Raw genomic sequence first — 72,089 nt, forward strand, 5'->3', positions numbered from 1 at the left:
GTATCTAACAAAACTCTAAAGAAATATGTTTCTAACTGAATTTTCTCAGTTTTCTTAATGGTATTCTGCCTAGCATAGTAATTCTTGGGCAAAAGTCCAAATATGCATTTCAGTCAGCCTCACAACACTCCTGTAAAAGTTTGGCTATAAAACCAGCTGTAATACAGTTTTGTATACTGTCATTATCTTTATTGACTGGAAATACACCACATAACTCCTAAGATTTTTGAGACACATTTTAATTTATTTTATTGCTGACCAAGAATTTTAGTAAGTCATTATAAATGACCATTTTCAATTTCTGCTAGTGCGATTGATGTGATTTCATATAGAGTCATGGGATCTTTAAGTCGTATAAATGCACAGATTTATGGAACTCTAGTCCAATGCTAGTGAAATGAAAATAGCACTTGCTCCTGCATTAGTTGCTCCTCATGGGAATTCAAACCCCAAACTCATTGTGACCTGCCTGAAAAAGTCCATCTTGATGTTTTAAATGGGCAGGGTGGGAACAGGCTCCCTAGATTGTCTCAGTTAGCCTGCTGGTTTAAACTGATAACAGTAACTAAAACTGATAACAGCAGATTTATATGTTTCTGGCCCAAATCCTGATGATTTTATTTATTTTATTTCTGTTCAAGTGGAAGCCTGCTGAAATTAATGTGTTGGCTGATGATACAACTAGGTGGAGCAAGTGGCTGAATGTATTTCAAGAATTTAGCAGTGGGGGAGGGTGTAGTTGTTTTTTGCATACACAAAATAAAAATATGTCAACATACTCTTTTGCTTCACATACTTCTTGTGTTTTGCTGTGCTGTTATGAAAGTCTGTGTCACATAAACACCCCTTTCTCCCTTAGTAACACAACAGCTAACTATTCATTATGAGTGAAATAAGCAATAGTTGCTTGAAGTGCTCAAGCTGTTCACATTTAGAAATATGTGAGGGGATACCACAGCAGAGGATGTATCTTCTCTTCTTTTTCATCACGTCAAGCTTTCTTTCAAGTACCACACATTATTCATCAGAAAGATATTAAAGTGCATTTAAAATGCACATTCCATTAGTGTCAGGATATTTACTATGCAATGCTCAGATTTTCACCATTGCATGCTTGTGTTGAAAATTGTGAAAAAAGTGATGATGCCATTACACTTCTTCAGCCCATTCTCATTTTTTATCACCTTTTGTTTTCAATTCTTTAGTTGATTTCATTTTGTTAGATTTTCTCACACAGATTCTGACTCCTTCAGTCGTGGGTGGTGAGAGGTAAAGAGCTCATTAGGGGGAAATCTACTGTCACCAGAGGTTTGTGGCAAACCTCCTGATGTCTTCCCTGCATGCTGATGGTAATGAGAATTGAGGGGGTATGCATCACTCTGATCTACTTACGTATCATCAGTGAATATGTGTAAAGAAATTTTGGAAACCATACTGTGCATTTTTGGGGGAGGCAAGAATGAATAATTTAAAACTTTTTATTTTGACTTCACTCTGAATACTGTTTCCAGAATATACATGAGAACCAGTGGGAAACTAAGGAAATACAAGATATCTTAAAAGAGTTTCCCTTTATTCAAACTATTTGCTATCTCTGTGCAAGACAAATTCCCAGAGCACTACCACATCAAAAGAAAGCCTGTCTACATGTCCAAATTATTCCCACAGCTCTGAGAATTGGCTGTGGTAGAGGGGTGTGAGGGTGTGGGCAACAGATACTGACCAGCCACAGCAGTGGCTGACCAGAGAGCATGCTTTACCTGCATCTCCCGCTAGGGAAAGAAGGGGCAGTTGTAACTCTTGCAGCCCACACTTTGGTTGGGCTGATGCTTTCCTGATGGAGCTACATGTTCATTGAAGTTATTGACATTACTTAAATGGGGTTAAATCTCTTCCTTTTTCATCTCCCAGCACACCTGTGCAAGACCAGACACAATTTAGTGCTTATTACTGAAAGCTTATTTTCTGAGAAATTACCAAGATACAGTGTAAAAAGAAACCTAAAACTGATACTCGGGTTTTTTTTTAGACCTCTTATTTTCACAGATTCCTTTAGCATCAATTTCAATTTAGATGCTAATCTCATTTTTGCTTTTTGGGGGAGTGTGAATTGAAACCTGTGTGATTTGAAGCATAACATAAGGGCGCACTTCATATTACACTCCTATTATAGAGTGGATCATATCAACATAAACAGCATATATCAGGGTCTTGGAAATGTGTTGCAGAAGCATCTCACATGACACTTTAAAGAGAGTCTAGATGGGAGAAGATCCTAGTTTCTTTTACTTAAACTACTACTGCAAAACAGAAAAAGGGAGTGTAAAGGGGCAAAAGCAAAACAAAAAAATCAAAATGAATGGAGTAAATTAATTACTGTTCTAAAATGGAAAATAAAAGAAAGGAGCTTGCCAAATATAAGATAGGGAAAAATCTTGCTCTCTAGATCAAAGTAAATTAAAATTAATTCCAGTGTTTTCTGCAAATTCTTTTAGATTTGCACTAGTCTAGGTGACAGATGGAATTAGTCAAGCTTTACATCAATTGCACTGAGAGCAGAATTTGTCCCTGTAACACTGCAAGAGGGAGGGCTGTTTTTCAGTTCAAAGAATCCTTCTATTGATCCTACATTTTCACCCCTTTGTTTGTTCTTAGCTATTCATATTAGTTTTAAATTCCCTTTGTTCACTCTCTTTCCTTTGTTTCCCAGTCTGTGTAAAAGATTCTGAAACATGCTTCATTACCAGTTTCCACTCCCACATTTTAGATTTATTTTTACAACCCTCCTACCTCTGCAGTAATTCTTCTTAAGACTGTTCCCACAATAGCAATATCTGCTGCTTCCTATCCCTCAGGCACTCACACTGTCGTACTAAACACTGTTTAGTTTTTTACTTGAAGAAAAAAGCTAGAACACCACAACAAGCTGAGTGCACATGTCCTTCTCTTATACTGATTTTACTGACTTTTTGATGCAGCTATTATCTCAGTTTATTCAATAAAATTTTCTAAGGTCTTTCGATCATAAGGAAATCTTGGCTGCCTTTCCAAGAGCATATAATGTCACCACACTGTCTTTTGGTCACATTTTCAACAAGAGGTAATGCAGCTAAGTGAAATACCATTTTCTGACAGAAAGTTTTCTTTATCTAGCCAAGATGTAACCATATAAACTTATAAATCTTCTTAAACTTTTTTCCCTATCTTCCTATCAACCCTGTCTTACCTATACCACACAACAGCTTAGTCATTTACCAAGTACCACTCCCCATTTGCACATGAAAACATAAAGAAAAACAGTTGTGAAGGGGTTTACACACAGAGTGTGCAAACCCATTCAGAGTAGAACACAACAAAGGTTGCAATTTCAAGGAAAGTGTCATGGTCTGTTGCTCCAATCTATGCAGAGATATAACACAAGGCAGTTTTGCAATTGCAAACATTTATGGCCCTCTGTATTCCCTAAGAATGACTACTATTTCTAATTGGAAAGCACAGCTTTGTGATTACAGAGTTGAACAGAAATTAAAAAGCAGGTTGCTCTTCAGAGTTATTTCTCTTAGCTCCCTCACGGACAGTGAACATACCATCTTTCTTTCCTGTGCTTCAGTTTCTTTTCCTGTACAGTGCATTCTAAATGCTTTCATGGTTAGTCATCCATATTTATGGCATGAATGGCTTATGTACAGAGCTTGCAGTAAGTTTTATTCAGGTACATGCATAAGCATATACGGAAAAACTCTAATATTCACCTAGAGAAAAATATGTATTTTCTTATGCAGGGTGTATGTTACTTTATTCAAAGCATAAGTGGACACCATTCCAGTAATTATTCTGTCATTTCTATCGACTAAAGTTTCCAGTCTATATCCATTGCAATCACACCAAAAAATAGAAAAGAAATTGCCACAATCTGCTTCTGACCTGACTTTAACTGACCATTAATTGTGTTTGTACTACCTAGGCTACTGTAACTTTCCATCTGCATGCGCTTTTGGCCTGGATTTTTCCCTATCGATAAAGATATCACACTTCATACAGCGCTTGAATTTTGAAAAAGAGCAAACACAACTACATTAAAGAAGAAAAAGAAGGAGATGATATGTCTGATAAGGCAGGGAATTACTTATCCTTTCTTTTGGTGAGACGTGTTCCCATTGTGTCAGAAGGAGTCCTTTGCACACAGAAAATTGAAAATGTGATGGAATCATCTTCCAGCATTTGGATGTAGTAAGAGTGAAGATCAGGTGACACATGCTTCAGCATATGTTAGCAGGCAAACTTTGTCCCCTACTCCATGAAATGTTTGAATGTTGCCTGTAGATCTTCCAGCAGTTCCCATTTGGATGCTTCCAGTGTAATATGTAAAACAGAATGCTATGCAAGAAGACCTTCAGTAATGGTCATACGCAGACCTGAAGGGATACAGAATGAACACAGGAACACACAGTGGGTTTAGCACTTTATTATACAGTCTGTTTAAAGAGAGTTTCAGAGAGGAGTTCCTGCTTCATCTAGTTTCACTTTGTGGATAATTGTGGATGTGTAAGCAGGATTCTCATTTCTCCATCTGAGGTGTGTTTTCACAGCTGGCATAGGGCTGTGGCATCTTGTTAACAGACAAGGTTATTTCGTCAACAAACAACTGAGTCCTAGGAATCTCTTAGCACAGTTTAATGAAATCACACAAACCATTTCCCTGGGTCTTGAAATGAATGGACAGACACTAAATCACATAGAAGTCTTTGCAACTAGCAATGATTGGATGATGAGATTATTTCTCAGTAAAGATGGTGTTTTAACTGTTTTTCCAATGTGGGTTTTTTGGGTGTTTGGGAGTTTGGGTTGTGTTCAGGGTTGTTAGTTTTCTTGTTGTTATTGGGGTTTTGTGACTTTTTTTTTGAGGGATATACGTTGCATTGGCTTTGTGGTTTTATGGTTGTTTGGGATGGGTTGGATTGGATTTTTGTTCGGTTGGTTGGTTAGTTAGTTAGTTGGTTGGTGTTGTTTTGGTCTGTACTTAGATTTGTCAGCAAAACAGACTCTTCTCATAGTGGCTTTTTCCTGACTGGCTGACTGACTGACTGACTCACTCACTCACTCACTCTAAGGACCACTTGAAAGATAACAGTACCGTTCATGTAAATTTTAAAACAAACTCTTAATCTGAAATAGATAATCCTGTTTTGAAAAGCTGTCCAATCCATGAAGCAAACTCAAGAGAATCTATCAACATGACTAAGAATATCTATAAGTCCTATAGAAGTCATGACAGGCATGCACATTTCTATCCAAGGAAAATCTCACTGTATGTAACTACATTTTAAAGAGACATGCATCTGTTTGCAGCTAAATGCTCTGGAGCTGTAGGAAGCTCTGTGCCCTAGGATTTGCCCTGGGCTGAAATTAATGTACTTGGAAAAAAATATTTACTGGGAAACTGGAAATCTTTCAGATTTAGACAAATTTTCCGGAAAGTAAGCATTTAATAGGCATGTTTGTAATAGAAAAGGCTGTGGAATAAACTGCATGTAGCTTCTAAAAGCCCTCGCTGAGATTTGGAAAACACAAGCAAGGTGGAGAAAAAAAGAGAAGCTATAATAATATCACTGCTAGATATACCTTGACTCTGGAGAACACGAGCAGCCATGCTAACATCCTCAGTGCTGGATAGTCAACCATCACAGCAGGAGCTTCCCCATTTCCTGAAACACCTTTGCTACACATGGATATGCTAGTACCTACCTTTTACTTCCAATAAAAAACTAACAACATCTACAAGTTTTCTTGTTGTCACTGTCAGAAGGGAGCCTTTTGCAAAGGATTCTTTAACCTTTGCTCATTTTCTTCATCTGTCTATCCCATTAGTCATACAGGAACAGAAAGGCATTTAATTTTTTTCATATGCTTACTAGTATTAATACAGCTGAATCAATTAAAGCAGATTAGATCTTTCTAATAATTTTAAATATGAGGAAAGACACTTTTTCCTCCTATATTACATAATACAGATGTATGTGATACAATACAGATGTATATATTATGCATTCTTATTTTAGTCAAAACAGTCTCATCTATGTTGTAAGAACCCCTACAACTCAAAACAGGTAAGAATAACAAATCTTAGCAGCAGGCAAAGAACAATATCACCTCCATTCTGTGGGACCATACAAACTTTTGCTAGCAAGTAGAACAAGTAGAGCAGCAAGTAGAGCAATACCCTCATAGCGGGGTTCTGGGCCTCAGTTTTGATCTGGATCACATTGGGTTGGGATTTCTGCTGTTATTCAGGAGGTAACCACACTTAATTATCTGTCTCCTTTTACAACAAGATGGAAGTTGCAGGACTGTCTGATTACTTCAATGACACTCCCATTTGAAGACCTGCACTTTTATGAAATTGAACCTCATTAAATCAAAGGTCCTTTTCTATGTTATACTGTTATATATCAACTCCCTTCACTGCAGACACTTTCATTTGACATTACTTTTATCCTGTTTTAATGTACTGTGAGTGTCAGAGCAGTCCTGGCATCTGACATTATTTTTGACAACGTTCCATTTTATCATTTGCAAATTCTTGGCATGTTAAAATCTCCCACTGATTGAGCATTCCAAAGGAAAGGAGGCAGGTAAAAGTGAAAAGAGTGAGAAGATGATATAAGAAAATCCTGACACTCACGTTTATTTCACAGATTAATTATTGCAAGTAATTTGATTTCCAAGGATTATGAGGTCAGCTGTATTTGCTGTAATTTATTTAGAACAAAATTTCCAGATTTCAAATAGGCTTCAGCCCTGCCTAACATGTTGCTTCCAGCCTCAATTTTTTCTATTTCACATGACAAATATTTTGACGTAAAATTCTGTAGCTAATTTAAAGTGATCATTTTACAGAATATACTGTTGCTTGTTTTATCTGGCACTATTGCCCAAACACATCTTAAGGAGATGTTGAAATAATTAGGCTGAAAATAATTAACTTTTGAAGTATCACTCAGTTCTAAAGTTGTGCAGACATACCTCAACAGATCATCTAATCCAAACTTCTTGCTCAAACAAGGTGAGCTACGGTTGATTGCTGAGGGCTGTGCCCTGCTGGATTTTGAGTACCTCTGAGGATGGAGACTCCACATTCTCTAGGCAAGCTGTCCCACAAACCAGTCTTGCAGGGGGAAAAATGAAAACAACTCACCGCCTGCCACACATCCCCCCCCAACGCCCATTTACCCTATGTTTAAATGAAATTTCTTGTATTTTTCCCTATGTCCATTGCCTCTTGTCTTACTCCTGCCACTTTTTAATCTTTTAAGTCCTTTGCTGGACTTGCTCCAATCTTTTGATGTCATACATGTCGTGGGGAGTCCAGCCGAGGACCCAGTACTCCAGATGAGTACAGGGAAAGTAACACCTCCATCTACCTGAGCAGTGTTCTGCCTCATGCAGCTCTTAATTCTTTTGACCTTTTTGTTTTCCACAAAAGCACATTGCTGGCTCATGGCAAGTTTGGTGTCCACCAGATCAAGTCATTTTCTGCCACACTGATTTCCAGCTGATCAACCCCCAGCCTCTCTTGACGTGTGGGAATAATTTTGTCCAAATGCAGAATTTTGCACTTACCTTTGTTGAGATTCATGAAGTTGCTGCTCATTTTTTGTCCAGGCTCCTCCAAGTTGCAACACATCCATCTGGTCTATCAATCAATCTTCTCACACTTTTTGAGGAAACATTGTCCCACAGCCCAAGTCACTAAAAATGATGTTAAATAATATTTGCCTCAGTTTTAATCTCTGGGGTGCTTTACTAGTGACAAGCCTCAATCTGGTCACAATCAGTTTTAAATCCACCTCACTGTCCATATATTCAGCCCAAATTTCATCAGTTTATCAGTGAGAATGTTACAGGAAATGGGGCTGAAAACCTTTCTAAAGGTAAGATGAAGAGAATCCAATGCTTTCCCCTCATCCACCATGACAATCACTTCATCGTAGAAGTCTGTGTAGTTGGTCACACATGATTTCCCCTTTATAAATCCCTGCTAATGACTTCAAATTACTTTCTTGTCCTTCATGTGTTGGGAAATGTTTTTGAAAAGGATTCAGTCCATTGCTTCCATCAAATAAAGGAGAGACTGACTGGCCTTTGTTGCACTGGATCCTCCTCCTTTTCCTTCAGAAGGCAGAACAGGCAGTTGCTTTCTTCCTGTACACAGGAATATCCCTTGCTGGCCAGAGACTTTCAAAGCTAATCAGGATTGTTCTTGCTCTGAAAAGCATCAGCTCCCTCAGCACTCAAGAGGTGCATCAGGTTCCAGGGACTCAAGTAAGTCCAGTTTTGTTTAAATATGCTTGAGTAGATTCTTGTTGCCCTGGAATTCCTGAAGACAGGTCTTACCAGTAAAGACCAAGGTGAGAGTAGCAAAGATTCCTTTTGCCTTTTCAATGTCCTTTGTGATGAGATCCCCTTTCCCATACTTTTCTTCAACTTTCTTCTGCTGCTTATGCATTTATAGAAACTTTCTTTCTTGCACTTCACCTTCAGCTCCAGAAGGGGTTTTGTTTTCCTAACCCAATACCTTTATGTTAGTCCAGTGTTTATCTATTTATGTTAGTCCAGGGTACTTTTTCTCTGCTTCCACCTTTTACAATGTTCCTTTATGTTTAAGTTCAGTCAGAAGCTCCATCATCATCCATGAAATCCTCCTGTCTGTCAAAAAGGACCTTTCTTGATCTTGGAGAATGCAAACCTTGAAAATCCATCAGCTCTCCTGGACCCCTCTTCTCTCTAGGACTGCAACTTATGGGATTCTTTTAAGCAGATTTCTGGAGAGTATTGAAGAATCTCTCCAAAAGTCTAAGTTGTGACCCTACTTTTTTCTGTTTCCATCTTTCAGATTCCTTATCACCTCATGGACACCATGGCCTGTTCCTGAGGTTTACATCCTGGTCAATTCTTCCCTGTTTGTGTGACGTCCAACAGAGCATCTCCTCTCATTGTCTCCCTGATGATCTGTGTCAAGAAGGTACCTTCAGCACTCTCCCAAAATGGCTTGGATTTCCCACTGCTGTAGTCTCTTTGTGACATATGTTGTTGGGCTTCAAGTCTCTCATAGATCATAGGGCCTGTGAACATAAGAACTTTTCCAGCTGTGTTAAGACAGCCTCATTTACATTTTCTTCCTAGTAAGGCAGTCTGTGATGCCCACCACGTTGTCATCCATCTGGTTTGCCACTGATCCAGACCCATCAGCTCTGCTCAGCTCGTTGTTCATCTGCAGACATGCACCCCAATGCAGTCTCATGCAAAGGCTAGTCCTCTCATGCTGCCCTTTCTTGGTAGGCTGTATCCATCCACTCCAGCTGTGTGAGCTATTCTAACATGTCTCCATGATTCCAATGAGATAACAACTCTCAAAGCGCACGCAGACCTTTAAGTCTTACAGTTTGGCCCTTTCAGAGAGGCAGTAAGGCATCCTGTTTTCCTAGGAAGGTTAATGGGGAATCTTCCCTGCAGTTCTGTCTGGTAGGCGCTTCTCTATTTATGTGGATATATTTGAGTGGGGCTACGTTCTGCCCTGATCTGTTGATTACAACATCCCTTGTATTTATATAAACTTAACTCCCCAATCTTGTTCATCGCTTCTTCATATTACTGCTCGTCTTCTTCCCCTGTTTCTAATTCAAGTGTTTCTTCATCGGGCTAGCTAGCCAGCTGGCAAAATGCTTTTTGTTCTGCTTGATCAGATGGATCCCATCCCTCACAAGCAAGCCTCAATCCTTACAGGGGGTCCTTGGTTGTACAAAACAAAACCGTGTTGTCATCAGTGTTTAACAGCTGCAAAACAAGTTTTTGACCCACATGTATATTTGCTGTAAAAATATATACTGGATGCTAAAGATAAAAGTTTTGTCATAGCTCTTTGTTTTGTTCTCTATGAATGCAGGTCTCCAACGACAGCATGTCATTTATTACTATTTATCACGAGGCTGTGAGTCACATAAGACTGCTCTTGTTCTTTAGTTCCCTGCATGTTGCCCTGTGTAGCGTATCACATTGCTTGCATTCACTTTCTAATCTGTGCATTGGGAAAAAAGTGTCCCTTCTGACACTGCGAATCAACCTAGTGAAACTACCCATACAAGTAATTGTAACTGAGAGAATAGTTTAATTTCAAGCTAATTTGAGAACACCAAGAATTTGCCAGTTTTAAGCAGCTGTGTACTTAGAGTGTACTGCACCAAGCAAGCTATGACATTACAAAAGTAACAGTGGAGAACCCGTGAGTTCTAAACGCTTGATATCACTACTATATGTGTAGTCAGGAAGAAAAATTGTAGTATGCCTTTGAGATATGATTCTAACCCCATCATTCAGATTAAATTATGGACATGATAGAGTATATTCTATCGAGTCCTACTTGATATTGCATCTAATAATTTAGATAACATTTGAAAAATAATGGGCAGAATTTGAGAAAGGAAGTCATAAAGTAAAGAAGAACTGTGATTCTTTGTAAAGAAAAACTGTGATTCCATTTAAAGTAAGCCTAAAAAAATACTCTTTTGCCTACCATGATCTAAACTTGCAAACCTTTGGTAATTCTGCACATCTAGGCTACCTCACATATCAAAAATATTCATCTGCATCAGGCCAACACTTCCAATTGACTCAAGCAAAAAGTTACATTCGCCAAAGACATTCCTTTTCCTTTTCTCTCAAATTCAATAAGCACTTTTAGAGCTCACAGAGGCCATTTTAAAGAGCAGTAGTAAGAGGTGTTACAAAAGGATGTCTAGGAGAAAAAATCTATCAGAAAAGCCTCCCAGGAGGGTGCAATGTCTTGCCTAGGAGACTGTATGGAGAACAAAGTTTGGCACCTTCTTCAAAGGACTGTGTCCCCCATATGGCCGCTTTGGGTCCAGGGACGGCCTTACTATTCAGCACATGCAGGAGGAAGATAGATGAGCTGCAATGTACCTGGCACATCTCGGCCATGTCCTGTGCTCATGGCACTGCTGCTGCCTCTCAGGCATGCAAAATAACTGTACATACCTAAACCCAGTGCTGTCTGTGGCCTTGAATCCACGTGCAGGAAGAGACAGAGTAAGGTCAGATAGGGTTATTTTCTGAAGCCCTGGGGATCTGCTCATGTTCGCAATTTCTAAGGAAGGAGGGGTGCAACAAATTAAGCACATTGCCCCTATGGCACTTCATCACAGAGCAGGAAGGCTTTTCAGCCCTTAGCAGAAAAAGAGAAATAAGGAAATAAAAACCTAGGGATGGAATGAGAAGATGAGGGCAATGAAAGCAGCTGCCAAAATTGAGCCCAAAGGCAGAAGGTCTGCTAGTGACAGACGGTAGTGACCAAAACACTGCTGGAAGCAGAGACCATATGCAATATTTATTTATTTGAGGTTTAACAGTTCCTATGTGTGCTCCTAACGAACTGCCTATAACCAAGGTTCCTTTGGCTTAGGTTTTAATGATACGTGCCCATCTGCACAGTTTCAATAGTATATGATGTCTCTGGTGAAAGAAAGTTTTCCTTAGTTAAAACCCTCAAAGTATATCTTGTGTCCAGTTAGTATAAAGAATGGAGGCAAAATCATTGCTTGCAGGATCATCTTTAGCAGTGGAATAGAAATGTCCTAAGCTCCAATTCTCTCATAAGTTGTCAATTAATAAACAGAATAATGTAAATGCAGCTTCTTTTTCTGGGCTCTTTAAATCACACCTCTGGCACAGTAAAAAATGATGCTTTTCTTGGTCAGCTTATAATATTTTAATTGTCATTTTTAATTTAATTCCACACAGAATTTTCTTGTGTCATAGGTCCCTCAGGAGGCTGGAGATATCGCACAGATTTTATTCAATACTTCATTCCAATTCCCACCCTGCAGTTATAGAGCTGTCACTAAAAAAATAAAAACCTCTGTAATTGTTAGATAAGATGATTTCAATATGGCTACATCATCTGTTTCATTATTTTCATTTTTTAAAATTTTACTTAAAAAGAAAACCAACTCAAAACATGAAATTTCTTAGGCAGTATCCACTTTACTTCAGAGTCCAGGTGTTTAAAGTGTAACTACTAACCATGTTTTGGTTTATTTTTATCACAACTTCTTGCTTTTTAGATCTATCTTTCAATTACGTCTTTTCCTGTAAGGAATCTCAAATCAACAGCACTAAGAAGAAAAATAAAAAGTAATTGCTGGCTTGATGGAATTTGAGATAATAATAGTGCTACCATAGAAAATAAGGATTATATTCTGCCTTTAATTTATTTCTTTGCTTTGAATGTGCTTTGGAAGCAGACTTAGCCAGAGGTCCCAGAAATGCTGTGCCTAAGTGGTGGACCTGGCAGCCACTTAAAGCATTCAAAACTCACCAGCAGTTCTCTGTGGGAATTCAGAATAGCTTTGCAGTTGAAATGATAGGTATATTTCATATTGGCAGAATGTGATTTCACTGTCTGGAATTTGGCCAAATTATCAGGGTCATGCTCTTATTCTTAGGAGGAGAGTATTGGGATTTTTAATCATCTCAAACAGTTGGGAGCTTGGTTTTATTTCTGAATTAAATTTAAACACTTCTCTCAGGACCCTGAGACAATGCTGAAGCACCTGTTCAGTAAAGGCTCAGGCAAAAAAGCATATTGCTTGATTCTAACACTTTACCCTCACTTGCTGAATTTTCATGCCTGATGCCATTTCCCATCCAAGAAATTGCCAGGTATGAACACACTCTGTATATGAGACCTGATGACAGCAGCCCAGCAGAGAAAGCACATGCTGGTGATGTTTTCACTGCCTTCCACAAATAATTAAACCTTTATTTCAGACTGAGAAAATGTTATTAGCAAGGGTCTCAGAAAACCTCCTTCCAATTTGGCTAATCAGTATTAGCATAAACAAAGTAGCAGGGCAGCCAGGCGCAGCAGAACCAAGAAAGCACATGCTTTAGTGCTGACAAATAGCACAACATATTTTAGGGCAAAGAAAAAAAGGAAATGTTTGTCAAATTAAGAGGATCCTCATCTTACTGAACAGGACCCCTTTTTGCAATAGCATGAGGAAAGGCACTCTAGTATTCAGCACAATTTGCAGCTGTAAAAATGGAAACAGAAGGGTGGGTTGTACTGCTAGAGGAATACATTATGAAGGGCAAATACATTTGCAAGGGCAAATTCAGGACACCTTGTGGGGAAAGACAAGTACAGAGAAAATGCTTCTCCCTCAATTCTGCCATCTCCTTCACTCATGAAATCTTGTATTAAAATCTTTATTTTTGGTTGATTCATTCCATCTGGATGGAAGATTGAAAGACTTAAGATCAGCCCATAGGTAACATTTAGCACCATGAGAATTGTGGATTTTGAGGTGCCCATTGCTCAGCCTGCAAAGCACTGGGGAAGGGACAGGAAAATTTTTAAGCACATTTAAAAATCTATTTAACTAAACCAATTTCAAAATCAGCCTACTGCCGTGTCACACAGGAAAGCTTTGAAGAATCTTTTGAGGCTTGTAGGGGGTGGAAAGAAAAGTGATTGCTGATACTTTGTATCTTAGATATATAACCACATCCGCGATTGAAGTGGCAGTCTGCCTTCACTTGCAGCGCAGGACCGGAAACTCTGTTTTATTGTAACTTGAAGGAAACACGAATGCATAGCATGGGAGAGTGGTTGAACAGATTTTTATCAGGAGTCAAGAGGTAGTGACTTCACTTAGTGAAGAAGGGCAAGAGCAAATAAATCAAACTGTCTTAGTAAGAACATTTTGCTTGATGTGTCAAAAGAATCTACCTCCTTGCTAGTACATGTTGGATTTCTAAAGGTAGATACCTACACATTCAGCTCTCTGGCATGCCCTTATCCTCCTGACAGCTAGGAGGCCAAGGAGATGGATTAGTGAAGTTTGATTGTAAAGAGTATTGGAGAGTAAAAATATATGTATGCTGATGAACTGAAGCCATTAAAAAGTCCCAGAAGGTAAAGAAGAGGGCAGAACTGAGGAAAAGGGGAGAGATACAAAAAGAAAAAGAAAATATTGTACAGTAAATTTAGAACCATGGCATACATCTCAGGCAACTAATACACTGCAGCCACTCAATATGCAGTTTGCCTCATGCTCAAAGACTATTGGGCCAAATGTGAAGTAAAGAGCAGCTGGACAGAAGGAAAATCATACAGATTAAGGGCCATCAGATCTTTATTGCAGTGACCTTGCACTGTAATTGGGTACAAAAAACATTTACAGAGTGATCTCTACTGTGTATATAACATTAAATTATACACATGCATTCAAAATTATCATGGTTGGGAAAATGAAATACCATTTCATTTGAAAGACCTTTTTTTTCCAAATCTTTTCCTCTGAGAAAAACAAGCCAATTACTCTTGCATAAAACACCAAGACCCTCTACCCACTGGCTAAAATGGCACCAAGAGGAAGCTTGACTGGCTGTGAGCCACTCAATATATCCTATCATGCCAATGACAGAATCACACAATTTTTGGGGTTGGAAAGAAGCTAAAATATCATCTAGTCCATCTTCCCTGTCATGCACAGACATTTTTTCCCTAGTCAGTTTGCTTAAAGCTCTGCCAAACCTGACATTGAACACTTCCAAGGATGGGTCATCTACAGCTTCTCTGGGCAGCCAGTATCTGAGCACCCTCATGATAAAAAAAAAAGTCTTTCTAAAGAATCCTTTCTGCAATCTAATCTACTCTTTTTTTTTGTTTAAAACTCTTCTTCCATTCTGTCGCTGCAGGCTGTGGCCCTCCTCCTTCTTTCTTGTAAGTGCCATCTAACCATTGAAAGAATGCAATAAGGTATGCCTGCCTCCTTCTCTTCTCCAGGCTAAGCAACTCTTCATCTCTCTCAGCTTTTCTTCTTAGGAAGGATATTTCAACCCTCTGATCATTTTTGTAGCTCTCCTCTGGACCTGTTCTAGCAAGTCTATGTCTCTTTCATACTGTGGACCCCAAAGCAGGATGAAATACTCCAGGTGGGTTCTCATGAGAGCAAAGCAGAGGGCAAGAACCACCTCGCTCAATCTCTCAGACACACTTCCTTTTATGCAGCCCAGGATGAAACTGGCTTTCTGAGCTACAAGAAAATAATGCCAGCTAATACTCCCAAGTTCTCTTTGGGGCTGTTGTCAATCCATTTGTAATCCAGTCTGCATTGATATAGGGGATTGCATCAGCCCATGCAATATCTTGCACTTGGTCTGGTTGAAATTCATGGGGTTCACATGGGTACTCCACATGCCTGTCAGGTCCCTCTGCATGGTATCCTGACCTCAAGCACATCAACAGCATCACTCAGCTTGGCGTCATCCATAGACTTGTTGAGGATGCACTGCATCCTGCTGTTGATGTAATTCATTAGGGTAATGAGCAGTACTGGTCCTGTTATGGACCCTTGAGGGACACCACTTATTGATCATTTCCCTTTGCACATTGAGCCATTGGCTAACTCGGTAGATGTGGCAATCCAGCTAGCTCCTTATCTACATCCAGCCTATTCCCCACAATTAAGAGGCAAAAGTCTGTTGTAGAACACTGTGAAATACCTCACAGATGTCCAGGAAGATGACATCAGTTGCCCTTCTCTTGTCTGCTATTGCAGTCAGTCCAACATTTGTGAAGGAGCAGTTTTCCCTTGGTGACACTACATTGCCTGTCCTTAATCACTGCCCTACCTGCCTTATGCTTCAACTTAGCTTCCAGTATGATTTTTTTACATGATCTTAGCAGTTACTGAAGTAGGGCTGTGGGGAATTCCCAAAGTCCTTCATTTTACTTTTTAAAAGAAAAGTGAAATTACCTTTAGTCTCTGAGAAATTCATCAGACTGTCATAACTTTTATAGTATGATGGAGTGTGGGTTGTCAACTATGACTATTCCAACCAACAAAACAAACTGTCAATTTTACTTATGAGAGGTTCCTCAGTCCTAACATCAATTTTGGATAAGCAATTAATGAGCTCCTAATAGTGGCACTGACAATTTCTGTATTTTCTGTTGCTACCAGCATCTTCTTGGAAGTCATTTCTGGCAGTGACAATGGAAAGATTAAGATTTCTAGCTTGCCTAAAGTGTACCTAATTTGCTTTAGATGAACAACCTCTGATCCAAACAGATGAAGCTAAGTAAGATAGATGATGGGTTTCAGTCCTAATCTGGGTTCTGGAGTGCTTGCAGAAGGGGTTGTGCAGATGTATGGGCAGCCCTGATGGACCTGCAGTGGTCTAAGGATTTGTTTCTTCTTCCTATACTGCAGTAAACAGAGTCACTATAGTGGCTTCCTTGAAGTGCATATGGCCCTTCAGCAGACCCTCTCTGACAGCCAGAGAGCAAATGCCACGCCAGCTTGTGAAGGTCCATCCCCTCACTGTGTGGGACACTTTGCCTAGGAGATTATTCTCCACCGCTTCTTCAACAATTTTCAAGCAGTTGTGTTAACTATACGACCTTGAATATCAGGGATTGCAATGTAATTGGCAGTGTACAGAGCTACTTGCTTTCACATAGTAAACAGTTTTAGCAGTTCTTTGCAGCAATGCTTAATGGAATATAAGGGGATATAAGAAATATCTTTCTGATTTTGACCAATTTTCTTAGAAGATTTTAAATAGCTATATGTGAGTCCATACCATTGCTTAGCACAAGTGGTCAGTCACTGTAACAACGCGTATCATGAAAAATTCACTTTGCACTACAACATTGTATAAAATTCTACAGGACATGCCCCTTTGTTTTCTTGACTGCCACCACTGAAATTCTCAGTACCATGCATTTTCCATGTATTACAACTGTTCTGGATATAGAGACATCTCTGTTGGAAACAAAAATCACACCAATGGACACACCCCACCCATGCTCAAACACAAAAAGACAGGTGTGTGTGCATACACACACACACAAGGAAGGAAAAACATAGGAATGGTTGCATTGTTTTTTTTTAATTTCTACCAATGATTGTTTTGTGCTGTCAGACCCAATAATGGACTCTAAACTGCTGCTCATTTGTCCACGATCCCTCCATGAATCAAAGGAAGGAAGCAGACAATACAAAAACACCACAGCCTATTGGCAGCTTTTGGTGCTTAACAACTGTTTTGTCAGAGAAGCACAGCTTGCCCAGGTGTGTACTGTTGTCTCCTCTTTTTCAACACCTTCACAAGCTCTCCTCAATCTGTAAGATCAAGCCTGAGTAATCTGTCTTCACTCTCAGTACTTCTCATAGTATACTACTATTCTATTGATATGAGACATGCAATTAGGTAGATCATATTTCATCCAGGCTGGTCCATGGTATACCCTTACCTCATAGTTGCTACATTTTGAAATAAACTTTTTCCTTCTTTTTCCCCATACCACTCATTACATGAGGCCAAAACTTTCCCATAAACTTGCATAATACTGCTTCCTTATTGTACCTAATTTTTTCTCAGCATCATTTATTTGAAATTTTCTTATTTTTTTTCCTACCCATTAGAAAACACAAACCCACAAATCAAAGTGTTCTAGATGTACTGCTACTGTTGCCATTCATTCTTATTGTGTCATTTATTTCTTGTATTCTTTCTTCTGCTTATATCCATTTGGGGTATTGTAAGTCCTTTGAGGCAAGAACCAGAATTTTGCTGCCTGTTTGGACAATGTCTAAAACATTAAGACTTCAGTCTCTAACAGGAGGGTAATACAAATGAGCAAATAAATAATGACTATTTAAGAGATGGGAAGATTCCTTTTTCAAGTTGGCATACCTTTTGTATGGGTAAGATGTGATAATGACTGTAAAAAAGAGAAAAAAAAGTCAGCAAAACAATACTTCTTTTTTTCTTCTACCTTTTTCTTATGGCAAACACTTTATATTTGGCTAGTGTTCCTTTCTGAGGTGTTCTCTGCAGACCCAGGAGGGTGACAGTATTGTGGAAAGATGACTTGGAATACATGGACACAATTGGCATTTTGCGTAGGAAAGTGCTGCTTTAAAACACTTCTTAGAAGAAAACCGAAGGAGACAGAAAACACTATTTTTATATTTTATAAATAATCACCTCCTTCAGGATATCAGAGATACACAAATAATTGCTGAGTCTGGAAGTAGGAAAGAGCAATTTCTGCTACCAGGATTATAAGGAGCTTTAAGAATTCATTTCCTTTCACAATTTTCTAACCATGAATTAATTAGCTATATATGGTAATTTCACTTTCTTAATCATTGTCAATATTTGGAAGCTCCTTTTATAGATTTGTGATTAACTTTAATTGTAAACTAATTACACTGTTCATAGTAATAGAGGATCTTGTGGGTTGACAGAGAATCTATAAATGATGCCCAGGAGACAGCAACAGATTGAATACATTCCAGTCTTGTCATCTCCATTTACTAACCAAGAAAGCCTCAGGACACCTAGTGCTCAATCTTGGGAGCTATTTTTGCTTCCATTAAAAAACTGAGAAAGAATTTCAGCTGCCAACTGAAACGACATAGGTGAACTTTCTGCTTCCTTCAAGTTTAAGCAAGGTGATAAGAAAGAAAAAAATGGAACAAAATGACAGACAGCAGTAGCTCAAATGAATTGCTTTTTTATGTGGTGGAGAATGGATTCAGTGCAGCTGTCTGAAAAAAAAGTCTTCATTCCTCATGCCTGTTTCCTAAGAAAATAAAGGTGAAGATTCAGAAGTACTAGGGGATAACAAAGCACCCACCCTAGCAGAAGCGGGATTCAATCATACTTTCTACACTATTTTCTATTTTACTCTCTGCATTATTTTCTATTTTATTCCTTGTTTCATCACTTATTTTATCTTTTTTTTTTTTTTGGTAAATATTTCCATCTACTGATGATCACCCCCAGAAAGTTTCTATATCACTAAGACTTATATTCTGCTTCATGTTTCAATTATATTAACTGTAAATATTGGAGTATTTTCCTGCTTTCATTACATCAGAATGCAAAATCTCTGCTCTACAACAGTGTACAGCTTGCCATTTTGGGCTGTTTGTGAAATACCTGTGTGAGTACAGTTCTCCCCAGGATTAAACTAGACAGTGGATGGTCGAAGGGCAGAGTGAGAAAAACAGTAAAAAATTCATCATTGGTAGGGGATGGCCCAAAATATGTCCAATATGTTCCTAGTAAGCTCAAAGGCAGCCTTGTAGAGACTAGATAATAGGAATGGACAAGGTGTCATAACAGCTTTCAAGGACTAGCATGCATAGACACTTAGACACTGATATAGAATATAAGGAAATTGAGGAACTGGAAGTTATGCCCAGAATTCTGGGAAAAAAAAATAGGGACAGTCAGAATGAAACAGATGGGCAGACAAATGCAGATTTCTAGTCTCCATAGCCAGCTCTGTAGATCACATGATTCCCACCAGACAAGCTCCACCAATGTACAATGACAGAGCTGGATGCAATGCACACTAAAGGTAAGTTAAAATAAAAACAGCAAGTTAAAAGCTCTTAGAATGTTTCTGATATAGCTGACCATCGAGGTCCAGAGATGTAACAGGATGCATCCCTGTGCATATTGCTTGCCCTGGTTATATTAGGGTTGTACCTTGGAAAACAGGTTAAAAGCAAAGGGTGCACATATTGTGGAGGCTATTTTCAGCTTGGCACTTCATCTGTGAGATTTGAGAGAATCCCATTTGCCTAATGGGCTGATCACACTGAGACTTTGACACTTGGTTCATTGCTGTGGGGTAAAGAATAAATGCTTTTCTTTTACTTGATAAAGAAAAATTTGGAAAGCCTTTTATTGACTAATACATTGCCAGTTCTGTTTATATTTGAGTCAGCACAGATATATCTGATTTATGTTATTCTTGTTTCTGTACTTTGGTCACAAACAGTTCGTTCATCTCAGGTTTATTGTTTTGACCCCTTTAAAGAAGCAAGAAGATACTACTTATTAGTTACATTTAATTTAGATACCTCTTCTTTCTTTACTTCAGATGTCAAGATAAGCAGATAAATGTGTTTTAAGGAACAGACAAAAAGTTGTAGTGACAGAAGGCTCTAGTTCAAGCATGGGGAAACTACTTGAATGAGTCTGGGAAAAAAGGTAGACTTTAAAATATTTCAGTTCAAATGATTCAATTATTTTAGTGTGTCTAATAGTCATATTTGTTAAGACCATGGAACTGCAACCTCCCAGGAGATCACTCAACATCTCAGCCCAACTGATATACTCCCTTCATCTCACTTTGGTGTTTCATCTGGTCAGGAGATAGACCCCAAGATAGGGCCACTGTGAAATTTTCACCCATGTGGGGCCTAGGGCACCCTTGAACAGGAGACTTACCCTTTACACTCTGCCAGGCAGATCTCTCTATTGTAACTATGTCCTAATCAGTAGGTGTTTTGGATTCCCTAGCTACAGGAAAGTAGGCTGTTATCACTGTCGTGGCTGTCTGAAAGTAAAACCAGTATTGACCACTCAGGAAAATACTCAAATGTAACCAGAGTAGGAAGACCTGGATAAAAGGAAATGGAGGAAAAAAAGACAGGCATGTCTTTAAGAAAAGAACTCTATGTGTTTTTACTTTTGAAAAGAGACTAATAGAATGGAAATAAAAAATAACTCTGAAGAGAGCAGACCTGGATTTTTCGTCTGTCTCTTCAATGGCCTTCTGATATCTAAAATAGATCAACTTTTAAAAAGCTCTTATAGATACAGATATCAGAGATTTTACCACAGAGGAACTGGGGCTAGAGAACCTGCAATATCACAGGGGCATAAAATCTAAAATTTATTCCATAAGCAGGATCAGAAATTTTTCTAATCTGCTACTGAAACACACACAGATGCATAGAGTCACAGAATAAATTACACTGGAAAATACCTTTAAGATCATCAACCCAACTATTAGCCAAACTTAACCAAGATGACTACTAAATTAGATTACAAAGCACCACATCTATGGGTCTGTTAAATATCCCTACAGAAGGTGACTCAATCACTTCCCTGAACAGACTGGTCCAATGCCTAACCACCGTTTTGGTGAAGAAATTTTTCCTAATGTTCAATCTGAACCTCCCCTGATGCAACTTGAAGCCATTTCATTTTCTTCTGAAGCTGGGTACTTGGGAGGAAACCAACTCCTACTTGACTACAACCTCCTTTCAGGTAGTTACAGAGAATTAAAAGGTCCCTTATCACTTTCCTTTTCTCCAGGAAAAAAAAAACCCGAGTTTCCACAGCTGCTCCTCTTGAGACTTTAACAGCTTTGTGGAATTTCTCAGGACTCACTCCAGCACCCCAACATCTTTCCTTTAGTGAAAGTCCCAAAACTGGTCACAGGATTCAAGGTATGGCCTCACCAGTGGAAAATCCCTGCCCTGCTCCTGCTGGCCACACTATTGCTGGCACAGGCCAGGATGCCATTGGCCTTCTTGGCCACCTGGGCACTGCTGGCTCATGTTCAGCTGCTGTCACCAGCACCCCCAGGTCCTTTTCCTGGGGCAGCTTTGCAGCCACTCTGCCCCAGCCTGTTGGTTGTTGTGACCCAATGGCACAACCAAATATTTTCTTTTGTTAGACCATTGTCCTCAACCTATTCATCCATCCTGTCCAGATCCCTCTGCTGGGCTTTGCTGTCCTGCAACAGATCATCAGTCCTGCCCAATGTGGTGTTGTCTGAGAATTTATTGGGGATGCACTTGATCCATTCATCCACATCATCAATAACAATATTAAGCAGAACTGACCCCAGTATTGAGCCCTGGGGAACACCACTGGTCACTGACCACCAGCTGGATGTATCTCCATCCACCAAAAATCTCTGGGCCCAGCCATATAGACAAGCTTTTACCCACTGAACAGTGTGCCATGAGCAGAGCATTTTTCCAGATGGATCTTGTGGGAAAGTGTCAAAGGCTTTAATGAGTTAAAGGCACACAAAATCCACAGCCTTTCTCTCGTCCACTAAGTGTGTCACCCTGTCATAGGGGGATGTGGTTTATCAAGCAGGGCTTGCTTTTCACAAGCCAGAGCCTGGCTGGCTCTGACACTCCTGGGTTGTCCTGCACTTGCTGTGTGATGGCACTCAGGATGATCTGCCCCATGACCTTCCTCAGTACAGAGAAACAGGTTTGCAACTCCCCAGTCCTTCTGGGCCTTCTTGCAGATGCGTCACATCTACCAACTTCCAGTCACCTGAAACCTCCCCAGTTAGCCACAACTGCTTCTAAAAGATGCAAAGTGGTTCAGCAAGCATTTCCACCAGCTCCCTCAGTACCCTTAGATGTACCCCACCCAGCCCCATAGACTTGTGTGCAGCAGCTTGCTGACATTTCCCTTGCCTTCTGGGGCCTTCTTTCAGCTCCCCGTCTCTGTTTTCCACCTTATGGGGCTGGGTCCTCACAGAACAACTGGTCTGAGGCAAAAGATTTAGGAAACTAACTGAGGCAAAGAAGGCATTGAGTACCTCAACCCCTCAACCTTTTCCTCATCTTTTGTCACTCTACTTCTCCACACATCCAATAATGAGGATTCTCCTTATCCTTCTTTTTATCACTAATGTGCTTATAGGTACATTTTTATGGTCTCTTACTACAGTAGCCAGATTAGGTTCTACTCTGGTTTTGGTGCTTCTAATTTCTTCCCTATTTAAGTTCCTGACATGCTGTTGTCTTCCTCAGTTTCTTTTTTCAAAGTTTAAATATTTTAATAGAATTGTAGAACCCTAGAATATCCTAATTTGGAAGGGACCCACAAGAATCATTGAGTTCAACTCCTGGCCCTGCACAGGACCATTCCCTGATTGATCAGAATCACACCATGTGCTTGAGAACATTGTCCAAATGTTTCTTGAACTCTACCAGGCTTGTGCTGGGACCATTTCCCTGGGAAGCCTGTTCTGGTGACCAAGCACCCTCTGGGTGAAGAAGCTTTTCCTGACTTCCAACCTAAACCTCCCCTGACACAACTTCAGGCCATTCCCTCAGGTCCTGTCACTGGCTGCCAGGAAGCAGATCAGTGCCTGCCCCTGTGCTCTCCCTTGTGAGGAAGCTGTGGACTGTTATGCAGTCTCCCCTCAGATTCCTCTTCTCCAGGGTGAAGAAGCCAAATGATGTCAGCCACTCCACGAAACGGCTTCCTCATTAGGCCCTTCACCATATTCAGAGTCCTCCTTTGGACACTTTCTAATAACTGTGTTTTTTCTTTTACTTTGGCACCTAAAACTGCCCCCAGCACTCCAGGTGAGGCCGCCCCAGAGCAGAGCAGAGCAGGACAATCCCCTCCTTTACCTGGCTGGTGATGCTGTGCCTGAAGTCCCCCAGGACGTGCTTAGCTCTCCTGGCTGCCAGGGCACTGCTGACTCATGTTCAGCTTGCCGTGGATCAGGACTCCCAGGTTTCTTTTTATATTCCTCACTTCCAGCCACAGTTCACTGTTCAGTCAAGTTTGTCTATTGCCTCAAAGGTTTGTCTTTTAGCACATCAGGACAGCCTGCTCCTGAGCCTTTAGGATTTCCTTCTTAAAGAATGTTGAATTTTCAGGGGCTATTTTGCCCTTCATTACCCTCCTCCCAACTGTGTTGTATTTCCAGAAAACATCTGCTAAGCTGAAGCCCCCCCTGAAAATAAGGTGGTCCAATGATGACAAGACTTCTCCCAGCTACATATGGAACATTTTGTATCTGTCCTTCCTTTATGGCTGGATGGTCCATAACAGACTCCAGCTAAGATATTTGCTCGGTAAGCCTTCTCCCCAACTCCCTGACCCATAAGGACTTAAATATATTGTCATTAAGCTCTGGGCTGCTCTGGACTCCCTGTCACACAGGCCTACCCCACCCCTTCCCTTGCTTATCCCTTCTGAGGAGTTCAAAGTCTTCTGTTGCAGCATTCCAGTTGCCTGAATCATCCCACCATGATTCTGTGATGTTAACTATGTCATAGTATTCCTGCTCCACAGTGGCTTCCAGCTCCTCCATTTCTTGTCCATGCTGTGTGCAGCATGGTGTAGAAGCAGTTCATTTGGGATATTGATCCTGCCACCTTTCCAGGGAGAGAAGTTCTACTGCTTATGTCACCATTCTCAGGCACACCTGGTTTCTAAGGCATCAACAGCCCACATGTCTTTCCTGTTACATGGTCTCAATACCCTACATCTATTGAGATGGACACATAAGTGACCTCGCTAGTACAACAGCCCTCAAACAAAGTCATGCTGCCCTCAAGCTTATCTCTAGTGGGCCTGATTTTACCCCTTTCTCCTTCAAATGTGGTCTAAAATTCTCTTTATGAATCTTGTTAAATCCTGTGCAAGCTCCTTTTCCTCCTTTGTTACAAGTGTACCCCTTCTGTTGCCAGCAGGTCGTGTAAACCAACCCATGAACAAAGAATGCACAATTTTGCCGGTGACACTAGAAACAGAGTCAGGTATTGGTCTGCTGGCTCTTCTTCCTTCTTCTTGCATCATTCCATGCTCTGTACAAAGCCTGTTCACAACTAGCCACAACCAGAACTAGGGACTTCAGCAAGTCAGGCCCTGACCCCAATTGCCAGGTACTCCAAGCCCAGTCTGACAGACCAGCCTTCTCATGCTTCAGCCTTCTGAATGGTGCCGACACCCACGGATTTGTTACGCTGAGGCAACACTGTCTTCATTAATTTTTTTCTTGCTAATTTAGATGATGGTATGTGCCATCACAGGCCTCATTGTCACACCATCCCAGGCCACTCTCTTTGGCTTTTTGCATTACTCAGGTGAAATAGTTGTTGCTGAAGTCATTTTTAGCTTTTTTCAAGTATGTCACTTGTTGCAGAAATGTAAAGCTGTTAATATTCAGCTGTATTCTCCCCTTGTCATACCTAAACATACCTAAACACTGCGAAAAGACAATTATAGTCCAGAACTTTTGGTACTACCTTGCCCATGACAGCTGTCTGTACCTTACTTTGTCTTCCCAGCATATATCAAAATCAGATAATGTTGGAGCTGGGCAGATGCCATCAAAATATCACTTCTCTAAACTGGACTTCTGCATAGGCTTGTCCTAGGGTTGGATATGTACAGCCTCTTAAAAACTGTCATCGTGCTCATCTGTAAATACCTCACGTTGTTAGCTTCTCGTCCTCTGAGATTATTTCAGCATGCCTGTAGTCATGCAAATTATTCAGTATTTAAAAGGGTGATGAACTGGCAATTGGCACTTGCCCATAGAGCATTGGCTCAGAGTCAGTTTGCCATAGCTGAAAGAGACAAGATGGGATCAGATTCAAGCCACAGACATTCAGTCAAGATTGAGTGCTGTACCTGTGACACAAGGTAATGTGTAAGGGCAAACCTGGAGAGGAATTAAAACATAAATCCGTCTAAGAAGCATCTCTAGAGCTAGATAGATTGCCAGTTTGAAATAACAAAGTATCAGAGAGATCAAGCACCAGTTGGCACAGTGCATGTATTCAGCTCTCTGAATTCTTATTCTTTAAAAGTTTGAAAAATAGGTACACTGTTTCTATCAAAACATTTTGTTTACCCCCATTGATCCTCCAAAGAAGCAGAACCTCAGCTTTCAGTCTCCACCAGTATTATGAGATTAGCTCACCTAGGGCATGGCGTTAGTAACACCAAGATCCCCAGGAGCCATTCACTTAGGAGTTGGACTTAAATGATCCTTGTGGGTCCTCTCCAACTCAGAATACTCTGTGTTTCTGTAAATTGTATTTGAAGCATTGCTGCATGTTTCTTAGGGACTGGTTTCCTAGGTCCTAAGGAATCTGGCATTATTCTCCATCATTTGTTCTCTCTCTCTCTAGACTGAGATACTACAGCTTTAGAAATCCAACAGATAGGACTGCTCCCTGTGGTCATGAAAGACAGAAGAAGAGTCTTGCTTACCTGATAACTTCCTTTCTTTGACAGTTTGCTCTTGTAATCTGATCTGCTTAGGAAGTTTCATGGCAATGTTTAAACATAGCTCTTACTGACAGCTATTTGAAGTTCATTTATGCAAATGGATCATAATGCACTTGTCAACATACAACCACAAGGGAAGAAGGGAAACTTAATTTTTGAATATTTGGCTCTGATAGCTGTTCATGCCAAGGATAAGATTAAGCCTAAGACACATGGGATACCTCAATTTTCTGATATATTACATAGGGAAATAGACAAACACAAGTCACCGAAGTGAAAAAAATGCCAGCATACAGTCATATTTTCCATCTCTAATCACAAACATATTCAAAATTGTTTCTCTTATTTATGTAATTCTAAACTGAAAGAAATTGGAAAAGACTTTAGGGTTTGTTCAACAGCAGTCCATTTGCTTATGTGATTGTGCATGTGTTTACATTAGAATTAATACTAATATACGCTGAAATCAATGGCACAAAAATTCTTACACTAACAAAATATGCAAGTGGCATAATGAAGAAAAAATTTTGCTTGATGATGCGAGATCTTTATATCCTGTTTGGCTGTAAACAGTGGGAATATCATGCCTAAAAGTATAAATATATTGGGTCAACATCTCAGAAAACTGTACTAAATAAAGAGATCTGTTTTAGAGAACTCTTAGACTGACAGGATGAGAGAAGACAACAACAATTTTTTTCTTCTGAGGAAATTTGAAAGAAATTATACTGTGTGAAAATCCAAGCTCAGCAGATACAGAGTCTAGTTACAAATTTATCAATCACATACTTGCACTGATTAATAAGAGTTCCTGAGACAAACTGAGCTAATATATAAATGTATAAGTATGGCTTGATTTATTTTATATGTTGAAAGTAAAGGAAGACTACAGCTAATGTGAACAATTTATAATCTCATTTCATCCATGTGACTATGAAAATCAAATTTTAATTTCCATTTTTCCATGTTGTATAGTATTTGCCCATGTAAATAGTGCTAATGAATGTACTCAAACAGCCTTTCATTATTCAGTTCACATATATTCCTCTATTTGAGGAACACAAAATAATTCATTTCTGTATTACCATTATTAGGATCAATATGGAGTGTATATTTTAAACCTGGGATAATCATCATTGTTATGGCTTGCATAACAAGCCAAAACAGTTGTTTTCCAATGGAAAAATTTAATCTGTTGATTTTAGGAACTGTACTTCACACTGAGTAGCGCGCATACAAATTCAATACTCAATATAGCACAGTGAAATCCTTATCCTATTCCTGAAAGGTCCAGCCAGAGGTCACCAATATGTTACAGACCAGATTCCTGTGGACATACAAAAGAGTCCAAAACAGGGCATAGAAAAGTTGTGGAGGTCTCCAAGAAATTTTCAGAAAAAAAAACTTATCCCTTTTAAATGAAAACAAATCCATAACTTAGCAAAATTGCAAAGTAATTTTTAATCATAAAATGTTGCAACAAAAATTTTGAAAGTCTTATTCCTTGAGTGAGGAGTTCAAATCTGACTAAATAAAGGTGCCATTTCTTACATTATTTCCTCCTCAGGAACTTGAAAAATGCTAGCCAAAAGAAGTTTGGTTGGATAGACTTGCAAGATACCAAAGACATTTACATTTCACCAGCTTTAGGTCTTAGAATAAAGACTTTGTAAGACAAGTATCAATTTATTTTTAACAAAATAAATTTCCTGATATTTTGAGAGAAAAATAATCGCCTCTGTATTTTCAGATGCTTATGATCCTTTTGCATGACTACTAGGGTTGTGTTTGGGAGTATTCTTGGACATATCCAAATAAAAAAAGTTAATTAATCTGGAGTTTATGCTGTGTGCTTGTTAAATTCCCTTGCATTTCATTCTCGTAGGAGCTTACTGTGGTGTTACAGGAAGTAAATGTTTGGAAAGTATTCAAATGGAATAGCAGTAAAACTTCTGCTCTGAGACAAATATGCTTCCAATGCTATTGCTTGGCAGTGCACTGTTAAAAGCTAGGAAATTTTTCCCAGGGGGAAAAAGAAGATATTAATGAGATACTGAGGAAAAATATTTATTTCTTTAATCTTGTAAATGTACATACTTTAAAAAATCCCCTAAAATTCAAGTTCTCTGAGCTGCAGACTTCAGATAACTTCAGGTTTGTTTCCCATTGTTTGGCATGATGTTAGGCACTGATCCACCTATAGCTATGACAACAAAACTCAGATGACATTAATGTAAATGACAGAATGTCATTGACATACGACCAGACATAGCAAATGGGTGGGAAAACAGCCTAAAATGTCGGTGAGCTGCAAAGGTGAGTTCTGCAGTGCACAGTGGATTTTATCCCCTTGTTCAAAACCATACCAATTCTTTGCAATATTGAATTACAATGAATCTTATTTACAATCTATAATTTGCATTGAAGCTACAATGTCAATAGGATTTGTATATCTATGGTTATTGTGATTCTCTTGCTATTTTGAGTCACATGTTTCCTCAGAGAAGCAGCAGCTGTAAATACAGCATATTTCCTAATCTGTATGTTCAGGCTGGCTAATGTTTTCTTCTTCTTTTACCAGACATACATGTAGCAGAGGCTGACTTTGTTTCAGCTACAGCAGAAATTTTTCATGGCTTTGCTGTATTAACTTGGGGTAGGTTTTTCTTTCTTGGTTCCAGTTGTAAAGAACTGTGACAGGCTTTTTGCTTTATTATTTTGGTGCAATACTGAGAAATACATAACAGTTATTTTGATTCACTTAAAAATGATAGTTTATAGTCAAATCAAATACATTATCATTCATATTAGTGCAGAAAGAGCACTATTATACCACATACTGACACTTACAGAGTCTGAAAGAAAATTCTACCATATTTGCTTGCCTTGTAACTAGTTTGGCAGAAAAGACTTTTTCAGCATATCCAAACAGAGCATGTTTTCTAAACTTATTCTAAAAGTCAGTCTTTAAGATACAGGAAAGATGTCACCGATAATTCATTCATGTGCATGCAGTCCAAGGAACTCAAAGATATTAACAAAGTTTATTTAACTTATATTAATAAGTTTATTTGTAACTTACTAACTAAAAAAATTTGAAAATTATTTATGTGTGAGAAATCTGCAGTGATATCTACCTATCTGCCTATCATCTCTCTCAACATTTCAAATAGTTTCATGTTTACTTTTTTCAGGTACATGTTATGCCGCTTATGAAAAGGCAGTCTAGTGAAATGAAAATAGTGTTTGAAATTTTAGAATTTAAAATGTTTATATTTATTTAAAATTATTTGATATTAACTTTCAAAGTACGCAAAACTTCTGCACTAACAATGAGAAATCTTGAATATTGAAACTCACACCTGTCCCTGGTCCAGAATGAAATTTTGTCCAATCTGGGTGCACACCAGTGAATTCGATACAGGAAAGACAATATTCCTGTAAGAATTTTATTGAAGGAGTTACATCTGTTTGAGTATATTTAGGAACTTGAATGCCAAAATGAATCCTAAGAAAGTTGGATTAGTGACGGGAGGACAAGTTAGGAAGTCCAAGGTACGTGGTGAATACACAATTTCCCATGGCTCTGGAATTTCTTACATGGTCTTTATATCTGGACATATGCTGTCTACTTGCACACATGTAGAATATAATTTTTGGCAGTGAATTTTTATCTAGCCTTTTGTCTTTCATATGTTTTTCATAAGCAAGCTATGTGACTCTCCTCTAGCTGTGAATACATCTAATGTCACATTTTTTGTACACTTTTAGTATTGGCACTTACAGCAAGAATCTGTGGCATTTTTACTAAATTATTTCTTATAACATCCAATTAATAGGAAACCATTGCACAGACTAAGATATTGTTGAATTAATCCTTTAATATATGCTGTTCAAAGTATTATGTAGTTTTTGTACATACATCAGTACTTTGGACAATGAAGAAGGAAGACAGAGACACAACATAATAATCATCAATATTGCATCACCGAGAATTGGTACTGAAGCTTTTTAAACTGTAAAATTACTATCTTATTTTGCAATGTACAATTGTCACTAATTAACCCTGTGGAATTCAAGATAAGTGTATGGACATGTATGCTGCCTCTGTGACACATGTACTAGAGCTAGCAGAATCCACTGCGTAAAAAAATGAGATAATTAAGAAATATTAATGGATTTTATTATACATATTTAGTAAAATGTGTGATGCTCACTAAAGCCATTAAAGATTATGTTGAGAATGTGTTGAGACTGAAAGGTTTGAAGTCTGAAGTAAGGCACCTAATGCTACATTGGTGAGCTACCTGTCCTGGATCTGAACCTACTCAGTATTTTATAAATGGCATGTGTATACTGTAATGGTAAAGAGATATTTACTTATCTTCTGTGGTGGATTGAATATGACTGGACATCAGGAGCCCAACAGCAGCTCTACCACCCCCCACTTTACCTGTACAGAGGCAGAAAAATATAATGAAGGACTCATAGATTGAGATAAGGACAAGGACAGATCATTGCCAATTAGGGTCACAGATAAAACAGACTCAGAGAAATTTATTTAATTTATTATCAATCAAATCAGAATAGGGTAATGAGATATGAAAACAAACCTTAATATATCTGCTCCTCACCCCATCCTTCTTCATGAGCTAAACATCATTTTTTAATTCTCTACCTCCTACCCCTGAGCAGCACAAAGGGATGGGGAATGGAAGTTATAGTCAGTTCATCACCATTGTCTCATTGTTTCTTTCTTCTCTTTCCCCTGCTCCAGTATGAGATCCCTCCCATGGAAGACAGTCCTCCAGGAACTTCTCCAACATGAGTCCTTCCCACAGGCTGCAATTCTTTCCAAACTGTTCCAGTGTGGGTCCAGCCCACGGAATGCAGTCCTTCCAGAGCAGCCTGTTCCAGTGTGGGTGTCCCATAGGGTCACAAGTCCTGCCAGAAAACTCACTCCATTGTGTGCCCCTCTCTTCACAGGGCCTCACTGTCACAGACATTTCTTTTATGAAAAATCCTCTTTCAGGATTTTTCCTGCTGAAGCTGAGAGTTTCAGCAGCAAGACATAAACAATAGATTATCTGCTGCTGTGGAATGCAACAAGTCTGTCTGAATTGGCCCAACTTGCATGTTTATAATTAATGACCAATCCAGAGCTGAGATCTCTCGGACTGTGTCCGAGAGAGCTGGTTTGTTTTTCATTCTTCTTTACTTTCTATTGCTAGGTAGCTAGCAGCTTCTGGAAACTCTCCTTTCTTTTTCTTTTTAGTATAGTATAGTATATGTATATATCATAACATAATAAATCAAGCCTTCTATAATGGAGTCAAGGATCTATGTCTCTTCCTTCACCCAAACTACCATGTGACCACCGTCACACCTCACCACCTGGCAGGAGCTTCTCCATGGAGCCACAGCATCCTTCAGATCTGCTCCCCTATGGACCTCCCCGCTGCAGGGGGACAGCCCTCTTCACCATGGTCTTCACTACAAGCTTCAGAGAAAACTATGCTTTGGTACCTGGAACACTTCTTCCCTCTTCTTCAATGATTTTGGCATCTGCAGAACTGTCCTACACATCCTCACTCCTCTCTACTCTGGCCACAGTTGTTCCTGCAAAATAACTTTTTCCTGCTTGTTAAATATATTATCCCAGAGGCTGATGATGTCCATGGTCTCAGCCATCAAATAGACTGTCTTGGATCTGTCTGGCATTTGCCCTATCAGACATGGGGGAAGCTTCTATCAGCTTCACACAGAAGCCACCCCTATAGCCCTTCTACAAATTCACAGATAACAGATATACAGATATAGTGGAGAATAGAATTTAAACATAAAGTGAACCTAAAGAATTTATTGGTGTTTCTGAGAACCTGCCTGGAAAAGTAAAATCCAGTGCATCAAGCTATTCATAATGAATTCATGAAGAGTAACCCCATGAACTGCAGAGGCTTCATGATTCATTAAGTTAGCTACCTGGCACATACTTAGGCAGGACTGGCATTAACTGCTTAGAAAAGATGGAGAAAAATATTTCCAATGAGTTGATAATGAGTAAGTTCTGTTGTGTATTAGTAACTCCTGCTGAATGGGTTCAGGAAAAGCATATATTACCCCTGCAATGCTTTAGCAAAACATAGGTTGTTATGTAAATTTTCACCTCCAGTGTACTCAGCAAAGCCTCTGCTGACTTTGCTACTCAGTGCTTGAAAGGTCTTGAGAACTACATGACATGACTGCAGGATAAGCAGGTAGACATAGAAGGGCTATATAAAGCATGCAAGAAAACATAAGTCTAGTTTCAAGTAAAGAAATGAAGCATGCTATATCTGTAGAAACAGAAAATGACGAGCGTCAGTTGTCCTGGGATGTCATAAAGTCCCTGGTACTAAGAATTTTTAAAAACAATTTGGACAAATGACTGTTTGAGAAATTACACAGATCAAGTTTTTGATATACCAGTACCTTCAGGATGTACCTTCAGAGCAGAAGCAGACCTTCTGTGTGAGAAGAAGGAAAATCTCAAAATCTTTGTAGCAGGAGTTAAATGTTAATAATACAATTCCTTGTCATTGTCTGTGCGTGTTTGTAAATTGCATAAACGTCCACTTTAAAATATTATATAAGGGTAGCAGGAAGAAAAAAATCCACTTATATAACATTCTGTGGTGTTAGAACAAAAACAAAAGACTAAACTAACAAAAACCAAAACCAAACAAACAAACAAAAAAAAAAAACCCACAACCAAAAAACAGTGGCAATTAAATACTCCCCACATGTGGATGTGGATGTTTCATGCTTTTTGTAAAAGTTTATTTCCCAGTTCAGATCAGCTACAGGCAACTTGGGTCATTTCATTGAGGGCTTTTCATGCATTTAATAAATAACCAAAATTAAATGCTCAAGTGTCATTTAGAATAAACATCCTAAATTTTGAAGAATCAAAATTTGTTCAGAGGCAACTTGTGAAAGACTAGAAACCCTTGAGACTTAATTTTGTCTACAAATGAGAAGTCCTTTTTCCCAAACTCCATTTGAAAGCAGAGCTCATCACAAAACATACGCTTTTGATTATAATAATGAGAAATAGCTGTGAGGCAGATCTTGAAATCTCTTCTGCAGTCAATACAGCATCTGATTGAGTATAATTGGTAAAGGATTCAAGATAATTGCAAGGTATGAAGGAGTAGCAGAATCAACTACCACATTTGCATTTTCAGAAAGAACTTAGTATAAACCTGGATATGACAGAAGTTTAAAGAGGGTTTAAAATTATAATTCTGATAGAATGCTCATTGTATATTCTGGAAATGTGAGCCAAGCACCAATCAGAATTTCATTTCAGCCAGCACCTTGTTCAGATTATCAGATCAAACTGAAGTTGTATTGAATTTCAATGTGCTTGACAGTTGCATTAATGCAATTATTAGAAGGTGTTATTAAAAAACCAGTCTATTTCATTTCAGGGTGTTATAAAATCATTGACAGCAATTGCTAGAGTTGTTAAGTTTATGACTCTGATCAGCCATTTCAAAGTAGATCAAAGATTAATAGTAAAGCTCATGAGAAGTCTGGATTCAGCCATGAAAATGGTAACTAGGTGATGGTAATGATTAGCATTGACATAGGGCATCAGGTCTATCAGCTCTGATGAGGCAGTAGTTTTTATGAACACCATTACTACTCAAATAGTTTTCTTGGGAAGCTGGAGGAATCAGTGGACATTTTCAAAGCCTTGTAAAGATAGCTTTCTTGCAGAAAAATCATACCATTTAATCTATACTTTCAGTTCCTATCTGGAACTCTCATGTTTCCACAAAATGTGTAGAGTAAATAAAAGTGGAGTGCATATTCTCATAGGTCAGTATGCACTACCCTATAAATGTACTTGCTTATTTAAATTAAACAGCTCAATGATTCAGAAAGCATTTCAGCAGACTTAATGTTGTACGTTAGCCAGTGAGTTTCGCACCTAACAAGGAAGGACATAAATTGTCTCATTTTTTCCAAGGATGGCACTCTTTCCAGTCCTGTTGGCACAGGGAAAAAATACCAATTTCCTTTTAGAATTTTACAAAAAGCAAAAAAATGGATATTGGCTCTTGACTAGGATGGCAATAGCCTTTGCCATTATTTAAAATAGATGAACACTTTACAATGAACTATAAGGATCTGATTCAGTATTGTCTTCCAACTTCTTTCCGATGGATAGGCTAAAATCCTAGCAATAGAACAACAAACTAACCTTTTTCTCTCTCTTTTCCCACTGAGCGCTAGAGGGTTTTACCTCAGTAATATCTGCACACATACCCAGGCAGGCTTGCACACTCACTCCCACACATGCATCAAATTCACAGCCAAATTTTGTTTCCTGAGACAAGCACTCATAAATCACAATTAGATCCATCTGTTTAAGGACAATTTGGCTCACAAGACTGAAAATACTGCTGTATACAGTTTACACTGAATGGAACTAGCAGGGCTCATTGACAGAGCTTTAAACTAGATGTGATAGGACAGAAAGACCCATCACACTCACAAACTGTGGGATGACAGGCCAAGGTTAGGGGGATGGGTGCTAGCAAGGGCCCACTGCCAGTGGCTCTGAATGCTAGCCATACTGGGCCACACTTCCAGTCTCACAGAGATGAGCTAGGGACTTCTGGCATAGCAGAAACCAGTAACAGGGAAACAGGGAAAAACAGATAACTGGGGAAAAAAACAGGAAAATATATCAAAGTATTTAAAGGTGTTCCTCCAGGCAGGCAACATGGCCATCAGCCCACCTGAAGTGCAAAAATACACATATTACAGGCAACAAACAGGAGGAGCTGGAAGCCACTCTGCTGCTAGGAAGTTATGACCTTGTTGCCCATACTGAAACTTGGTGGGAGAAACTATTAATGATGGCTATTGGTGGCTGCAGGGTATTCAGAAGAAACTGGGGGGGAAGAAGATATGGAGAGTTTGCCTTCTACATCAAGAGATGGATTAAGTGTGAAGGGCTGCATCTGCAGAAAAACCGTGGGCAGGTCAAAAGTCTGTGGGTAAGAATCAGAAACAAAATCAACAAAGGGATCCCCATGGGTGGTGTCTACTGCAGATGAAGGGAACTGTATTCACAAAGACTTCTTGCTCCAGCTGCTGGATGCATCACACTCACAGGTTCTTGTCCACTCTGATACCTGCTGAAAAAAATAGCACAGGCAATCCAGAGGGCTCAGGAAATCCATGAAGGATACTCTCTTGAGCCAGGGCATAGACAGCAGCCCTACCAGAGGGGATGCAATACTGGAGCTGATGTAGGCAAGCTAATCTTGAACATCAAAACTGCGGGGAGCCTGGGCAGCAGTGATCATGCATTAGGATGCAGTGATCATACATTTGCCGTACTGGGAATACAAGTCAGGAAAAAAGTTATGCCCCTGAATTTCTGGAAAACAAATTTCCAGCCCTTCACAGAAACAGTCAACAGGATTTACTGGGAGACTTCCCTCAGAGACAAGGAAGTTGAACAGAGATAGAAGATTTGTAGGGAAGTGTTCCACTGAGCTTAAAAGCTGGCAATCCCCAGGAGTAAGAAGGCAAGAGGCCAGTATGGCTTAGTAGGACACTGCTGGGCCAACTAAAGGAAAAGAAGAAAATGCAGACATAATGGAAACAAGTGCAGATAACCTGAGAAAAATACAGAGATGAAATACAGTTTTGTAGGGTTATGGTGAGGAAGTCCAAGATGAAGCTGCAACAGAACCTGGCAAGGGACTTGAAGATGGGTTTTTACAGGCATGTGAACCAGGAAAGGAAAGTCAAAGAAGGTGACCCTCTCTGATAAACAAGGGTGAAAAACTGGAAGTAGCAGATGAGGAGAAAGTGGAAATATTCAACAAATTTTTGCCTCAATGTTCAATGGCAACCACTGTTTCCACACCTCTCAATTGGATGGATGGCAGGATGGGGGGTAGGGGAGCAGAGTCCCTTTCACTCTCCATGATATCTGAAAAGTCTTGGCAGACAGGCGAAATCTCAGGTGACTGAAAATAAGGAAAATTTGTGCCTGTCTTTAAAAAAGGTCGAAAGGAGAACTCTGAGAACTGCTGGAAACAGATCCTCTTAGAAGCTATGTTTAGGCATCTGGAAGACAGCTAGCATGGCTTCATCAACAAGTGCTGCTTGACCAATCAAGTGGCCTGCTATGATGGAGTGACTGCAACAGTGGGAAAGGGAAGGGCTACAGATGTCATTTATCTGGATTTCTGTACAGCCTTTGACACAGTATGCCACAACATCCTTCCCTCTAAAATAAGAGAGAGGGGGATTTGATAAGTGGATTGCTAGATGAATAAGAATGGATGGTGACATCCAGAGGGTAGTGGTCACTGGCTCAGAGTCACAACAGACATCAAGGGAAAGTGATGAAAAATGAAAGAGAGCAGGTTTAGATTAGATGTTAGGAAGAAATTTTTCTGTGTGAGGGTGGTGAGGCAAGGGACGAGTTTGACCAGTGACATTGTGAATGTCCTACCCCTGGAAGGTACCCCTGTCCATAGTAGGGCAGTTGGAACTAAATGATCTTTATAGTCCTTTCCTACCCAAAACCTTCTATGATTGTATGATTTGTTTCCAATTTTCAGGTTAACCTATATTTACCTATATTTATCTTTGTGTAATCCCAGAAACTGCTGGGATTAGATAAAACTGAAAAAGAAGTTACATTTCTTATAATTATTTCCACCTCTTCATTACTTAGGAAATTACGTAAGAATACCTATCTCTTCCCATCCTGAATAAACACTTATTTTGAGTCAGAGTTTCTGTGATTTTGTGCAGAGGAAAGAAAATGCTGGATCTAGTGGCTAAAATAGCCATGAGATATGATTTTTTTCAATATCCCAATCCATGTTATATGGATCCTAGCTGCTTCTCCAGAAAGACACTGATCTTCTTTAGATCATGTGATATATCTGTCCATGCAGACATAGGCAGAGTTTGCTTTTAAAAGTATCCTGACAGTAATTCCCAGAGAGGGCAAAAGCATTTAACTTGATGAAAAGACTAAATGTATAGGTACAGTTTCTGTTCACTAGCCCAACCAAAAGTGGTGGTGACTTCCTTCAAAATTCTGTGAAGTAAAAAGAATCAAAGAATCTCATTATCTTTTGAATAGACTATTTTGAATTCTCCAGTTTCCCAGTGAGATATGTTGTACTTCATACTACACAAATCACTCTCATACCAGGTCTACTCTCCTGACAATCTCACAGTTTTGATGGTGTGTTGTTCTTAGACATGGACACAAATACTCACAAGGGTTTAATTTGTTGAGAAAAAACAGATTAACTATCTTGTATTACAGAGCTAAGCCATGGAAAAGTTGCTATGACCTATGGAAAGAGACATTGGATTTGTCTTTTAATCAAGACACGTTTATTTTTCTGACAGTTAGCTCAGTAGCCTGAACTGTCAGTCACGTCAACATAATGAGAATACAGTATGCTACTTTCACACATATAGCAAAACACATTTTGATTTGAAACACATCTGATTCAAAACAGCCAGCATGGCTTCACGAAGAGCAAGCCCTCACTGACCAACCCTGTGGCTGATGGGGTGACTGTATCAGTGGACAAGGGAAGGGTTACAGATGCCATTTATCTGGACATTTGTAAAGCCTTTGACATGGACCCCCACAACATCTTTCTCTCTAAAATTGGATAGAGGTGGATTCAATGTCTGCACTGTTAGATGGATAGGAAATTGTTTGGACAGTGGCATCCAGACAGTAGTGGTCAATGGCTCAGAGTCCCAATGGACATCAGGGACAAGTGATGTCCCAAGGGTGCATACTGGGACCAGTGATATTTAATATCTTCATTAATGACATGAACAGAGGGATCAAGTGCACTGCCAGCAAATTCACAGATGACACCAAGCAAAATGGTGCAGTTGATACACCTGAAGTATGGGATGGCATCCAGAAGGACCTGGGCAAGCTTGAGTAGTCAGTCCATGGAAATCTCATGAGGCTTAATAAGATCAAGTGCAAGGTGCCACACCTGGGTCGGGACAACCCCCGGTGCTAACACAGGCTGGGGATGAACAGATCAGAGCAGCCCTGCTGAGAAGGACTGGGGCTCCGGGTGGATGAGGGGCTGGACTTGACCCAGCCGTGGGCACTCACAGCCCAGAGAGCCACACGTGTGCTGGGCTGCATCCAGAGCAGCATGGCCAGCAGGGCCAGGGAGGGGATTCTGCCCCTCTGCTCTGCTGAGACCCCACCTGCAGTGCTGCATCAGCTCTGGGCTCCCAGCGCAGGGAGGACATGAAAGGACATGTTGGAGCGAGTCCAAAGGTCACCAAGATCACTGGAGGTCTGGAGCACCTTTGCTGTAAAGAAAGGCTGAGAGAAATGGAATTGTTCAGTCTGGACAAGAGATGTCGACCTGATGACCTAATGGCAGCTTTCCCGTACCTGAAAAGAGCCTTCAAGGAAGCCAGAAAGAGACTTTTTTACAAGGACATGTAGTGACAGGAAGGTGGAAGGTGAGTTTGAAGGCTTCAAACTCACAGTTTGAAAAATTGTAGGTTGAATATAGAAATTAGGAAGAAATTCTTCCGTGTAAGAGAGGTGAAGTAGAGGAAGAGGTTGCCCAGAGAAGTTTTGGATGCCCCATCCCTGGAAATGTTCAAGGTTAGGTTTGAATGGGACTCAGAACAACCTATGAAGGTGTCCTTGCCCTCAGCAAGGGGTTTGGATCCAGACGATTTTTTAAATCCTTTCCAAACCAGGTTATTTTATGATTGTATGATTTCTTAAGAACCAAAAGGTGCTATAAGCCTTGAAAGAGCAGTATAATATCTTCAAACAGATGTTACATTAGTCATAAACACCATGCATAATGGTAATTTCCTAGAAACATACAATTAATTTAGCATCTCTGGCAAAACTTTTGAAGAGTTGAATTGAAAATGAAATTATTATTAATCTTCTTCAGTTTTTATCATTTTTAAATGATAACTCAAGAGATCATTCTGCTTCTAAAGTAGTAATAGACCACAGACTTGATGAATTTGCAGGCTAAGAGCTAGAGAAAGTGTTTTTTTCAGAGAAGGATATGGCTATTAAAAACTAAATACAGAAAGTATACGAATGTACAAACAAAAGAGCTTGCCAAATTGCTCAAAGAGAATAGAAGGCTTTAAAAACTTTTCTCCTGAGGGCCATTATCTGGCTTTCTATTGTAACTTCTGTCATCACTTCTTTATTCCCTTGCTTCCCAACCCTCCCTTCCTCCATCCTCCTCCCCTAAGCTGAGGTTTTAAACCACAAAAGTTTCCATAAAATGCCAGATATTCTCCCTCCTGCCAAAAGAGTGATTAAAAAGGGTAAATGTCTATACTTATGCATGCTTGTTGTTCCGAGGACACAGATTTTGCCTATATATAAAAAATGAATGGAAAGTCCAATTGAATAATAGTAATATGGGAAATATTAGCCTTCTTTTGCTGTATACACTTAAAACCAGATGACTTTTCCAATATTTCATGCTATATCTGAACTTATCACCCATGTCTTTAGTGTTTGTCCAAATTTTTTTGTATTTCCACCAAAAAAGAAAAGCAGAAGCCACATGTAAGTTGCTGGCAAACACTTCTGACTTTCACCTCAAGCATAAGAACTAGATAGGCCAGATGGCAAGGGTTTTAAAGGTGCTGAGCTTCATAGTAGTTTCCACTGATTTCAGAGGGACCTCTAAATATCTAGCATACTTCACACATTTAGGTCAAGAGCTACACTAACAGCTTGACTATGGACATTTGAATAGTCACAGTATTGTCAATGAGACTGTGCAGCAATTATACAAATCCCTGTCCCCTGAATGGCTAACAGTGATTGTAAGACAATCAATCTACACTGATTTTCGTATTGTAAGACAATAAACTTGGTATGTATGTAACAGCCAGAGTGCAGGGAAATACATAACAGGGGAAAAAATGTACCATTATATATCATTATGCTAACTGTACAGCAATCTGGAGAATACAATTCCATTTCAGTATGACATCCAGTAAGCACTTAGTTTCATCATGGACTATAAAGTATATTTTTCCACCCCAAATTATATGATTTTTGGCAGAAAAGAGACATTAGCTTCCACCTCAAGCTGTCAGAGTTTGTTTTTTAAAAAATCAAATAATTTCCTTCTATTGTAAGCCACAAGGGACAAATCTGGAAACACACAAGGCCAAGTCTGAGTTAACTTACACCCTTTTCAACTCCATTAACTTCAGTGGTATTGGCCACAGTTGTGAGTAAAGTTGGAATTTGGCCCATGGAAATTACCGTGTTTCCAACATGGTTTTGGCTTTTTTCTTTTACTACACATTTTACAGCCTTTTTAGACCATATTTCTTTATCTGAGAAATATTTGAAAGATACAATATAAGTAAGGGCATAATTAGAAATTACCCAATTCATTTCATGCAAATCCTGGCATTCAAAATAATATGCATATCACTAAATTACAGGCAACATTCTCTTTCAAAAATGGCTTTATTAAATTACATTACATTAACAGAATGCTGTCATTAGCAGAATTTTTCTCAGACACAGAATCACTCTTTATCAGATATGACTTGTTGAGGCACTCTTGAATGCCAGCAGAAGGTTTTCTCTCCGTGGGAAATACATACAGTGAATCCAGCTCCCAGTCCAGTCCAGGCAGTGTTGTGGAAAGCACACACCCAAAACATCCTGAGATTAAGATGCATGAGCTAACTGTCTGTCTATCCATGTTGTTCATCTTTGCTGTTTCCATAGAATTCTCCAGGAACTGTACATGTCATTTAAACACCACAGCTTCTCTCTTATTCTTCATGTTTTTCCTGTACTCTAGAGCTGAGAAAGCAACAGCAACAGCCTCATAGAGAAAGTGCTGATCCCAGTGCAATGAAACTTTATATTTGGGACTGGTTTTGACCACTATATAGAACATTAAAACTATATGTACCTTGACTTATGACCACTATATAGAATATTAAAACTATGTAACTATATAGAACATTAAAAAAAAAGTGATTTTATGATTATATCTCAGTTTTCAAGAGTGTTTCAAGAATCTCTTTCTCTTTTCTAGTACTGTGTGATTTTTTTCTACAAAGCAACCCTACATCCATCTAGGCTGAATTTCCAGAACTCACTTGTTTTTTCAATTTCTCCTCTTCAGAATTTAACTGAGCTTCAGACATAAATTGCTAAAATAATCCTTCACAAACTTCAGAGATCAAGAAGATTTTATCAGATTTGTGTAGCCATTTGCTCTTCAATTTATTAGCAGTGTGAGACCTGTTAACCTACTACTGCCTGTTCTTAACATTTGCAGAAAGAGACCTTTTCTGATCCATTGTGGCAGTGAATGTTTGTGTTTCTTCTCCTGTGTCTTGGAACTGGGCCCACTATAAATATAGTAAACAGTCTCTTTCCCTGAGGGTTTCTCTGAGTTTACAATCCTATTGTGTTCTTTACTCAGCACACTTCTTTGGTTTAAATAATCTTTCTACTGCTACCAGTGTTTCGAAGGTAGTGGTGAGAATCTCATTAATCATATATCCTCTAACAAGTACCTACACAAATGACCTTATAATACCATTGAAATTAGCTGACAGCTAGTAGCATAAATAGATCAAATGGGGGATTAACTGAAAATAGATTTGAGATCTAGGTTTTAGAACTCCTGAAGTCATCTTATTTGCTCAGGAGAGAGATTCTTAAACATTCAGTTCTTCTATGTAATGTAAACATGCACACGCAATATTTCTGTGCACATGTAATATTTCTGGTTTTCACAGGTCAAAGATTCTTGCTCATGACTGCATAAATTTTGAGGAACAGGTATTAAATTCTGGTCCTGAAAATCACCCAGATTAAAAAAAAAAACTCAAAACACTAAGTACACAAAATCTCTTTCAATGTTTAGAAATATGGCAAGGACTTCCCTTTCTTAATTTCAGAGTTGCTAAGTGTAAAAATGCACATCATAGAAGAGGTTCACAAATTTTGCTTCTTTTTACTTCATCAAAGCATCTGAATATTTTTCAAATATTATAGAAATTCTAATAAAGTCTAGACTGTCTCCTATGCTGCTGGGCTTAACCTACCTCAAAATAGTTGGTTGTAGAACTAGAAAATAGTACAGATGTTTGGGATTTTGTTTCACTTTTCCCTTTTATATGTCTCACATGATGAAAGATGATTACAGGAAAGTTAGGCAGATGCTGGATTTTGTGACATAATTTTACCAAGAAGAATGAGTATGCTAAACAGAAAATTGTGTAAGATGGTGCTCAAATACACTTTTAACAGTTACAAAAGAAGTGACAAATTTTGCTGGGAAAATAAATTGTTGATTTTATAGTCTTTAGGCTTACATTGGAGACTAGGCGAGTTGCCTAAAAAATTACTCGAGCAAATGGTGGAGAGGTGCAATTTCTTCATATATGATACACATAACCATTTTAAAAGAAAGTTGAATCTTTACCATGAGGTGGATCTATTCTTTTCCTTCAAAAAATTCAAGAAAAAAAGTAATCCAAACCAAAGTGCCATAACAGTGAAGCTCGCTGTTAATTTTTCTGCTGCTCAATACTGTGGAAAAGCAATCCATTACATCTCAGATTAGACATCTTGGCTGCAGCAGCATAGGATTTCCCAGTGGTCTTCAATTTGTGGTCAGTCAGGAGTCATCTGTCAGCAAGTCCTTTATGCTAATGAATCAGAGCAACGCCATTGTGCTGATAAAATACGTAGTGGATTTGAGATGCAAAGATTTGGGGTGGGGGGAGAAGAGAAGAAATACTGATAAAACCATTTATAGAATGCACTTAAGCCTCACTTGAAAAAAGTTTTAGTATGCATTTCCTGTGCATTTGGGGTAGGAATGCATCTGTTATGGTCAAAGTGAGGAGAAATTAGTGGTTTACAGAAAGTTAAGGAAAATAAACCGAAAGACAACCAGATTTTTTGAGGTTTTTATTCACCTGTCCAGAACCATCTTTCTCCCTAGATGCTTCTTTATAGCCCTGAGATTACAGAGGACACACTGAGGAAGACAATCCTTTTGGCCTACCAAAAAATTTTTTAAAAAGTTTTATGTAATCGCTAAATAATGCATTAAGTGAGGAGGTAAAAACAACATGACAAGAGAGATCATTATGTATACTACCACAAAACTGATGAAAGTGATGATTTTGTGAATAAGGGAAAGGGAAAGGGGGAGGGAAAGGGGGAGGGAAGGGAAGGGAAGGGAAGGGAAGGGAAGGGAAGGGAAGGGAAGGGAAGGGAAGGGAAGGGAAGGGAAGGGAAGGGAAGGGAAGGGAAGGGAAGGGAAGGGAAGGGAAGGGAAGGGAAGGGAAGGGAAGGGAAGGGGAAGGGAAGGGAAGGGAAGGAAGGGAAGGGAAGGGAAGGGAAGGGGAAGGAAGGGAAGGGAAGGAAGGGAAGGGAAGGGAAGGGAAGGGAAGGGAAGGGAAGGGAAGGGAAGGGAAGGGAAGGGAAGGGAAGGGAAGGGAAGGGAAGGGAGCTAGACTGCCTAGTCACCATTCATCATCTTAATGAATAGTAATAAAAGATACCTCAAGCTACATTAGATAAATACAGATGACCTGCAAGAGACGTCCAAAGAGACTATGGAATCAGTTCAGATATCTTTGACAGTGCAGGGTCCTGAGCAATCTGAGCATGCCTTAAATTGAAGAGACACAAGGCTAGATGAACTTAAGTGATCCTTTCCAACCCCAAGTAATTTATAATCTTGATCAGTTAAAGGGTCAGGCTCAGACTATTGTGATAAATGGGCCAACACCTGACTGGCTACTAGACACTAATATGTTCCCCAGGGCTCAATCTCAGGATCAGTTACCTTCACTGTTTTCATCATTGCCCTGAACACAGACTCAGAATGCTCATAAAGTGAGTTTGCCTGCAATATTGAACTAGGAGGAGCCACTTATTATCTTCAGAGCACAGAGGTCTTGAAGAGACCTTTAGAGATTGTAACACTGGGCTATCACCCCTTGTATGAAGTCTAACAAGGACAAAATGTCAGATTTTGCATCTGGAATTGTGTAAAATGGATGTTGTGTAGATGGAGGAATGAGAGGCTGGAACACAGCTCTGCAGAAAGGCATGTGGTAGTTTTGGATGATGCTAAGTTCAGTGTGAGTCAATAGTATGTCCTGGCAGCCAAAAAGGTCAACCACATCCTAGCATCAAGAGGAGTCATTGTCTCATTATACTCAGTATTGGTGGGGTCTCTGTGTGCAGTTTTGGCCTCAACAACAGAAGCAGGATAGAGAAATATGAGAATGTGTTCAAAGGATGTCAACAAAGATGGTGAAAGAACTAGAAGATTTGACGTATGAGCAGCAGCTGAGGGTACTAAGTTTGTTCATCTTAGAGTAGCAGAGGCATAGGGGTGATGTCACCGTTGTCCACAACATCCACCATGAGGGGAAGAAGAGAGAGGGATGCTGATCTCTTTTTTCTCATGTCTAGTGCTGGGACATGAGGGAATAAATTAAAGCCATGTCAAGGAAAAATTTAGAACAGATATTGGAAGAAAAAGGTTTTTTATTGAGAGACTGGTCAAGCACTGAAACAGACTCAGCAGAGAAATGTTTATGGTGCCAAGCCTATTGGTGTTCAAAGAAAGTTTGAACAGTGCTTTCAGACATATGATTCATCTTTTTGGTTGACCTCTGTGGAGTAATAACCTGGACTCTATGACCCTCATGGGTTCTTTCCAGGTCAGAGTCTTCTGTGATTCTACAGTTCTGTTGTGCTTTCAAGCCACTAGCTACTTCACAATTTTACCTGTGACATATTTTGATTCATCTCAGTGTCTCACCTTCAGTCCTATTTACTTTAACAAAAAAAAAATAGCTTAAGCAACAGTACCACTCAGATTCCTTCCTATATTATTCTATCTCCAGTGGTTATCAAATAATATCCCTTTTTTAATGTAATACCAAATGCAAAATTCAGACCAATTTTAAAAAGTGCTGGTATTAAATAAGAGATCTACTGTTTGAAGAGGGAATATGGACTGTTGCTCCTTATTAAAATAAATTTAACCTGGTCAATCTTACGCACAAATGTAAAACATCCTCTTCCATTGTTACCTCCATCTCCTTTCTTTGCTGCAGGAAGCAGGCTTACGCTGAAGGACAGCTGTGAATCCCAGCTCTCACGGGTTCTGATGATATACCCATTCAGACACATTATGCAAATAAGGCATTGCTGTGCAGCTAAATCTGAAGTTGGACCCCACCATCTCCATTCTTCCTCCTCATTCAGCAGCTTTCCATGGGCAAAACAGAGTTTCTCCTGCGTGCTACTGTTGGGATGAAGTTGAAATCCTGCCCTAGGACTCAGATAAGGAAATGCAAATTTTTGTACAGCTCAGCCTCTCCTCTTTCCTAAGGGTTCCTCAGTGATGCACATATTTGGGGGTAGTTTAGCTCACTTTTAGTCTCTGGTTCCTGGGGACAAATTGGATGTCTGTTAGAACAGGAAAGATAAAAATAACCTGATGTTCACTCTTGAGGGTTGAGCTGCACACCTACTCTTACTGATGAATAAGTCAAATACACATATCATGGTGTGAGCCAGGCCTGCTACCAGGGTTTACCCAGTGTTGTAAAACCCATGAACTTTAATTTCTACCACAGGTTTAGCATGCCCTGTATTGTACTCTCTCTAGTCCCTTTCTACAGTGTCAGAGCTCCAAGAGCCGGAATAGCAGTGCTATTTGCTCAGCACAGTCCACAGGCTTTACTAGAAAAGAAAAGTTTGTGAGGCAGTTTTCTCATGTTGAGGTTCACACAGAATTCAGATATCTCATGTCCTGAATAGCTCATGAAAGAGCTACCTCATGAAAAATAATACTCTATTAAATACTAGCATCAGTCTTAAAATATCACAATATCATAAAATATCACACTAGGAGAATGATATAAACATTTCATATACATGAAAACTGTGATAACCTTGTGTCTTACATAAGAAAGACATGAGCTTCAGAGTTTGAATATAAATGGTACATAAAAATGCTACATTTTTTTATTAAAGTCTTCAATCAAGGATTAGATAACTAACTCCCCTATCTAACTACCTACTAGAGGTAGTTAGATAACTACCTCTAGAAGTTTTCATCTTTCTCAGCATTTCTGAGAAAGTTCAAAATTAATCAGGTAGTGTTAAAGTGCAGTGGATATTAACACAACATAGGAAGAAGAAGACGACGAAGATCAGGAACAATGAAAATATAATGTTCAGATTTCTAAATTCTATGCCCCTCAACTGTTAAGACTATCCTCCTTTCCCAAAACTCTTATGTATATGTTTGCAAGAATAATTATTCTTGGAAGATGTATCAGTATCATTATTGTGATGCCAGTACTCAGGCCAGGGCCTCATTAGTGAACTCCTCATTTCCCTAACCTCCATAGCAATTAACTCTGTCTTCCATAAGATGTGCTGGAGCACATCTTCAGGGTGTTCTTTCCTTCTGTTTCTCACAGATGGGACTGTCCCGCAAAGGTGTCTTTTACTGAGGAAATTCCAGATGAGAATTAGAGTGGAAGTGCTGTGCAGAGCACATCCAGGGGATGCAATCAGCCTGAGCATGCTGCTCCCATCTCCATAAAGATACACTGGGCACATGTAGCCTGCACAGAAAGATGAGTTTGATGCACCCTGGATGTGCTGGCCACACTGAGATGATACAGAGGAAGTGGGGCCCTCCCATGACACCCATCCATCATGCTGATGTGATTGTCCTGCCCCCACAGTGAATTCTATGACACTGACCTTGTAAGGGAATGCAATTGCACAGGCCATCTTCATAAGTCTAGTAGCCATTTGCCCAGACTTCCTAAATTCACAGCAGGCAATTTGATTGTTACTTTCACTGAGATGAATCCAAAACTTCTGGAAAATATCTTCCCTTTTTGATGAGAAACAATTTTTATTGTCATCTAAAACACCTTTACTTACCACAGTCTTAGTGTATGTAGGGCATTTATACTGTTAAAATAACATCTCATCAATCTTTGAAAGCAGCTTTTCATCTATTTTTACTTTCACTGTTTTTACTGTGATGAAAATAAATGGAGTATAACATCTGCCTTTTCTTTGTCTTGTTCTGCATCTTCCCAAAAGCAAAACCCAAGGTCTTATATTTTCCCAACTCATGAACTTTCACTCCTTTCACATTTGAATGTGGCGAAATTGAGAGTATGTACTGTCTTACATACAAACAATGTGCAGACTCATATACACACACATACATAAAGCTTTTGTACTGAGGTAGAGGCTGCTTGGTGAAATGAATAACAGATCACAACAGATCAAAGAACATGCGGCGCACAAGTATATATGCCTTAATAATGTGTGTATTATCAAGAAATATTTTGCTGGAGCTCACCCACAATAGTTCCTTTTTTGAGTTCCTTGCGTTCTATGAGATTCTTGTATGCTTAGAGTACAATTCTGTTCCTCAGGACTGAAAACTATAAGGTTTTTTTCATTAGCTGAAGCTCCTTTCTTTAAGTGATGCTTTCTTAAACCACTGTTTCAGGTATCACTGTTGGCAAAATAGGTATGGTCATTATAAAGGACTGCAATAGAACTTCAAGTATTTATTGCCATCTGGAAGAAATTTTGTGGTAACTTTACATACAGCATTCAAATGATCTTTAGGAGGTCCCTTTCCTTCCTAACAACACCCTAGGGTGTATAATCCATGCTTTATAAACTCACAACAGATGTCGGATAATCTGAAGCAGCTGTAGGGAGCCAGCTAGATATTTGTGACCAGTTCTGGTCCTCTGTTTAAAAAAAAAAAAGTATGTGAACCTACCTATGAACAGATAGACAAATTTACCAATATATTTGCACATTCACACAGATATATAATAACATCAAGGTCACAGATTCAATCTCCTTATGGGCATTCACTTAAGAATTGGATTCGATGATCCCTCTGGGTCCCTTCCACCTCAGACTGTTCTGTGAAACTCTGTGAAGCTCTGTACATGTGCATTATTATTACATATACATTGCTTACATGTATGTATATATTTATTATTGATGAAAACTTAACAGAGTGAAGAAAGAACAGAAAAGGGCTACTGTTTTTCTCATTTAAACCTTGAAAATTAAGAAAACTCTACAGAGAAAATATTCTTACAGTAAAAATAACACAGAAGACACTGCAAGTCATGTCTATATAACCTCCATCATTCTATATCTTCTAGATACACTGGACAAAAATCTCCCAGGAAAGACAACCATCTCACTGATCTCCCTTGAGCTTGGACTAGACTCTCCCTTGAAGATGAATTAGAACTTTAAAATTAATGGCAAAACTGTTATAGCCAGCTGCTCCACCAAGAAGATGGAAGCCTCTGAAGTTATTTTTAATTATTTTAGGTATTTTGATATAGGTCATTAGAAATTATGTATTTTACTTAACCTGTTAATTTAGTAAAAAAAAAAACAAAACCAGTGTAGTCTCATCCTCTGGAGTCTTTGCAAGAGCAAATTGCATGAATATACTAGTGGCTATTTTTATCCTTTCAGGCATATGCCTGCAATTAAAAATAAAATTTTTTTAAAAAAGAGGAAAATAAAAGCTGTAATTCTAAGCTTCTGCAGAATACTTCTGCTTTGCCACTACTACAAAGTGGTACAAACTACTAGTACTTCACACAAAGTATATTGTTCTTAGTACCATCGATTTTTTTTCTGCATTAGTGAAATTGGCAAACCCTTGCTTGAAGTATAAAATAACAAAATGGGTTTTCTAACATACAGTGGATTTATCATTACCTGAGCAGTCTGACCTAATGTCAGTGTGCTATAATACCAAAGATACAAGCAAAGTCCTAGAGTGTGAAGGAGTTTGGGTTTTTTCATTCTGTTATTCAAATGTTTCTACTGAGAATTTGTGATTTCATGCTGCGTTGTTTCAGCTCAGGCAGAGTTAATTTCTTCCACTGCTGTGTTTAGGGTACAGAATGAGAATGGTGTTGGTAATGTTTGGGGGTTGGTAATGTTTGGGGTTTTTGCTAAATTGTGTTTATCCTAAATCAAGGACTTTTTTCCTTTGGCTCATGCTCTACCAGTGAGGAAGTGAGCAAAAGGAACCAAGAAGGAACACATCTGAGACAAGTGACCAGAACCAACCAAAAAGATATTCCACACCACAGAACAGCATGCCCAGGATATAAACTGGGGGGAGTTACCTGGAAGGGGCTGATCTGGGTCCAGGAAGGTAGGTCTGGCATCAGTCAGTAAGTGGTGAGCAACTGTACTGTGGATCACTTGGTTTTCCCCCTTTTTATTATTATTATTTTAATTGTTTATGTTATTTTATTTTCAATTACTAAACTTCACTTATTTCAACATACAAGTTTTATTTCAATTTTCCTCCCCATTCCAGTGGGGTGATGGTGGAAGAGAGGCAGAGTTGAAAAAGTGTGGTGTTTCATCTTCAGATGGGTTTAGTACCGTGACACATGTTCAGTGAGATGTTCCAGATTCTCTCTGCTTATCTCCTTCTCTTAAGCAACATTTAAAAAATTTATGTATATTTTATCATGTGATCTCACTAATCAGAAACAGACCGCCAAAGAGTTTTTTTCTCTTTTTGTTTTCCTGATGAACATTGGAGGTCTATAACTACAGAATTTCATTCTCTGCAGCATAAGGAAAATGCCATTTGGCTAGGTTTTTACCAGATACAATATATCTGGTAAAAAGTTTTGCTACCTTTGCTATCTTTTGGACTTAACTGAATGCAAGAAAGAAATCCAAAAACAGTCAATAAGTACATATTTCACCTACAATTCATATTCGTCTTTTCTCGTTGCACTCTTATTGGGCTAATTTGGTTTCCTGCATCTCCTTCTGATTTCATGACAGCAGTCTTGATTTACTTTTGAAAAATAACTGAACTTTTTAGAGAAATTGTGTCTCAAAGTCAGGTTACCTTCTAGTTACATTGAACAGGTCTGAATTTAGTATCTCCTCAAAATACTGAAAGATATTCTATGTTTGTTTATTTTATAAAACAGAGGATCCTAATTATAACTAACTCTTTTGGAGTTATTCTTATATGTTTACATGAAATCTTACAGAGATAATTATTTCATTCTTAATAACTTTCTGAATAAGTTTATTTATTTGACAGACAAAACTTTAATTGAGATCTATAAGATGAAAATGTTCTTCTGTTCAGTAGTTCTTACACCAGAGCATTTTTAGTTTCCTGAAACAGTAGACTTTATTGAAAACCCATCTAGTAGTACTGCAGTATGCCTAATAAATCCTTGCTACTCAGACAAGCATCCCCCATATTTCAGGAGAGCACAAGGGAATACAATAGCCATTCTGAGGGTTTTCTGTGGGTTTTCACACCTGAGAATAGCAACGTGGTACTAGGGGTATGGCATAGGAGAGTACATGGAAGAGCATATAAGTAGACAATTGTTTACAGGAGATGTAATATGTATAGAATATGATGATTTGTTGCCGCTGTTGGTTTCTCCCTCACTATATCAACTATTTCTGCCAAAGAATACCCAGTTTTTGTCAAAAGTATTTCACCATCACCTCATCCTTATGCTCTTTTACTGAAGAGTAGTCAGGAGTTTAACAGAAGTAATTTTGATTGGATGTGCCTTTATGTTGTTCCTGAAGAGCATTTTGGATAACCATGCTTTCTTATCCTGTAGTCCAGTTCTTTCTATCAGAGCAGCTGGGTGCTTTTTATTAGCTCCTTGATGGACACACTTCTAGTGTGCTCTAAACTTTGCCAGTGGTGAGTGTGTCATCATTAAGAGAAGTGAGTAATACTACTGAGAGGGACTGGAACAATGTTATTAATATTGCAGTAAAAGGATGATCAGGAAACCCAGTTAAGATTACAGAGATAATTACTCTTTCCAGCATTTGCCTCCCTGAAGGTAATCAGCAGAAGCAGCTGTCAAGGAAAACATCAACAGATCTTCCTGTCTTGCATTCAGTGACTAATTCCTTGGCTGCTGACATGTTCCTGGAATGGTAAGAAGAGACACAAGCATTTTCCTTTCCTTCTCAACCAGACTACACCTTTTCATCAAAAAAATACTATGGCAGCAGCACATATTGGACATGACAGCAACATCTAGCCCCTTGCTCCCACAAGCTTAGTACCTAAACATACAGAATTTGAACCTGGGTATGCCACACCACAACATAACCTAGTGTCTGACAGTAAACCTGCCATCTCCCAAACACAGCTCATCAGCCCTGTCTAGTCCAGTAATAGATAATGAGCCAGAAAAAAACTTAATCATAGAGCATGTCAAATCTGGACCCTCATCTAGTTTGACTGACATTTGAGCACATACCAGTAAACCTATCTTTGTTACCCAAGTTCTGAGTCCTGAGCTTTGCGCAATCCCCACTTCATCTGCCACACATACTAGTCAGTACAGCACACTAAATTTTACTCACACCAGTTCTGCCACCAATTTAAACTCAATGACACTCATTAGCCCCTGAGTTTATGTGGGGGACCAATCATGAATATAGTCCTAGCCCTAACTCAGTAAGAGAATTTGGACAGGGCAAAAAATCCAGTTCACTGAGTACTGCTGGACCAGACTCTTAAATAAACCCCAACCTCAATAAGAGCTCTAGTGATACCTGGCAGGTCAGATTATAACAGCACAAGACTGGTCAGGTTCAGCTCCAATGTGAGACCTTGTGTCCTTTCTTGACAGGCAGTATTCCTAGCCCTTAGCACCTGCCAGCCTGAGTTCTAAGCTTCCTAATAATGCTAGCATTAGATACATGGGTATCTCAGCCCTACTCACCTCACCAAAATTAAAAAATCCTATATATATCCAATATAGTTCTTCTTGTCTTTGCTTCTGTACTAATCTTACAGTGATACCTCTACTTGATTGAACTCTGTGGCCTTTGTTAGATCTTGTATGAATCTACTTATCGAAAACTGTTGGACCAAGCATGATCCTATTCCCAGAGCTCAGCTCAAAGCTAGTAAAGGAAATTCTCCATATCTTTAATTGAAATTTAGGCATCTGATTTCCCCCCAGACAGTCCATTACCACACACTTTATGGAAGAAGTGTACCTCTTTCTCCTTCTTTTCTGCTTATTGCCTTGTGGTTCAATTGCCAGCAGGAAAAGGAATGGGGAAAGGACAGAAATACAGGCAAGTCTGGAGTAAAGAACAAAAGGAGATTTCTTCTCTGTTCAGCTTCTATGTCTGTAAGCCACAGCTTTTAGTACAGCCCTGTATCTGTCTTACACCTCTGAACAGATAATGTTACCAGAACATGACCAGAAAAATCCATAGGGAAATAAACCATCATGTTTTAACAATTTACTCTGGTAGAAAACTCCAAAATTACTGTAATTTAGTGTGATCCTTTTATCTAAACTCTAGCACAAACTCTATCCTTATCCTTAATGCACCGCTGGGTCATAAGACAGCCAAACATGAAAATGAATCTGCTGTTCAAAGTCCACTTTGGGAATTGATTTTAGTGGAAATCTTAGAATACATTACCTTCAAATTTATGAAATCTTGGCTCTTGGTTAGCCAATGTGCAGTAAAGCCCTACAGAAGTGCAACTCATAGTCTCCTTAATGGCTACCATTCTTAATAACTTTGGTAATGAGGCTAAATTTTGTTCTACATAATCTGTTTTATTGAGCCCTAAATAAAAAGTCAGCTCTAACCCTATTTTCACATCTGCTGTTGGCTGGCAGATACAACCTACAACCCACAACCCAGATTTGAGAGAAAATCTTTGCCATTCTGGAGAGACAGCCAGAGGCCAAGAAGCAAGATATCAAGTATCCCAGGTGAAAACAGTTCCCCTTGTTTACCCAGCTGAACTGAGTTGACAGTGTTAGTGACATTACATCTACTACAGTATAGGTGAACCATGATTTTGCACAATGTTCAGTGCTAACACGGTATAACATTTCCTATTTCAGCCATGAAAATACTGTCTGGTATCATGCTATTCTTCCTTTTGGGTTCTGGCTTAATCTGTCATTTTTACAGACATTTTAGGGAGTCCACTAATTCCCAACCATAATCCCAAAATTAAATTAGGTTCATTGGTATTATGTGGAATATCTCATCTAATTTTTACACTGAGAAACCAAGTGGTTCCTCCTCTAAATTTATTTTGTGGCATAAATTTTAATTGTGCTCATACTGTCACACTGAAGAATACCCATCTCCAAAACTTAGCACTAGGCAAAGGCTTGATTAGATCAATATACTCAGAGCGGTGAGAGTCTTAATTTTTCCCCGGGAAACCTAATAACCAATGGCACGCTTACTGTCATTCCAGAACTTCTCATTTACCAGTCCTTAATTTACACTAACATACCTAGGCTCACAGTTCAATCATATGAATTACATGCCAAGACAGAAATTAATCACTCCCATCTTAAACCTGATTTGAAATCTAATTTCAAATGCTGCATTTGTCTCTCTCAGAGCTTCTTGTTTACAAAAATGTAACAAAAGCCTGGGACTGTGCTGATACCCCGTGAAACACCTAGAATCACTTGGTCATGCAACTGCAGTAGTCCATGAGCAGTCTTCTCTATCCAGTTTCCCACCCAAAGCAGACTCAACAGTGCATTCAGGCCAAGTTGCTCAGAGTTCTATACATTCTGGAAGCCACCAGGGACACATATTCCAGTCTATCATGTTTTTCCTCACTGTGAGTGATTCTTCCTTATGTCCAGCCTGAGCCTCCCATGTTTCAACTATTGACTGTTGCCTCTTTCCTCCCACATGTACCACTGTGAAAAACCTAGTCGTGACTGCTTGATCCTCTCCTGTCAGGGACAGAGTTGCTAGTAGGTGCCACTGTTATCAACACTGCTCCTGGATGAACCAGCCCTAGTGCTACAACCTCTCCCCACAGGATACGAGTTCCAGGTCCTACCAGTTTGGTAGCCTACACTTGATTGCATCATATTGCAGGGCTAGTATAACCCAAGTGCCAACTGAAGAGTCGTATTCACTTTCTTTGATCTACTGAATATATTCCTTTTGAGGTAGTCCATGGTGCTGTTTGCTGTTTGCTGACTGCCAGGGTTCACTGCAGGCTCAGTTCAGTCAGCTTCCTCATCAGGATGTGCTAAAATGCATGATTTACTGGTGGACTTGACAGTGTTCGTTTTGTTGCAAAAACAAAACATGCGCAACCATGAGTGCAAGAATACTAACTATGGGTCCAGTTGCATTCAAAAGAACCAGTAAGGTAATGTATTTATTAAATGCAACAGATAGAGTACTTTGGGATTTTTGTCAATATACACATTAGCTGCAGGATGGCTATCTTGGTTTGAAAGACAGGTGTCTGCTAAGGAAGGCAGGAATGGGAGTTGTAAACCTCTTCCCTTCGAATTATTTTAATTTTGAAAATGAAGGGTCTCTCAGGCAAAGATATGAGAGCAGGAATAACAGTTCTTTACTAGTATGTATGATAAAGCAAACCAACAGCAGCAGCTCGGCACTGACACCAGGCAGAGCCCAGACCCGGTCCCCGCCCTCTCTCGGCTGCAGGCGCCTTCCCCGCCGGTGCAGTTCCGCTCCCAGCCAGCAGGGGCGCTGCTGGCTCCCGGCGGGCAGGGCGGGTGCGGTGACTCCCCGCGGCTGCAGGGGCGCTGTGGCGCAGGCTCGGGCAGACGGGCAGGGATGGCGGAGAGGCTTCGCTGCACAAACCCCGGGGGCAGCCGATCCCCGTGCCCCAGCAGGACTTACGGAAACAGCAAGCTGGGCTGGCAGGAATAAGCAAAAATCCTGAGGTGGCAGCCAAGATGTATCAGAAGCTCTGGAGCGGTGGCTGGAACACCAGGACATGCAGGGGGTGCAGGGCTACAGTGCAGTGAAAGCTCGGAGCGGTGCTGAAGAAGCGGCAGGGATGGGAGAGGGGCAGCCCGGCTCCCAGCCAGGGCAGAGAGGGGTGAGTCAGGATCCCGGGCACCCGAGCAGATGGTGATAGGTCCCTCTTTTAGTGAGGTGGGTGATAATAAGGTCTCAGTTCAGTGGCTGCTCTCATGAGCAGAGGCTCACCCCATGGCAGAAGCAGCTCTGGGCTGGGCTCTGGCAGTAGCAGTGAATTCCCTCCCCTAAGCAGCAGCTCTGACTGTCCTTATCCAAAGCCGAGAGAAAGAGAGAGAGAGAAAACAGCTTCCGCAGCCCCATCTTTTGTCAGCCCAATTCTCACAGTATCTCTACCCCTCAGAGAGAAACTCCCAGATAAGAGAAGTGCAACCAGATGGCCTCCTCCCCTGAGCTTGGCCACTACTTTTGGGGTTTTTTTTAAGTACCCAGTCATTAGTGTTTCCTAGCAATTTATGGGAAAAAATTCCCTAAGTAAAAAGGAACAAAAGGAAAGGAACCTAACCCCCAACAACAGCTATATCTATCACTAACAATATTAATGCAATCACAAAATTAATTTCCCAGATGAAAACACTTGGTGTAGATGAGGATAAAAGACTTAGTGAAATATGCCCCTTCCAGGGAGAGCAAGGAGGGAAAACCCATCTATCTGTCCCTACAAATTCCATGTTGAGTTCTCATCCTCCAGTTAGGTACACTCTGGGTGGAACTGTGGTCAAAGTTTTTGTTCTTCATAGTCACATTCTATGGAATATGTATGATGGCTATTTTGGGAGCAGTTGTACAAAACATTCCTTGATATGAACAGAAATAACAGGACCACACAGCTTTCACCCCACTTTGTGCTCCCCTCTGATGCCATGGCACCACTTATCTCCATCTGGTTTCAGTGTCCATTCAGATCACCATTGGCCCCATCGTGTTTGAGCTTTTATTTTCTTCCCAGCTTCATGCTTCCAATAGTTGAAATAAGTCGATCTAAAGATCTTTTCCAGCTGAAAAGAAAATTATTCTAGGCCCCAAAGGACCTCCCCTGCAGAGTTACTGCCATGGCTGACAGTGGTGCAGTACTCCACATCTTTTGATTTCGTGGGACAATCAATCTAGTCCTCTCAGATGTGCAGCTCTGCTTCTTTATTTTATGGACTGTACCCCTATCCCTCTCTTGTTCAAAACTTGATGAAGGCTATTTCACTTTGTCATCTAGGCCATCGACAAGGATGCTAAACAGAACAGATTCCAGGATACACCTAGAGAGCTTTCAACCTCAACAAGGATTCTGACTCATTAACCTCTGTATTGATTAAGCCAATTTTTCACCTAGATAGTAGGCCGACCACCTATATTTTGACACGCCATGCTGTTTACCCAGATTTTACAGGAAACTTGATCAAAACACCTGCAAAAGTCAAGATTCACCTCCTACAAGCTAGAAAATAGCTCCCTCTCATCCACTTACCTGACTTTGTCCTGATAAATTCACATTGGCCATTTGCAGAAGCCTTCATTTCATGCATCCAGAAATGGCTTCCAAGACCACTTATTCCATAATTTTCCCAGACACAAGAGTGAAACCATCCAACCTGTAGATCCCTGGAATGTTTCTCTTGCAGGTTTTGAAGCTAGTGGCTACATTTTCCTTTCTCCAACCATAACAGATTTTGTAAGAATTTCAAAGAAGGCCAAGAGCAGCAAGTTCTCTTAGCATTCTCAGATGCATCCTGTTTGGTCTACTCTTGTATGAGGCAAGGTTAACTGAAAATTCCTTGGCTAGAATTACAGTCTGTCCTCACTTCCAGCTTTTGTATAGACCTTTTTGCTATCTCAATCATAAGTTCCCTGTTTAGCCACACCAATCTCTTGATATGTCCGTATGTTTCCCTGAATGTTGAGATAGACCTGTCTTGAAGGTGGAGGATGTTGTCCTATGCAATTAAATTTCTTTGTCCTTCACAGATCTATCCCAGTTTCCTGAAGAGCTTTTTTTTCCTTCCCCTGGTGTCCAGGGACCTGGTCTTCACATTTGATTTCTTCACTCCTGTCAGGACCATGAAATCCACTATTACTTGTTTCTCACAGCCATAGTTGCCACTGCTCATAATTTTCAGTACCAGTTCCTTCATTCACGAGTCACACCATTCATGAGCATCACAACAAACTGTCCCATCTAGAATCTGAGTTAAGAAGTACACTGTCGTCGGTTGGACACAAGGTTTTCGGGGTGAAGGAAGAGACAAGATGGGCTCCATGATCAGAAGGCTTGATTTATTATGTTATGATATATATATATATATTACATTATAACTATACTAAAAGAAAAAGAAAAGGAGAGTTTCCAGAAGCTGCTAACTACCTAAGAATAGAAAGTAAAGAATGATCAACAAACCTTGCTCTCTCGGACTGTGTCCGAGAGAGCTCGGTTCTGGATTGGCTATTATTTCCAAACACTCAATCTGGGCCAATCCAGAACTGACCTGTTGCATTCCACAGAAGCAGATAACCTATTGTTTATGTCTGGTTGCTGAACTTCTCAGCTTCAGCAGGAAAATCCTAAGAGAGGATTTTTCATAAAAGAAATGTCTGTGACATCTGACTCTTTTTTATTTAATTAAATTAAAAAGAAAAATGTTTGTAATTTTTTCTGCTGAGTCATGCAGAGAAAAGAACAAACACCTGACAGGTTATCTGTTGCCAATCAAACTCAATCAAGTGCTTCTGTGGGATGAACAGGGAATTTCTTCACCTATAAAACATAAAATTCTATGATATCACTAAAACAATCTTACAATATAAGAAAATGCAAAAACAATGCAAAACAAAGTCCAAGTCCCAACAGCTGAGTTTCAGGAAAAAGTCCATGGACTGAAGATGTTCTTCTTTGCCATATCTGAAAGTCTCTTTTGGTCCTGAAACAGACTTGCTGCAGAGAATCCATCAATAGTTATCAAACAGTTCCAAACAATTTTTTAAAAAGTTTCTAAAATGTCTTAGACACAGCCCTTTATTGAACAACTTGGGCTGAAGCTAAGTTTTGGCCCTTCAATGCTTTTTGAGCTGCTGCTGCAGGTATTTCAACCCTTTTTTATTAAATTTTTTTTTTTTTTTTTAAACAGCAAGCAGCAGAGGGGCCTGAGAGAGACCCTGGGGGGCCAGGCCCCTCAGGCAAGCTCTGCATTAACACAGGCCACCACCCAGCTGCTAGTACAGTGGCAGTGACCAAACGCCTCTGCTCCCCAACACCACCGACACATGCCAGCAGTGAGGGAATAGAAGCACCCCCGAGAGTCTCCGCCTCGGGTTTAGGAACATTTGTTCCCCAAAGCAAGCGAGCCATGAAGGCTTTCTGCGTCTGCAATGCAGATGCAGAAGGTGCTCTTCCCATCATTGTCTTGACAACACCCCCCTTGGGCTGCAAACCAAAGGCAGACCCCTTGGGACCCACTGTCCCCTCGCCACTGGGGCGCACGAGGGGTGTCAGAGATGACAAGCTCCAAGGAAGGACCCCAAACCCCCCAAAAACGCTAATTTTGAAGGCAGGGATCTTGGCTACACCAGCATTCAGCTGACGAGCAACACCTGCTCCACGGAAAGGGAGGCTGAAGCCCTCTTCCCTTGTCCCAGCTCCTCCCGCAGGGACAGCCCTGGGACAGCCCGAAAAACTCGGGGTGGGAGCCACGCTGGGTGCAGGGGACGGGGCCTCCGAAGGTGCCAGAACCTCTGGGGTGGGCAGCTCTGAAGGCGGTCTCGTGGGCCCATCGCCGCACTCGGCGTCATCCTGGACTGGAACCGAGTCGGCGGGAGACAGTTGGGCTGCTGGGGGGTCTGGTTCAGCCGCAGAAGGTGGTGGGGCCGGCCCGGGAGGGGCCGGAGGGGGCGGCGGGGGCGGTGAGTCGCTCTTCTCAGGTGCAACCTCCGACCTCGGCGCTGCGGGCAAAAGCGTAACCGCTGGAGACTCTGGGGCCGGCGGGAGCCCGTCTTCCACCGGGACGGAAGCAGCCGCGGTCTGCAAAACGGCGGCCGGGCCCGGGAGACAGAGGAGGAGGCGGGCGGGGCCGGCCGGGGGGGCCCGGGGGCGGCGGGGGGCCGTGAGTCGCTCTTCTCAGGTGGAACCTCCGACCTCGGCGCTGCGGGCAAAAGCGAAGCCGCTGGAGGCTCTGGGGGCGGCGGGAGCTCGTGCCCCGCCGGGACAGAAGCAGCCGCCGCGTCTCCATCGTCACCAAACAACGCCGGGCGCGAGCGGGGCCATGGCCGGTGCCGCGGCCCGGCGCTGCCGCCGCCGGGGGCCGCGCAGGGGCGCCGGCTGGGGCGGCCCCCGCGCTTCGGCAGGCGTGGCCTCGTGGACCGGTGCCGCCCGCACCTCTGGGCAGGGCGGAGCCACGGAACCGGCCAGAGCGGGGCCGGCAGCACTGGCCGCGGCGGTGGCGCCGTGGGCAGAGCCATGGCCGGCACTGCTGCCGGTGCCGCCACCGCTAGGGCCGCACGGGGTGGCACCTGCCCCCGCGGCGCCGGCTGGGGTGGAGTGTACGGGACCGGCTGGAGCGGGGCCGGCAGCGCTGGCTGCCCCCTCTGAGAGCGGCAGGGGGAGGGAGAAGGTGGCCCCATCTGAGCATGCCCCGAAGACGGAGGAAAACAACCTGCAGCTCCGGGCGAAACTTCGCCCCCCCCGCTGGGACGGGGGGGCTGGGAAGCAGCCGTTTGTCCCCTCCGAAGGGTCGTTCCCCCGTGAGTCGGGGGAACGGGCGCCTGCCCCTCGCTTCCGTGATCCAGGGAAAGGCAGCTGCTTTTCGTTTCAAAACCGGGAACAATGCCATGAAGACGGGATAAAGGCGAAGAACACGGGAAGTCCGACCCCAAACAGCTTGGCAAACAAATTCCATGCATTCCCATACATACGAATCCAATGCATATAGAACATTAGTAAAAAATCCAAAGAACTTTGCCCATCGAAAAAAGTCATATAAATCTTTTTTCAACAGGAGAATTCCATCCTCCTCACCCCATTTTTTCCAGAGGGAAATAAGCCTCTCCTCCGACGGAGAGAGATGGACCTCTGCTTTAGTGGGAAAATTCGTCCACTTTTCCAGCCACCACCATTGCAGGGCAACATCTTCAGGAAGGGAAAACCTAATAGTACCTTCTGAGAGAGTCCAGCACGCTCTGGCCAGCTCCTGCTCGAGGATAAAAGGCTCTCTGGGCATCTTCCTGGAGGCTTCAAAAGGTCCTTTTTGTGGTCAGCCTTGCTGTGAACTCTGTCCAAATCTGGATCTTTGGTTCTTCAGCTCCTGGCTAAATCCACTTCTGTGGTCACCTGTGAGATGACCATCAATGCCACATATTCGGGGTTTACCCAAATGCAGCAATGCTCCTCTGGAGTCTCACCAAGTGATAAATGTCCTCAGAAACACGAGGGGTCACCAATTGTCGTCGGTTGGACACAAGGTTTTCGGGGTGAAGGAAGAGACGAGATGGGCTCCATGATCAGAAGGCTTGATTTATTATGTTATGATATATATATATATATATTACATTATAACTATACTAAAAGAAAAAGAAAAGGAGAGTTTCCAGAAGCTGCTAACTACCTAAGAATAGAAAGTAAAGAATGATCAACAAACCTTGCTCTCTCGGACTGTGTCCGAGAGAGCTCGGTTCTGGATTGGCTATTATTTCCAAACACTCAATCTGGGCCAATCCAGAACTGACCTGTTGCATTCCACAGAAGCAGATAACCTATTGTTTATGTCTGATTGCTGAACTTCTCAGCTTCAGCAGGAAAATCCTAAGAGAGGATTTTTCATAAAAGAAATGTCTGTGACAGTACACACCATAAATAAGTGCAAAAATTAAGTCCCTTGAAAATGCTTTGGACACCGTCCTAAGAATACTATTTTGCCTACCTTAGCTGTGATCTACTTTGAACCTTTGTGTTGGTTTGACACAGCCTGGCTTTTGGTAGCCAGGGGTCCACAGGGTAGCTTCTGTCAGAAACTTCTAGAAGCTTCCACTGTGTCTGACAGAGCCAATCTCTGATAGCTCTGAAGATGGACAGGCTGCTGGCCCAATTAGAGAGGTTGGTAATGCCTCTGTGATAAAATATTTAAGAAAAAAATCAAAACAGCCACAAGCTCAGCTTTTCTGAGGGGGAGGCACCATGGCTGCTACTGCAGCTGCCACCATGCCAGCATGGCCTGCAGCAATGTGCCACCACAGCCACTGCCATCTCAGCACAACCTGCAGTGAGCCTCGTCTGCCAGGCCACCCCTAGGCAACTGCACCACTTGCAGAAGGACAAGGCCAGTGGCAGATTTCCCTTCTCAGTGCTCTGCATGAGGAGACATTAACTACACCAGCACCACGGCAGCTGTCACCACCCATGCGATGGCGGTGGGGTCGCCTGGCTGGCAGCAAAAGCATGATGAGCAATTCCCCAACACAGCACCTAGACAAGATCAACCTTTCAGCACTGCAGGATCTTGAAAAAAAACTGAATTAGTGGACCTTGTTGACAATGGTACCTACAAGCAGCAGTTTTTTCATTTAGCCAGAGAAGAGGAGGAAGTGAGAACATGTGAGGGAAAACACATGGCAGCACCAAGGTCAGGGGAAAAGAAAGAGGGGGAGGAGGTGCTTCAAGTGTTGTGGCCAAGATTCCTCTGCAGGCTGTGATGATGACTATGGTGAAACAAACTGTCCCCCTGTAATGCATGAAGTCCATGGAGGATGCAGAGATCCACTCACAAGCCCATGGGAAAAGTGCTCACGCTGGAGTGGGTGGATGCGAGAGAAAGTTGTGAACAAGTGGAAGACCTGAATAAAGAGAGAGGGCACCTGCTTCCAGATATAGAGAGGGCCCTTGCTTCCAAAGATAGAGAGAGAGAGGGCCCTTGCTTCCAAAATAGAGCAAGGGCCCTATCTTTAGAAGACTACATCCCATGGGTGAGTGACCCATACCACAACAGTTTTGGGAAGACTTTGCCTGTGGGACAGACCTCACAGCATAGCAGAAAAAATACTACTCTCCCTGAACAAACAGAAAAAATCTCAAGTGACAAACTGACCAAACTCCCCATGCCCTGTCTCCCTACGCTGTCGGTGGGAAAGAGGGAGGAGCTGGGGGCAAAAAAGTGTTTTAAAGTCTTATTTTACACTTCATTATCATCCTCTGAATCTGTTAATAATAAATTTACTTTATACCTTTAAATTTGAACGTATTTTGTTCTTTTTTTTTTTCTCCCAGTCCTTAACTCATGAGCCCTTTGTTTTTTTTTTTTCCTCTCCTCTACTAGCTCTAGCAAGAGAGAGTAAGCAAACTTCTTTCATGAATGCCGGGCATTTTGGCCAATGTCAAACCACAAGAAACTTTCATCAGTTTCTCATAGAAAAAGACAAATAGCTTACTCTTAAGCTTTCTTTTAGCATATTCACAGGTGTCCCAAACTTCTCATTCATACCTCATTGCATTTGATTGCAAGCAATCTCTTATCCCATTTACTTTTTGTGCAGTAAACAACATATTTACCTAGCCTCTTCATTTGACTCATACTTTACCCTCGGTTCATTGCAGTGTTCCTCAGACTGTCATTTCTCTTTTTTTTTTTTTTTTTTGAGAAAACCTCATGACAATTTTCCACACTCTTTCTGGGATACATTTAAGATGCCATTCCTAATCTTGTCCTAGTTGTTCTCCTGGACCAGACTTCCCTGGCCATGCTTTTGTTGCTTCAGAAATTCCATATCTTTTTACAGCACTGATTTTCTAGTGTGTCCTTTTAGTTGTAGACTTGCTGTCTCTCAAAAAATCTGGGCTTCTCTCAGGCTCAGAAATACTTCCTACTATTTTTTCACTGTTAACCTTAACAACCAAAATCTTGTATTCTGTGGTGTAATCTTTTCAGACACTTTCTTGCTCTCATACCTTAATTTCCAAATTCAATTAACTTAAACCCTAACTGAACCCTAAGTCCAAATTTCCACAAGATTCTAAACAGATTTAAATTATTTGTTCTTTTCAGTGAGAAATCTAAAAATTATTTATCTAGATTTCTTGTGGTTTTGCTTCAACTAGGCATTTATTGTCAGTCCAAGAGATTGGGCCACTTTATTACCAAAATGTCCAGCACCAAATTTGTCAATTTTTTTTGTCATCTCTTTTTCTGTGACTTTCTTATTGGACAGTCACCGTTTCTAGTTTATTAAACCTCAAACTGAGTTTAGTGACAGTGCTAAATTTTCACTAAACTGAATATTCTGAACTCATTTTTGGTCTTGTCTGTAATTTGTTGAACTTTCTTTTTTGTAAGTTCTGGTTTACATATATTAATGTAAATTCTTGGTTTAGGCTGAACTTCTTTACTCCCTAGATGATTCTATTCCTCAGTTTACCTTTGAAAAAGTCAGTAATCATGGCTCTAAATATACCTTGGGATTGTCTACCAGTATGATCTTAGTGCATTGCAGCAGCATCAGTATATCTAAGTCATAGTCCTTACCATATCCCTGGAAAAAATTACAATCAAATAGCATTTCTAATGTGGAAAGAGGAAAACTAAACCAGTGTTCAAACACCTAGAGTCCACTTCTTAGAAGTTGATTTTTAGTGTAAAAAACTTCTGAATACTAAAAGTAAATCATAAGCCTTGGTTTCAGTGAACCTCAGTAATACTACTTTAGACATTACTCATCTTTTTCTGACAAGCAGTTTCTTTCTGTAATCTGTTTTCTTACATCATTTTGCTGTCAGTTCACACCTTCCACTTTATTAAACCCTAGGCTTAGGCCATAGGTTTCCACTAGCTTCAGTGGTATTCTCCAACGTCACTATCAATTTTCACTGCTAGGAAAGTCAACAGATAGTTTTCTAAATTTAATTAAGATCTGTTTTAAGATAACTTTGGAATCAGCTTTCGAACAATTCTCATTACTGTTATTATTACGCAGTTTGCTAATATCTATTTTCTTGCTACCTAATGGAAAATCCGGGTCTGTCCCTAGGTAGGTTAAATTTGCTGTCTTAGAGTAACTTCATGTCTCACATCAAAGGGCACTTTTACATCCTAACAGATAGAATGGTTGCTCAGTCCCTAAACTGGAGTCAGCAGTGTCCTGGCAGCCAGGAGGGCCAGGTGTGTCCTGGGGGCATCAGGCACAGCATGGCCAGCCGGGCAAGGGAGGGGATTGTCCTGCTCTGCTCTGAGCTGGGGCAGCCTCACCTCAAGTGCTGGGGGCAGCTCTGGGTGCCACAATAAAGGAGATATAAAGCTACTGGAGAGTGTCCAAAGGAGGGAAAAAAAGACGGTGAAGGGCTTTGAGGGGAAGCTGTATGAGCAGTGGCTGTGGTCTCTTGGTCTGCTCAGCCTGGAGAAGGGGAGACTGAGGGGAGGCCTCGTTGCAGTTACAACTTCCTCGTGAGGGGAGGAGCAGCAGGTACTGATTTCTTCTCTGTGGTGACAGCAACAGAATTCAAGGGAATGGCCTGAAGTTGTGTCAGGGGAGGTTTAGGTTGGACATCAGGAAAAGGCTTTTCCCCTAGAGGGTGTTTGGGCATGAGAACAGGCTCCTCAGAGCAGTGGCCAGAGCACCAGCCTGACAGAGTTCAAGAAGCATTTGGACAATGCTCTGGGGCAGCTGGTATGACTCTTTGGGCTGTCCTGTGCGGGGCCAGGTGCTGGACTTGATGGTCCTGGTGAGTACCTTCCAGCTCAGCATGATTCCATGATTGCATGAATCCTAGACGCAGATTTGAAATAGTATAATAAAAACCTATGAAATTCCTAATTTTTTCCCTGAAAACCTGGTTGCCACTGCCTGAAGGTAACATTATTTATTTATTTGCTTACTTAATCATTTACTTTAATCTACCATCTCTGTACTTAATCAAATCTAGGAATCACTGCAAATTCAGGAGAGAAAACCTGCCCAGACAGACAGAAAGATGAAACTACCTGATCAGCACTTTTAGGACTTACTCTCACATAAGCTTTCTAGTTCATAAACTCTCACAGCTGCAAGACCTAAATGCTCTTAAACTATCCATAGTCCCATGATAGCAGCCAATAATGAGTGCATAAAAAGGCTAAAACAATCATTTGATCAAACTGTTGTCTTGAATTTCAGCACTAAATGTAGTGCAGAAACCACTGCAGCTCAAGCTCTAAACTAATGCAGGTGGCTTATTAAAAGAACAGAATAATAAGTCAGTCTGTTACTAGGAATTCTGTACACTTTTTTCCTACACCAGTAACAAATCTACAGCTTTTTGTGAATGGTTTAGGACTGCCTAGAGATGACAGAAGTAAAAAAACTGAAACAGACAGATAGGTTTTAAAATAGAAATAATAGGTTTCTGACAATAAAATTCATACTTTAGCATTCTGCAACCCCTTACAGCTTATTCTTTGCTGAGATGAGCTGTGGCACAGCTAAACCCAACCTTCATTAACACAGAGATCACCATATCTGCCTTCAGTGTCCTTGAAAGTGAGTTAGAAGCACAACATGAAGTTAGCAGTATGACATCTCAGCCTTAGAAATACAGTTTCCACTTATATTTTATTTCTTTTTGAGTCTTTCAGTACAAAGGTGAGAAATCATTTCCTAGTAGATTTAGGTTTATGATTTATCTTTATCTTGAGCTACCCTATCTTGCTCTCTTCAGTTTCTCATTCTATGGATTAAAACCATTCGGATGAGTGACTAATAAAGGTGATCTAAGAGTCAGAATAAAGGCTCAAAAGAAAATATTCAACATATTTCATCCATTAATTCTAAAATTTATGAATAGAAGACCATGATAAGTAGTTACTTTAAACAGTTTTCAAACTAATCACTTTCCATAATTTGACATATGAGCATTCCAAAAAAAGATGAATGGTTTTCAAATCAATTGTTTATTAGAATCTGTTCTTCCATTTCCATTTGACCTTCAGTTTGCAAGAATCAGTATGCCTGTACCACTGTGAGGTCACTGTGAGATTACTTCAATTATCTGTTTGCATTCAAAAGGCATATACTTCAATTATCTGTTTGCATTCAAAAGGCATAATTATATACCTTATAAGCATACTCATTATATACATATAAGCATAATTATGCAAAAGGCATACTCTTATATGACTGCAAAGAGTATGAAGTCATCATATGAATAATGGCATTTAATTGTCATATCTATCCATGCTGCTAAACAATAATCTGAAAAACAAATTTTAAATTTCAAGAGACAAAACTATTACACAGCATACAGCTGATAAAAGTGCTCTGAGATCCCAGTGAGAAAAAGGTAGTTAATATAGAATATAAGAAAACTCAATATAGTAGGCAGGCGGCATTTGAGATGGGATAGGAATTGTTAGTCTTGTCCCATAAAACATCCCAAGTTTTAAATTACTTTCAGATATACTTTGTAGATGGGCAAATTTTCTATTTCTGTATGATCTGTTGTGACATGGGGGTTGTTGATTTTTTTTTTTGTTTATACTTATCTGCCATTCTACAATTTTTTTATATTTGCAAGTCCTCAAACAAACACAGATGGCACTCTGAACCACCTGAATAGAGAGAAAGGAAACTTAACTTCATGGGTTGGTGCAAGAAGAAATGGTACATGGGAATAAGAAGGTTTCTGAACCACAAAAAATATTCACATTTGAAAGTCAAAGAAATCAAATATTTCATCATGTTGTATTCTATGTAAAAGGTGGATCTGAATACACAGTAACACTATACTCAAACTTCTGTTCAACGGGAAAAGGAAAAAGGATGGGGATAGTTTTCTGGCTGTTAGCCATATTGCATTGAAATTCTGAGAGAAGTTCTATGTTGAGCCAAGAAATAACATGCAATGAATTCAAAGTATTCTATTTTATGAAGACAAGGCTAGAATGTGTTCTTACAGTGAGTAGAGGTTTTCCTTCATTTCTTTTTTTCTCACTCTGAGGATGGAAAGATCTTGTATCTTCATCAAGCAAAAAATATGGAAGACTGATATTGCAAACTTGGAACAAATCCAAGTGTGGTTAGTTGTCTGTACTGCACTTTAAAGTATGAAATTCTTAAATAAAGTTGTGGCGTCTGAAGCCTCTGCCAAGCTAACCTATTGGCTTTCTTGTATGCAGAATCTTTGTCAAGGAAAGAGGCATTGATATGAAACAGGAAAGACATCTCTCAAAGTTATTTGCCACTTTCCTATTATGTATCTGAACTTCCATAAAATTGTTAAAAATAAACCTTTATTTTTTTCTTTACTGTACTGCTTGGCCAACTCCTGTGATGACATACAGAATTCTTCCTTTCTGCTTCTGCCAGTCAGCCAATCTCCTCTTGCCTGTGTCTTAGTGATCTGCTGCCATGACCAAGAAAAGCAGCTTCCAGTCTCAGTGAACTTTCAGAGAGAAGCTTAGGGCCTTTTCCTAACAAACAGCTCCTTACAGAGGATTTGAAATTGAGTTATCATCAATTTGAATTATTTTTTATGTGTTTTGAGCCATTCTGGTTTCAAAAGTTTTTTCCTGCTTTCCCTTTGGCTCAGTCAGTTCCTTTTAAAATGCATTACAGAGAACAAAAGAGTGAAACTAAGCATAACTATGCTAAATCATCCCACCACTAGAACATTCAGAGATGAATCGGTCTCAATTAGTACCTTGCACATTTCTGTACTGCCCAAGTGCTCTCGTCCTTTCTTTTCTTTCTAAGGAGAAGTGGAAAAAATGCATCAGAGAGTAGTATCACTAGCAATAATTGTTACTACTAATGCAAACCATTTTCATTAAGTATTCAGCTTTGGCAGAACATGGCTCTACTAATCTCATATTCCAAAATAATAGAACTCAGAAGTAATTAAAAACACATATTTATTTTTAGTCCCATCATTCCCATTAATCACAGTAGTTAAAGTAAAAAAAAATCTCAACCAGGAAGAGGAAAAGACCAGATCAGAGAATATTTAAAATACTGAGATACTTTGAAATAGCTTCAAGAAGATAAGTACAACCTTAGAATACTAAAAATGGTCTATTAAACTGATAGAATCGCCAGAGAGTCACTCTGAAATCTCCAAGGGAATGAATTAGAATGGAAGAAAAACGCAAATATGCTGTCTTTCTTTAAAAGGAGACAGAACTTAGATAATTAGCTTAATTGGAATACCTGTATACATTTGAAAGTAAATTAGCTATTAGTAGGCAAATGAAACTACCAACACTATGAGTTACAGCAGAAGCAGGTTTAATTACCAAAAAAAAAAAAAAAGCATGTGAAGGTAGTTTTCTTACACAACAAAAGAGAAAGTTGGTAGTGTTTGCCTGGAGAAAAAAAGGCGCAGAAGGATCTTAGACATGTATATAAGAACCTCATGAGGGTGGTGACAGACTCTTTTCTGTGATGTCCTCTGGCATGACAAGAGGCAACAGGGACAAGTTGAAATGTGGCTAAAACATACGAAATTCTGCTTAAGCAGGAGAAGACACATTTTTACTCTGCAAGCAGTTAAACACTGGCACAAGATGCAGAGAAAAGTTGTGAAACTTCTGTCCCTGGACATGACCAATCTCATCTTGACATGATCCTGCACAACCTGCTGGCCTTGCTCTGAGCAAGGGTGGGACTTACCTATCTCCACAGACACTGGCCCATTTCTGCCATGCTGTGGTCCTGTGTCCTGATAGGATAAGAAGTTTTATGAGTTTTAGTAAGACTTCTGAGTTTTATTTCGCTTTCATAAAGCAAATTAAAGAACAAGAACATAATAAAAATTATGAAAAATCTTCCAACATGAGCACAGATGCAGTATCTTCAGACCTAGCAAAAAGTCACTAAGGTTTCACTGAATCAATGGACAGATTTATTTCATGGGATTCTGTGGAGGCTTGGTTCAGGCCCATATCTACTTCTTATATCACCAATTAAATGAATATGAGACAAGCAGATGCTTTTATTACGTATTAAAACATACTGATAGAGAAGGTAAACATATTTGCATGTTATATATTCTATATAAAAATAATTGCATTCTATATATGAAAGGAAAATAAGCATGGCTGAAAGATTAAGATTTCTCTCCAGTATCTCAAAAGTTGTTGACAACTTAGAGAAACAACATAAACCAACAACTTATTTCATTATATTTAATCCCTTAGAGAAGAGCAAACTAGTTGGTAAGCAATTCTTTAAAAGAGAAATTAATAAAATATAAATGAACGTAAGATGAACTCTAGTTAAGCACAGACCTGCTCTCAGGTAATGTAAATATTAAGTGGGAATGTATAAATAGGACAGAATGTAAGATAAATTAATTAACTCTACCACTCTGCTCCAAATTGGTAGCACTTAACCTAAATCATTACAGTCATTGATTTTGAAGGAAAAAAAATCTTTTCCCCTTTAATTTCCATGACACCTTGATTAACAAGATCACCATGATTATTTGCTTTTCTTTGTAATGCAAATACAAAAAGTATGAACTCACCGGCAAAGAATTAGTATTCAAGCAATTTCTTCCCAGAATCTACAGCAATGAAAATGTAAGCCTTCTAATATTGTCTTTAATGTCCACATTTTGAGCCTCCACAAGAATAATGGATTCTGTTTCATAAAATGTATGTCATTGCTTTTAGAATGGTGTTACGTGGATAGGACTTCAGGGACTTTATGTTCAATAATAATTTATTCCTAATATGTTTTGCATGAAAACATTATACCTTTCATGGGAAGAAAGGAAAAAAAACTGCTTTCTGGCATGTAGGAATAAATAGACATTCAAATTGAAAAGAAAATATAATTATATTTGTAAAGGAATATATAATTCACTGAAAAGGGGGGGGGTTTACACCACGAATAGCATTGTTCAACTGCTAAAAACAGTTGAAAATTTGAATCTTTTTGTACATTTCGGCTCAATTGTCCCAATCTAAGCTAAGAAATCATCAGCTTCTGATCACATATTGAAGCACTGAAAATTTCTGATAGTTTAAAATTTACTACCTCTCTTTTCCAAGAACAGTTACAGGGAATAATAAGCCAGATAACTCTAATCGGAGCTTGTCCAGTTGATGGGTATTTCCCATGCAGATATTTATCTAGACTACCTTAAAATTAGGCAAACCCTTTCCTTGAACAAATTATGCTTGCTTTGTTCTTTATGATTCACCCTGAAATCCAATACTCAAAGAGAGAAATGAAAGATTTTAAATGTGACATCCAAAAAACCCAACAAACCACACAGACATCTAACACACCCTCCCCAAAAAATGAAACAAAACTCTAAAACTTGCTCTGCATTTTTTCTCTATCCTCATTTTTTAAACTATTCTCATATATTAATTGAATTGCAAGGCTCTAGAATTCTTGTAAAGAATAATTTACATATAAAATACGGTAATATAGTTTAGTCTCACAGATAAGTAAAGAAAGGATTGCTTTCACCTCTTTTTCTTCTCTGAAGTCTTACTTGCGGGAATTTAAAATCCGCTGATGCAGTGTCAATAGAAATTAGAAATATCTAATAAAATGGTCTTTGTGAGTACAGACCAGCTGCTGGAGCTCTGCAATATAATCAGGATCAGCAAGGATGTGGAATAAAGCAGCTGTGCCTTTCAGTTGTTTTACTCAGCTATTGCTGTTAACATCTATAACAGAGGAAACAAGCACAGGCACCATTTGAATTTTTGCAACACAACTATTTGCTTGACTTTCTCTTCCCTTTCTCTGAAACTGCTCCATGTGTCTCCTGGAAAGATGGGGGCAGGGCATGTTCTCTGTTTTTGCTTCTATTCTACACTTATCTTTCCTGATACACAGAAATGGATGATACATTAATCCTTTTCTTCCTTATAGTAAGGGAAAACAGGCTGATTTGTAATATTCAATCAGTCTGTGTGCATTTCTACATTGCACAGGGAGCTGTTTCGGACCCCAGAAGGCACAGTTCCATCTAAAAGTTGAAATTAGTTGCCAGAAAAAGAAAGAATATTGTGATGTTTTTAACCTAAAAATCCAATACACAGCTAAAGAACTAGAAACAAATATTCTGTAAACAATAACAGGAAATTTGTACTTGAGAAAAAAATCTGAAGGGCCTCTTTGTAAGGGCACTAATCATTCCTAGTGATAAAAAGAGCCATCTGAGAACAAGCACTGGAAAGGCTGTCCACGCAATGATTCTGAATGCTAATGAGCATCACTTGACATAGAGGACAGTGCTGAACTTCAGAAATGAAGCAAATGATTCCTCTCCATTGCTGCTGACAAATATTTCAGCCATAAGACCTGATTAAGTACTAATTGCTGCCTGGCAGTGAATGCTTTCCCTAGCATCTTGAAATGAAAATGAGGATGTGTAACCAACCAAGAAATTCACTAGCTTGGCAATGACCTGTTTAGAGAATCTGATGGACATTTAGTGATACATTCAACTGTTTTCATGCTGCAGTATTTTTTTTATTATTGTCATCTTAAAGAAAATATTCTATAACAGAAAACCCATTCTCTGTTTGCTTAGAATTTTCATAGAGTAAATGACTTTTTAATTTAGCTTATTATTTTGTTGCATATTCTGACATATGTAGCATGATAAGAGTCAATATGGCTTGAATAAAAAATTCTAATAAAGTACTTTTAGAAGAAGAACTTACTAAAAATGCCATCAGACAAGTAGACCAAAATAACATTTAATCTCAAAATATGAGACCTTTAATGAGTAGGTAAAATTACCTTTAATGAGTAGGTAAAATTACCTACTGTAGATAATTCATCTGACAAGTGTAGTTCAGTTCTTTGTTCATAAATCATTCACGAATCCATCCCAATTATATATACATAAGTTGGGAAAGATTCATGAGTGATTATAAATAGATGCTAACCATCCATGGGCATATCCCAAACAGATTATGCAAACAAATTTTGGCTGCGAGTCGTTCATATAATGGTGCCTCCATCTGTTCCAGGCATTTCAGTTGGTTACATGGAACACGGGGCTATTGTTTCTGCTTTCCCACAAGAGGACAAGAAACCAATGCAAGCCAATAAAAGAACTGAGAGAACAGCAAATATTTTTGCTCATTGCAGAAGAATCTGCTTCCACCCACCCACTTTAACATAAAAAACTGTAGTTCTTTGAACATTTCAGTGTGCATTCCTAAAATTAACAAAGAAAATATACCTTTATCTAAACATTGTAGAAGAA

This window comes from Camarhynchus parvulus, chromosome Z (genome assembly GCF_901933205.1).
Source record: "Camarhynchus parvulus chromosome Z, STF_HiC, whole genome shotgun sequence".
Classification (NCBI taxonomy): Eukaryota; Metazoa; Chordata; class Aves; order Passeriformes; family Thraupidae; genus Camarhynchus; species Camarhynchus parvulus.